This window comes from Macaca mulatta, chromosome X, assembly GCF_049350105.2.
Source record: "Macaca mulatta isolate MMU2019108-1 chromosome X, T2T-MMU8v2.0, whole genome shotgun sequence".
NCBI classification, from domain to species: domain Eukaryota; kingdom Metazoa; phylum Chordata; class Mammalia; order Primates; family Cercopithecidae; genus Macaca; species Macaca mulatta.
The window spans coordinates 148,139,065-148,211,153 of NC_133426.1; the positions used below are offsets into that span (position 1 = coordinate 148,139,065).

The 72,089-nt window shown below is 40.5% G+C and overlaps 1 protein-coding gene and 1 pseudogene across 1 annotated transcript; both read left to right on the forward strand.

Moving 5' to 3' along the window:
• The first annotated feature begins 3,305 nt into the window (after nt 1-3,305).
• On the forward strand, nt 3,306-11,568 carry LOC114674825 (melanoma-associated antigen C2-like; annotated as a pseudogene).
• Nucleotides 11,569-23,976: 12,408 nt separating this feature from the next.
• Nucleotides 23,977-30,377, forward strand: LOC106995345 (uncharacterized). The gene is made up of 4 exons (XM_015128333.3): nt 23,977-24,099; nt 26,228-26,325; nt 26,481-26,587; nt 26,917-30,377. Exons 3-4 carry the CDS (start codon nt 26,584-26,586, stop codon nt 29,838-29,840), a joined length of 2,928 nt encoding a protein of 975 aa, XP_014983819.3. The 5' UTR covers nt 23,977-24,099; nt 26,228-26,325; nt 26,481-26,583; the 3' UTR covers nt 29,841-30,377.
• Nucleotides 30,378-72,089: the final 41,712 nt, after the last annotated feature.

The window sequence follows — 72,089 nt, forward strand, 5'->3', positions numbered from 1 at the left end:
TTTTTGATGGGGTTGTTTGTTTTTTTCTTGTAAATTTGTTTGAGTTCTTTGTAGGTTCTGGATATTAGCCCTTTGTCAGATAAGTAGATTGCAAAAATTTTCTCCCATTCTGTAAAAGCAACGGCAGCAAAAGCCAAAATTGACAAATGGGATCTCATTAAACTAAAGAGCTTCTGAACTGAAATTTTTTTTAACTTTTACTTTCAGAGATAGAAGTGCAGGTTTGTTACACAGGTAAATTGTGTCATGAGGGTTTCTGGTACACATTATTTCATCACCCATCTATTAAGCCTAGTACTCGTTTGTTATATTTCCTGAGCCTCTCCCTCCTCCCACTCTCCACCCTCTGAAAGGCCCCAGTGTGCGTTGCTCCCCTCTGTGTGTCCATGTGTTCTTCTCTCTAGGTCCCACTTATAAGTGAGAACATGTAGTATTTGGTTTTCTGTTACTGTGTTAATTTGCTTAGAATAATGGCCTCTGGCTGCATCCATGCCATGGAATGGGATTTTTTTTTTTTTTTTAAGTAGCAGCAACAAAGAACATTTCAGCCCAGTCTAGGTGAAAGAGAATGTTAAGATCACACACAGCAGTAGCAATGGAGATTGAAAAAGTGGAAGGATTTGGAATGGATTTTAGAGGTTGAAGGAACAAAAGTTGTTGTTGGATTAGATTTGTGATAAGATAAAGGGAGATATCAAGCACCAAAGTAAAAATTGTGCCACCTTTGATGGTAACAAATATCAAATGAAGACATATTTTGGTTTTTCAACTTTTTGACAGCCTTCATGTGTATTTTGTAATCACTCTGACACACGCACAAATGTTTCTTATTCCTTGAAATCTGGGAATGCCCTCCCCTCCTTCAACCTGGTGCCCAACAATTCTACATTCATGGCACCTATGGTAAACTTCCACTGGCAGTGCAGCATCTTCACGGAAGGCTGAATCTGAGAAATAGGAACTGAAGGTGAGTCATTTGGGGCATGTTTGGAGAAGGGCTGTGTTCACTCCTTTAAAAGGCCCCTGACACTCCCCACTGATTCAATCCCAAGAACGTTAGTCCCTCTCTCTTCTGGAAGGGAGACTTATTTCCAATACCAGGAGGTAAAAGGATAGGCTGCCATTTTCTATTTACCATCCATAACTAATGCTCCCTTCTTGGGACCTCAGAAGAAAAGCTCCATGAGGATAATTCCCAAGGACATGGGGGCCAGAGCTGGAATTTACCCGCCAGCTGCCTCCCAGTCTGGGAGAAGAGCTCCCTTGTGTGTGGATTTCCACCTTGAGCGCTGAGGTTTGATGATCCACCAATCCTGGCTATGAGCAGAGGCCAACTGCCCCTGGGACATGGAGACAAAGCTAAGGAAGGAGGTCAGCCCATGAACAGCTGAGTTGATCCTGACCATAGTGGGTGCAGAGCACCCCATTCCTCAGGGTAATCTCTGGCAAAGCCACAATCACGTTTTTTGGAATCTCAGGGCTCATGAATCCTCCTGAGAGTACTGTCAGGAGTAAGAGCAGCTGAACAGAAGTATGTGGAGCTCTTATCCATGTGGAGAGGGAGATAGGCCTCTACTCCTATCATGTGAGCAACCTAGCACTGCCACTAAGTTAGTAAAGTGTTTGTGGACCTGGTCAGGGTGTCTGTCATCAACACAGCAGCCTCCATCATGACTGTCTGGAATAGAACTGTTCGGGTTATGTTTCTTGAATCACCAGACTTCCAGGGGTCAGGAGGAGGACGGTTCAAGTAAGAGGGGGAATAAATCCATCATGGTCCCAGGTAGCCTTCCTCCAGTTACTATTGAGATCTAAGTTCTACTCTCAAAAAGCAAAGGCTTATGAAAGCAACTAGGCCTTCTATGGGTGAAACAAGAGGGAGAGAGGAGGTGCCATTTCCTCTGTTCCTCTTTGACTCATATCATCTCGCTCCTCTTGTTACTGAAGAGACAACTGACCCCAGAGTCTTTCAGTTCTTTCAACTCCAGCCTTACTGATGCTCTAATTTACTCATCCTGCTGACTCACTAAAAGATAATCTGTACAAAGACTTGTTTATTATTCCGTGCATTTCTGTATTTTTGAAGTTTTTATAATAAACATTTTTAAAGTAGGTTTTGAATTTCCCTGTAATTGCATTTTTGTATAACATGAAAAAGGGTTGCACTTACATTAAGGTTTTTTATATGGATATTTAGTTGTTCCACTGATACTTATTTCAACAAGACAGTCTCCAGTGCTAAAGCTGCAACACATTTTAATCAATTAAGCTTGCATTTATACATACTTTGTTGGTTTTGTTTTTCAGGAATTTCCATTCAGTTCCATTGGTCTATGTGTTAATCCGTGCACCCAGATAGCCAACGCTTCATACAATAGCTACTTTGTAATTCTTACTATCTGTTGGATGAATTGCAGTTTTTCAAGAGTATATTGACTATGCTTGGCTGTTTGCATGTCTTTATATTTTAGAATCAGGTGATTCATAGATGCCTTCATGTCCAAAGGCATTTGGTTGTTGTGATTTGGGATTACAATTATTCTATCGATTCTGTTTTAAGGAAAACTATTGAAACTTCGTTCCGATGAATTTATTTTATTTTATGTTCCTGTGGGTCTTCATTAATATTTTTGAATGACATGTAAATGGTTTTTCTGTAACGTTTTACTTTGGTTTGTTAGTTTTTTTTAAGGTATTTAATGTTTGGAATGATAGGTTAGAGGTTATGTTTTCTTTATTTTCATATTCATTGTTGTTGCAGAGAAACAAAGTTTATTTTTCGTATGCTGATTTTATACCTAGGAAATTCATGTATTTTCATCTATTAATAAGCTGGGCCATTCCGCTGTTGCTGGTGGTATGCGCATTTGAGCATAGATGCTGCTGCTGCTGCCCCAGTGAAGCACTTTAGACAGCAACTCCCAGCAGAGTGTTGTGGTCGGTGGACAAGGAACACCTCGGTGTCTCTAGCAGAGCGGCTGCTTTAAATCACAGGGACAGAGAACAATGATGTGGGCCTGGTACCAGTCCCCAAAGGTGGAGCACACAGCCCAAGAGTACTGACCTGAGCTTTTTTCCCCTAACATCTTCCAGAAATGAAGCTTCTTGACAGAACCCACCACCGTGAAACCCTCAAGGGCATCAAGGAGTATAAAAGAATAAAAAACCCATTCAAAATGTAGTAACTTCAAATAGCAAAGGAACATCAGCCCATACAGATGAGAAAGAACCAGCACAAGAACTCTAGCAACTCCAGAAACCAGAGCCCCTTCTTCCCTCCTCACTACCACACTAATTCTGCAGCAATGGTTCTAAAGCAGGGTGAAATGGCTGCAACGAGAGACAGAGAGTTTAGAATCTGGATAGGAACACAGATCATCGAGATTCAGGAGAAAGTCAAAACCAAATCCAAGGAATCTGAGGAATCCAATAAAATGATAGAAAAGCTGAAAGATGAAATGGCCATTTTAAGAAGGAACCAAGCAGAACAGATAAGGCCGAAAATCTCACTGAAGGAATCTCAGAACGCAATTAAAAGTAGTAAAAACAGAATAGACCCAACAGAGGAAAAATCTCTGAGCCTGAAAACCAGTTCTCCGAATCAACTCAGTCAGAAAAAAATTATATAGAAAAAGAATAAAAAATAATGCCTTAAACCTCCAAGATATTTGAGATTATGTAGTGAGACCAGTCCTGCAACACATTGACATCCCTAAAAGACAGGGAGAAAGAACAAGCAACTTGGAAAACAAATTTGAGGGTATCATTCACAAAAATTACTCCACTCCTGTTGGATGGTCAACATTCAAATTCAGGAAATCCAGAGACTCTCTGTGAGGTACTATACAAGACAACCATCCCCAAGTCACATAATCATCATATTCTCCAATGTCAAGATGAAAGAAAAAATATTAAAGGCAGCTAGAGAGGAGGAACAGGTCACCAACAAAAGGAACATCATCAGAGTGGACATCAAGGTGGATAAATGTCAGGTGATATTTATCCTGGTAAATATCAACACTATTCTTTGAGTAAATAATCATTTACATAGTACTTGCATATGCTTATGGGTTACATGAGGTATTTTGATACAGGCTTGCTATGTGTAATAATCACATCAGGGTAAATGAGTGACCCAACAGCATAGACATTTACCCTTTGTGTTTCAAGCAATCCAATTACACTCTTTTAGTTATTTCAAAAAGTACAACTAACTCATTTTGACTATGGTCACCCTGTTGTGATAGCAAATACTAAGTCTTATTGATTCTCTCTAACAGTTTTTTGTAAACATTAGCCATCCTCACTTCTCCCCCAGCACCCCTCTACATTTCTCAGCCTCAGGTAACCATCCTTTTACACTTTATCTCCATGAACACTATTGTTTTGATTTTTAGCCTCCACAAGTAAGTGAGAACATGTGAAATTTGTCTTTCTGTGCCTGGCTTATTTCACTTACCATAATGACCTCCAGTGCCACCCATGTTGATGAAAACGACAGGGTCTCATTGCTTTTATGGATGAATAGTACTCCATTGTGTATATGTGATATAATTTGTTTATGCAGTCATCTGCTGATGGACACTTAGGTTGCTTTCCAATCTTGGCTACTGTTAATCATGCTGCAGTGAACATGGTTGTGCGGGTATCTCTTCAGTGTACTGATTTCCTTCATTTGGGGTAAATACCGAGGAGTGGGATTACTGGATAGTATGGTAGTATTGTTTTCATTTTTGGAAGAGTCTCCAAGCTGTTCTCCATAGTGGTTTTACCAATGTGCATTCCCACCAACAGTATAAACAAACTGTGATACACCTATACAATGGATTACTATGCAGCCATAAAAAGAAAAGGTCTGCCAGACGTGGAAAGACAGGGATGAACATAAAAAGCGTGTTGCTAAAAGAAAGAATTTACTCTGATACCTTGGTTATAAATTACTCCTATTTCAGTTATCCAAGCTATGGTGTCCTTTTTATGTTAAGATTCCTGGCCAGGAGCACTGGCTCATGCCTGTAATCCCAGAATTTTAGGAGGCTGAGACAGGTGGATCACCAGAGGTCAGGAGTTCAAGACCAGCCTGTTCAACATGGTGAAACCCTGTCTCTACTAATAATACAAAAAAAAATTTAAACTTAATTACCTCTTCAAAGTTTGTCTTCAAATACAGTCACATTCTGGGATACTGGGTTTGAAGACTTGGATATATGAATTTTTGGAGTGAGTCATAATTCAGCCCATAACACCCTGCCAACTAAAATCAGAATTTCTGTGCCAAAAAATAAACTTGTTGTGTTAAGTCATGTAAATTTCAAGGATTTTTTGTTGTTGTTGTTCCATGAGCTTACCATATTTTATCTTCCTACTGGACTGCTCCTCATGCTTTTCTTAGGCTTATTTCAATATTTTCCTTACAAATAAATACTGCATATATTTCTGTTGCAAAATTTAGAAAAGAGGTAGAAATCACAATTCTCCCCTTTGGAAAGTTCCTCCAAAATTCAGCCCCCTATTCAGAAGTTTCCACAAACAACCATATGGTGTTTACATTTAAAAGCTGATTTAGAATTTTGAGAAAGATAGATGTGGTTTTTAAAATATAATTTATATATATATGAGCATGTGTGTGTGTTTATAACTACACATGGGTAATAATATACATATAGGTCTGCCACTTCCCTTTCCACTATTATAGGTTCAGTTGCATCCCCACTAAATTCTTATGTTGAAGTTTACATGTGGCATTATTTGGAGTCAGGATTATTTCAGAGGCAAGTAAGTTCAAAGTGGTTATTAAAGAAGAGCTGATACTATTCTTACTGAAACAATTCCAAAAAAATTGGAAAAGGAGGAACGTCTCCCTGACTCATTCTATGAGGCCAACATCATCCTCATAGCAAAACCTGGCAGAGACAAACAAACAAACAAAAAAAGAAAACTTCAGGTCAATATCCTTGAAGAACATTGATGCAAAAATGCTCATCAAAATACTGGCAAACCGTATCCAGCAGCATATCAAAAAGCTTATCCACCAGGATCAAGTAGGCTTGATTTCTGGGATGCAAGATTGGTTCAAAACATGCAAATCAACAAATATGATTCATCAAATAAACAGAAACAAAGATAAAAACCACGTGATTATCTCAATAGATGCAGAAAAAGTTTTTGATAAAATTCAGCATTCCTTCATGTTAAAAACTCTGAATAAATTAGGTGTTGAGGGAACATACCTTAAAGCAAAGTCTTAGGATACAAAATCAATGTACAGAAATCACTAGCAGTCCTATACACCAATAACAGGCAAGGTGAGAGCCAAATCATGACTGAACTTTTTTCACATTTGCCACAAAAGGAATAATATAGCTAGGAATACAACTAACAAGGGAAGTGAAGTATCTCTACAAGGAGAAAGATAAATCTCTGCTCGAATAAAACAGGGATGACACAAGCAAATGGAAAAACATTCCATCCTCATGGGTAAGAAGAATCAGTATCATGAAAGTGGCCATACTGCCCAAAGCAATTTATAGATTCAGTGCTATTCCCACTAATCTCCTACTGACATTCCTCATACAACTAGAAAAAAAACCTATTTTGAAATCCATATGTAACCAAAAAAGAAACCAAATAGCCAAGGCCATCCTAAGCAAAAAGAACAAAGCTAGAGGCTTCACGCCACCTGACTTCAAACTATACTACAATCTAAAGTAACCAAACAGTATGGTACTGGTACAAGAACTGACACATAGACCAATGAAATAGAATAGAGAACCCAAAATAAGACTGCACACCTAAAACCATCTGAACTTTGACAAACATGACAAAAACAAGCAATTGGTAAAGGACTCCTTGTTGAACAAAGGCTTGCCTTATGCAGAAAATTGAAACTACACCCCTTCCTTACACCATATACAAAAATAACTCAAGGTGGATTAATGACTTCAATGAAACCCCAAAACTATAAAAACTTTAGAAAACACCTAGGCAATACCATTCAGGAAATAGGCACAGGAGAAAATTACATGACAAAGATGCTAAACATAGTTGCATCAAAAGCGAGCATTGACAAACAGGATGTATTTAAAGTAAAGAACTTCTGCAGAACAAGAGAAACTATCAACAGAGTAAACAGACAACCCAGAGAATGGGAGAAAATTTTTGCAATCTGTGCATGTGACAAAGGTCTAATATCCAGCATCTCCAAGGAATTTAAACAAATTTACAAGAAAAAAACCACTCCATTAAAAGGTGGGCAAAGGACATGCACAGACACTTTCCAAAAGAAGACATACATGCTGCCAGGAAGCATATGAAAAAAGCTCAACATCACTGATCACTAGAGAAATGCCAATCAAAACTCCAGTGAGATACCACCTCAACCAGACAGAATGGCTATTATTAAAATGTCAAAAAAATAAGAGATCATGGTGAGGTTGTGGAGAAAAAGGAATATTTTTACTCTGTTGGTGCGAATGTCAATCAGTTCAACTGTTGGAGAGAATAGTCTGTCAAATTCTCAAAGACGAAGAGACCAAAATAGCATTCACTGAGCCAGCAAACCAATTACTGGGCATATATTTAAAGGAATATAAATGGTTCTATTATTAAGACATATGCAAGTGTATGTTCAATGAGGCACTATTCACAATAGCAAAGACATGGAATCAACCGAAATGCCCATCAATGATAGACTGGATAAAGAACATGTGGTGTATATATATACCATGGAATACTATGCAGCCAGGAAAAGGAATGAGATCAGGAGTTTTGCAGGAAAATAGATGAAGCTGGAGGCCATTATCCTTGGCAAAGTAACAGAGGAGCAGAAAACCAAATGTCAAATGTTCTCACTTACAAGTGGGATCTAAATGTTGAGAACACAAGGACACATAGAGGGGAACAATGCACACTAAGGCCTACCAGAGGGCAGAGGGTGGGAGGAGGGAGAGGGTCAGGAAAAATAACTAATGGATATTGGCTTAATACCTGGGTGATGAAATAATGCATATAACCAACCTTCATGACAGACATTTACATACATAAAAAGGCTGCACATCCTGAACATGCACCATGAACTTAAACTAATAGTTTAAAAAATGTGGTTATTAATGCCGTCCCTAATCCAATATGATGGGAGTCATTATAAAAAGGGGAAATTTGGACACCGTGCTATGAGTAGAGGGATGACCATGTGAACATACACAGAGTGAAGACAGCCATCTACAAGGCAGGGAGAGAGCCTGGAAAGCATCCTGCCCTCACAGCCCTCAGCAGGAACCAACCTTGTGTACACTTTGCTCTTGGACCACCAGACTCCAAAACTGTGAGAAAGTCACAAAACTCTGCAAATCCAATCATGAGGAAAAAGAAAACCAAATATAAAATGGGCAAGATAATCTGAAACGATATGCCAGCAAAAACATATACAAATGGAAAATAAGCACATAACACTGTCGAATGTCCTATGTCATTACAGATATGCAAATTAAAACAACTAGGAGATAGCACTCGACCCCCAGGAGAATGGCTGAATTCCCAAACACTGCAACATCAAATGTCGACATGCATGTTGAGCAACAGGAACTTTCAGGCGCTTAGTGAGATAGACCTGGAGGAATCATGAATGCATATTTCTAAGTGAAAGAAGAATACCTAAAAAGGCGACATAATGTAAGATTCCAGTCATACAATACTCTGGAACACTCAACTATGAGTACACTAAAAATACCAGTAGTTTCCACGGGCTGATGGGTTGGGGGTGGGACATGGGGGATTGATAAATAGGTGGAGTTCACAGGAGATTTAGGATGGTGAAACAATTCTGTATGATAATGGAATGATGAATATTTGATATTACACACGTATCAAAAAGTATAGCATCCCCAATGTTGAGTGAGTCCTGATGTAAACTGTGGACTTGACTTAATAATGAGGCATCAATAGAAGTCAAATAAACTGTAGCAAGCATGCCATAATAATACAAAATGTAAATAATAGGAGACACTGTGTGTGTGTGTGTGTGTGTGTGTGTGCGCGTGCGCGCGCATGCATGGGGCAGGGCAGGAGGATGGTGTAGATATTTAGGAAATCTCTGTACTTTTGATGAGGTTTTCTCTTTGTAATTTTGGATTAACAATGCTCTAAAAATGAAGTCTGTTAGTTTTTTAAAAGATGCAAATAATTTGAACAGACATTTTACCAAAGAGGATATACACACTGCAAAGAAGCATATAACGTCATTTGTCATTAGGGAGATGCAAACAAAATACAAAAAAAATTGGAATGCACACTTGTTTGAATGACTACAATCTGAAAATCTAAAATGCCAAATGTAAGCGAGGATATGGAACAATGGGTATTCTCATTCCTTGCTAGTTGTAATGAAAAATGATACAGCCACACTTTTAAACTCGTATTTTATGGACTTACGCATATGATAAACTGTGAAAGTTAAAATAATGTGAACTGAAAAGAGAGCATAGTTGCTAGGAGCTGTGGAGAAGTGTAGTGACTGACCTCAAATCGGATGCACACGGGACATGTAGGGTGATGGAACTGGTCAGTATGATACTTGGGAGGTAAATGTAGTACTCAATACATTTGCCAAAACACATATAACTTCACCTCATAATTAAATCTGATGTGTGTATATTAAAAAATAAACACGAATTGGATTTTTTAAAAGGGTCCCGGGCTGCTGAACAGATGACGTTTTTTTTCTGGGACAAGAATAGGCAAAGAAGCAACAATAAGGAAGCCTTTGACATAGGCTAGGTGAGAGCTGATATTAACTTCACACACAGCAGTAAAGGGGAAGGATTTGATATGGATTTTAGAAGAAAGGTTGCTGTCTGGACAGAAGAGCGAGAGAGTATAGGCCCTAGGAGGCCCAGTCCCACTGTGGGTGGATGCGATTCTCCCTCCCTTCCACCTTGCAGGTCTCAGGGATGGGAGGGGCTTATTTGGAGGTGAAAGACTCAGATGGCTAGAGGCAGGGAGCTCAGGCAGTTTCGGGAGTCCAGGCACAGCCCCTAGGAAGGTTGGAATGGAATGCCCATGGATGGTAGTGCCCCTCCCCTGTCCCTGCGCCTGTGGCCAGCTCTGGAGGACATCAAGCTTGCCAGATGTACAACTTTCTGACTTCCATTTTAGGAGTCAGTCAGAGAAAAAGATTTCTCTGGGGAGGGCAGCTTCAGTTAAGCAGAGGGAGGAACCCCAGGGCTGGCCACTTAATGAGAAGAGAACTCTGTGGAAAGACAGTGATCTCCCATCACAAAGCACCCGGCACTCCCCACCTACTATCAGTTTCCGAGTCTGGGGCTCTGCCTGCCATCTGTGCCCCGAGATGCTCTCTCACATCCTCCTACAGGTTCCCAGGGAACAAACCCCTTATAAAGACAGGTGACCTGTCAGGCCCTAGAACACCGCCTTAAGAGAAGAAGAGCTGTAAGTCGGCCTTTGTCAGCCATCATGGGTGAGTTTCTCCACTGAGGCCACTCACACTGTCCCTCCCTCCCTCAGGCCTCTGGGATCCCATGCTCCCCATCCCTGCTTAAAGGATGCTACTTCTGAAAAACAGTCAGCACAGCTCTCTTCCCAAGCCTTCCCCACCTCAACTTTGAGCAAGACTTCCAGAACCCAATTCTGATACAGGTCTTGGTAGATGCACAGGGTTCCACAGATGAGGAGGAGGAAGCCTCCTCCATTTCCTCTTCCTCTTGCCACTTTTTATTCCCCTCCTGCTCTTCCTGCTCTTCCTCCTCCTCATCCTCTATTCTGGTTCTGGATGCTCTAGAGGATGAGGACATGCCCGCTACTGGGTTTCCAATTCTTCCCGAGTGCTCCCAGGGTTCCTCTTCATGATGCTCCCCAGAGACCTCTGAGCTCCTGCTCTTTTTCCCCTTTGTGAGGCCCATTGGATGAGGAGTCCAGCAGGCAAAAAGTGGAGGATACACCTACATGGCGTGCCTTGTCAGACAGTGAATCCTTGCTCACAAGTGCACCGGATGAAAAGGTGGCTGAGTTGGTGCAGTTGCTTCTCCTCAAGTACCAACCAAAGGAGCCTGTCACAAAGGCTGAGATGCTGAAGACTGTCATCAAGAAGTATAAGGACTGCTTTCCTGTGATCTTCGGGAAAGCTCATGAGTTCACAGAACTAATGATTGGCATTGCCCTGACTGAGATGGACCCCAACAACCACTCCTATGTCTTTGAAAACAGTAGAACTCAGCGACCAGGGGAGGCTGAGTGATGGCCAGGGAATGTCCAAGAACCACCTCCTAATTCGTATTCTGAGTGTGGTCTACATCAAGGGCAGCTGTGCCTCTGAGGTCATTTGGGAAGCACTGAATTCGATAGGGTGTATGCTGGGAGGGAGGCCTTCATTTATGGGAAGCCCAGGGAGCTCCTCACTGTAGATTGGGTGCAGAGAAAGTACCTGGGGCACCGGGAGGTGCCCAACAACGCTCCTCCACATTATGAATTATTGTGAGGTCTAAGATCCCATTCAGAAATCAAAAAGAGGAAAGTCCTAGAGGTTTTAGGCAAGCTCGACAGTACCATTGCTAATTCCTTTCCATCCTGGTACGTGGATGCTTTGAAAGATGTGGAAGGCAGAGCCCAAGCTGTAATTGACACCACAGATGATGCTGCTTCCACGGCCAGTGCAAGCCCCAGTATCATGTCCACCAACTGCTGTCCTGAGTCAAGTCTGAGGCTGAGTCCCCTTCTGTGTTTGAAGAGGGCAGTCGAGGTTCTAGGCAGGGGAGGGCGAGAGTGGAGCTGGAGGGACCACAGTGTTCTTTGTGTTCCTGTTTCATATGAGTGACTTAGAATTTAACATTTTGTTGGCGGGAGGCAGTATTTTTCAAATGCTTCCCCTTTTGGTTGGCTGAATTCACTTCAGAATCTTAGTTCATGAAAATCGTCACACATGTACTGCTGTTTGTCTGGTTTAAGAGTAAGGATTTGATAGTTTGTAAGGAAAACCTTCTGTCTTATCTGGAACAGTAGAATGTGGTATTGGGATTGGATTGGAATTTTCTTTGAAATGTGAAAGAACTCGGTATTTAAATCGTGGAACAAAATACAGGATTGTTAATTTTTGACATTCCTCATCCTCCTTATTCCGTTGTTCTTGACAACTACAGCTATATATCTGGGTTTGTTTGGCTTGTTCAAGAAAGTAGCAGAATTTAAACCTTAATAAATAAAAGCACCGCTGAGTCTGTTACTTGCTGAACATTATTTCAGCATTCGCTTGCGGAAAGCACTGTTCTTTGTGGGGATACTATCAAAACAAGGTTTCTTCCCACCCATAACACGATAAAGTCTAGGTTCAGAAGCCATATCAGGAAGGGGAAGATTTTCTCTATGATCTAAAGAGTGAGTTTCAACAGTGGGGACGTGAGACTTTAGATGGCGCCTTCAAGTGAAAAGGCTCTGAGCTCAGGCAGTTTTGGGCTTTGGGAAACTGCAGGTGCTTCTGTGGGAGCTGATTGTTATGAAGCCGGGTGGTGGCAGGGCCCAGACTCTCAGAAGGTGAGAGAAAAGCCTGGAATGGAAAACTACTTGAGCAGTTGGCTCTGGGTGGAGGATGAAGCAGAGAGGAGTCTCCACATGGGGAAGTCATGGAAGGTGTCCTGTGGCTCTGTCACTGGGGAGCGTGAACACAGTGCAAGGACTAGGTGATTGATCCCCATCATCTGCAAGGGTTTCCTGAGAAATGTGGTGAGAACTCCTTGATGTGGTGCTCAGAAGCCTCCAGGCTGACACTCATTTGCCAGGCCTGGGAGAGCCAGAACCCATGCCATTGACAGGACTTTTAGTTGGGTTCTTTTGAATGTAATGTGGACAAGTCTAAGTGAGATCTACATTTTTAGTGAAGCATAAATAAAACTAGTGGTTGGATGGACCAGCAATGGGGAAGGTGAAAGGGAGTTTGTTCTTGACTCAAAATACGATCTTTCAGTTGCATTCCAGCTGCAGACGTCTGGCCTTACCCAAGTTATACGATATATCCTTTCAGAAAGACAATGTCCTGAGTTGTATTTGTGAAGCTGAATTATTGGTTGAGTTCTTCTTCCGTGACGTATTCGGCTACATATTTTCCCAGATTTTTGCGTAATAAAAAGAAGAGCTGAAGTTTTCAAAAAAGGCAGTGGTAGCCTTGGGCTTATAATCATAATTGATATCAACTGCCGTTTATTAAGTACCAGTGTATTTCGGACCCTGTGCCACATGCTTTACTCACATTCCATATATTCCTGCAATTCTACAAGACAGAACTTATCCAACCCATTTTACACATGGAGAACCTGAGGCTCATAGTGCTTGATAACTTCCCCAAGATCACTTGGCTAGAATGCGACAGGGCTGGTACTTGAACCCTGGTGTGAATTCATCTAGGCCCACACTGTTCCCACTGCCCCCAGCCTGAGGGAGGCCTTCTGCCTGTTATGTCATTTCTCTTCACACTTCTCAATGTCTCTGAGGTGACCTGAAGAAGACCCTGTGGCTAAGATATTAGGTTAAGCCTAAAGAAGGAAGGTGACACTGACAATGAAATACAATTCAGGACCTGTTGTGGCCTTTCTTTACTTAAAGTCCTCCTGTTGTGAGGCCTGGGTGTCTTGAGAGCTGACTCTGTCCAAGTGTCAGCAGTTGTGTTCAGTCCCAGCTCTTTCCCACATTCTAGGACCCTCGTTTTGACCTTCTCTGCGCGCTCCCTTGTCTAATTCTGGAACCTGGTCCGCTGATCAGCTTGTCACTAAGGGTTCTTCTTGTGAAGGCTGTGGCCTGCTCCCAGGGCTGTGGCCTGGAGTCAACTGCCCGTCCCCTGCCATAGGCCATTCCTACTCTCTGCAGCCATTCCCTGACTCTTCCATCCCTCACCCAGCATCCTCTGTGATAACAACAGTTCTTTGATATAAATGTGCGTTTTGGACAGTGATGTTTCAATACCCATAATGGGAATCTTCAACACACTCTCAAAGAATTCCCAAATAAGCTGGTGAGTAGATCTTATTTGCCACACAATATACTGGTTTTAGGGATGGAATCCTAAGGTCAGAGACAGAGATTTGATATCATCCTGAAATTTGATATTACGAGTAGGATTTTAAAGAGATGTATTATTTGAAAGAGGCCACTGAACACATACACAGAGGAATGAATTTTCATTTCATTTGGTTTTGGTGATCCAAAACCAAAGCTTCCCTATAAACTTTGTAGAAGAGACTATAGAAATCACTTTGTAAATAAACAACTATGAGAAGCCAAATTTCTAAAAAACAAAACTACCACAACATTCTGAAGTCCACCCCTGATGTGAACAAGGGTTCCCTGGCGGACATGCTAGCTCTGATGTAAAAAGAAAGCAGTAGTGCACTATCCTTCCCCTGTCTCTTGTCTGTGTAGCTGCACCACAGGGAGTTCCTGGTTTGCAGTGTGTCACAGGCACCTGTGCAACTGTAGGAACGGTCAGTCACTGGAAGGTAGCAGAGGTTCACAGGGTAAGATATTTAGCAAACATCAAAAAATGAGAAAATTCTCAGCCTAAAGAGATTTTATAGGTTACTAAAACGACAGTGTAGTCCGGGCATGGTGGCTCACGCCTATAATCCCAGCAATTTGGGAGGCTGAGGTGGGTGCATCACCTGAGGTCAGGGGTTTGAGACCAACCTGGCCAATACTGTGAAATCCTGTCTCTACTAAAAATACAAAAAAATTAGCCAGACGTGGTGGCGGCCACCTGTAATCCCAGCTAGTCGGGAGGCTGAGACAGAAGCATCACTCGAACCTGGGAGGCAGAGGTTGCAGTGAAACCAGATGGCACCACTGCACTAGTCTGGGTGACAAGAGTGAGACTCTGTCCACCCCCCCCCAAAAAAAAATGACAGTGCAGAAATTGGTATTGAGGAAAAAAGGTGGAGCCCTCCCTGCGAAGACTTAAATAATTGTCTTAAAACTAGATGTAATACTGTATTTGAAATCGCAGTTTCGTAATAGGATCTGAAAATAGTTGGGAGAGTTCACGGCAAGGTTTGCCTTTCCAGAAACTCTTCCAAGAAATGAAGGGACTTATTGTCATAAATGTTCGTAGTTTCTTATCATTTTCTTATGGGAAAGACTACAAGTGCACATTTCTATCGTGTCTGCCTCTCTTTCCTGGGTGGTGTATTTGTAGTTAGGGAGAAGCCAGTGAAACAACCCCATGCTTTCTTTTCACTTCAGCAGTTACCATAGGTTGTGATGTGATAAGCTGGAAGCAGCCTCGATTCCTGGATCACGGGAGAGCCGAGACTCATCGTGTATTTGTTTATTATCCCATAAGAAAATACCAAGGCTGGGCGGCTTAAACAACAGAAATTTATTGTCTCACATTTCCGGAGGCTGAAAATCCAAGATCAAGATGTTGGCTGATTTGATGTATCCTGTGGCTTTGTTCTGTGGCTTGTAAATGGCTCTGCCTTCTGACTGGATTCTCACGTGGTTAGTACTTGGTATGTGTGTCTGTGTCCTAATTTCCACTTCTTATAAAGACATTAGTTATATTGAATAAGGTCCTACGTATATGACCGTATTGTCTCTTCAAAGGTTCAATCTCCAAATATCCAAGGTTTAAGACCTTGGATATATGAATTTGGGGCAGGGGCACAATTCAGTCCATAACACCCAACCAACTCAAATCAGAATTGATGTGCATCAAAGCAACCTTGTTGTGTAAAGGCATTTAAATTTCAGGAATATTTTTTCTGTTCCATCAGCTTGCTGTTTCTTTATGTGACTATGGCACTGCTCCTTTTCCTGTTCTTAGGCTTACTTCAATGTTTTACTTAAAAGAAAATAATGCATGTGTTCTTGTTGCAAACAATTCTAAAAAATACATATCAATCACAATTTTCCCCTTTATAAATTTTCTCTAAAATTCAGTCTCTCACTCAGAAGTTACCACAATTAATGATGTGGTTTGTAAAAACTAAAAGCTGATTTCAGGCTTTTATACACATAGATGTGCATATATATATACAGACACACACACACACGCACACTATACGTCTATACATGGGAAATGATACACATATAAGTCTGCCACTTGCCATTACCACTATTCTAAGTTTGTCTGCCTCCTCCCCAAAATCCTATGTTAACCAAATATGGCATTATTTGGAAACAGGATCATTTTAGAGGCAATCAAGTCAGCAAGAGGTTACTAATAAGGGCCTTTATCCGATATGACTGAAGTCCTTATAAAAGCGGGAAATTTGGATACAGAAATACGTATAGAGATATGATAATGTGAACAGACGTGGGGTAAAGACAGCCATCTACAAGGCACAGAAAGAGGCCTGGAAAACATCCTTCCTTCATAGCCTCGGAAAGGACCAATCTTGCAAACACCTCGCTCTTGGACTGCCAGAATCCAAAACGGCGAGACAGGAAATCTCTGTTTCTATCACCCAGCTTGTGGTAGTGTGCTATGGCGTCCTAACAAACCAAAATACTTGCTTATTACAAGGGATGCAGAAGCTTTCCATGAAAACACATATAGATTTCTGTTACTTTTGTAATAACTCCCTAGAATTCTAATTGATTTCTGTGAAATAACAAATTGAACAAATCTTCTCCTGATGAACATATATTCATTTCTCCTTTGTGGCTATAATTAATAGAACTACAATCAACAACTTTGAACAACTTCTTGGGCAAATTCATGTCATGTCTTATACAAAAGTCATATGAATGTGGAAACTGAGTCAAAATAAACAGAGCATGAATGTTTTCTATTTTTTAACATGTTGCTGACTTATTGCCCAAAATGTTTCAGCAATTAATTTTCTACAAAATAAATGTATATGAATACCTAGCATTTTCACACACATACTTTATCAATCTATTGAATTTTGGTCAAACTTACGAGTGCAATCTTTACATGACCTTGGGTTTGGTCACCTAACAATTTTAGATGAAACACCAAAAGCACCAACCATCTATGAAAAAAGAGATAAATTGAGTTTCATTAAAATTAACAAATGTTATTCTGCCAAACACATTGCAAAGAGAATGAAAAACAAGACAAAAGTAAGGATAAAAGATTTGGGAAACCAGCCTCTGACAAAAGACATACATTAAAATATACACTGAACACTTAAGATCCAACTGGAAGAAAACAAAAAGTCTGATTTAAAATGGGCAAAAAAGAAAAAAAAAAGAAAAAAATCTGAACAGGCACCCCACCAGAGAATATATATGAATGACAAATAAATATAAGAGAAGATTTTTAACATTATTTGTAATTAAGAAATTGCAATTTAAGGCTGGGCGCGGTGGCTTGCACCTGTAATCCCAGCACTTTGGGAGGCCCAGGCAGGCAGATCACGAGGTCAGGAGATCGAGACCATCCTGGCTAACATGATGAAACCCCGTCTCTACTAAAAATACAAAAAATTAGCTGGGCGTGGTAGCACATGCCTGTGGTCCCAGCTACTCTGGAGGCTGAGACAGGAGAATCGCTTGAAACCAGGAGGCGGAGGTTGCAGTGAGTTGAGATCGCACCACTGCACTCCAGCCTGGGCAACAGAGTGAGACAGTGTATCAAAAAAAAAAAAAAAGAGTAAAGAAATTGTAAATTAAAATTAGAACAACCAGGGGATAGCACTATATACTCATGAGAATGGCTGAAATCCATTGGACTGAAACAACAAATTCTGACAAGTATGTGGAGCAACAGGAACTTTCCATCATTGTTAGTGGAGTGGTATAGACATAGAAGAATTGTGAAAGCATCTTGCTAAGTGAAAAGAGAAAATACAAAAATGGTGCATAACTGATGAGTCCAACCATATTCTGGAACAGGTAACTGTGGATACAATGAAATGTTCAGTGGTTTCTGGGACCTCCGAGGCAGTAGAAGTTGGAGGGGGATAGATGAATAGGTGAAGCCACAGGAGATTTGGGATGAGGAAACAATTCTGCATGTTACTGTAAGGGTGAATACTTATCATTATACATTTGCCAAAGCCAACATCACGTGCAACACTAAAACTGAGTCTTGATGTAAAATGTGGACTTTACTTAATGATGTAGCAATACAGGTCAATCGATCCGAGCAAATGTGCAACATTATTACAAAATGTAAATAATAGGAGTCGCTGTGTGTGTGCAATTGCAGTAAATGTGCAACATTATTACAAAATGTAAATAATGTGAGTTGCTCTGTGTGTGTGTGTGTGTGTGTGTGTGTGTGTGTGTGGGAGTGGAGATATGTGGGAACCCTGTGTTTCTTATGAAGTTTGCTCTCTGAATTTTCTGATCAGCAATATTCTGCCGGGCACAGTGGCTCACACCTGTAATCCCAGCACTCTGGGAGGCCGAGGTGGGCAGACCACGAGGTCAGGAGATCGAGAACATCTTGGCTAACACAGTGAAACCCTGTCTCTGCTAAACACACACACACACACACACACACACACACACAAATTAGCCAGGCATGGTGGCGGGCGCCTGTAGCGCCTGTAGTCCCAGCTACTCCAGAGGCTGAGATAGGAGAATGGCATGAACCCGGGAGGCAGAGCTTGCCATGAGCAGAGATGGCACCACTGTGCTCCAGCCTGGGCGACAGAGCAAGACTCCGTTTCAACAATAACAACAAAGCCAATGATGTGAACAGACACATCACATAAGAGAATATACCAATTGCTAAGAGGCATTTGAAAAGATGATCAAATTCATTTGCCATTAGGGCAATGCAAAGGAAAACCAGAAAATATTACACTGCACACTTACTAGAATGACTCTAATCCAAAAATCTTAAAATACCAAATGTGATAGAGGTTATGGAGCAACAGGGATTCTCATTCCTTGCTGGTTAAAATGAAAAATGATACCCCACTCTTTTAGAAGTGAATATCTTATGAACCTATTCATATGACATTCTGCGAAAGTTACAACTCTAGGAACTATTAAGAAAAAGAAAGCAGGGGCCGGGCGCAGTGGCTCAAGCCTGTAATCCCAGCACTTTGGGAGGCCGAGATGGGCGGATCACGAGGTCAGGAGATCGAGACCATCCTGGCTAACACGGTGAAACCCCGTCTCTACTAAAAAAATACAAAAAAAAACTAGCCGGGCGAGGTGGCGAGCGCCTGTAGTCCCAGCTACTCGGGAGGCTGAGGCAGGAGAATGGCGTGAACCCGGGAGGCGGAGCTTGCAGTGAGCTGAGATCCGGCCACTGCACTCCAGCCTGGGCAATAGAGCGAGACTCCGTCTCAAAAAAAAAAAAAAAAAAAAGAAAAGAAAAAGAAAAAGAAAGCATAGCTTCTAGGATCTTGGGAGAAGTGCAGAGGTTGACTTCACAGGGGAATTGTAGGCTGATGGAACTGGTCAGTATGATACTTGGGTATTAGATACAGGACTCTATGCATTTGTTACAATGCATATAACTTTACATAATAGTTAAATCTGATGTGTGTAATCTTAGAAAATTAACTACGGTTTGGAATTTGTAAAAAATAATGGGCTGCTGAAGAGACAATGGATTTTACAGGGATAAAGAAAAAAAAATAAAAGAAGCAACCATAAGGCAAGTGTTGCCATAGTCTAGGGGAGAGATGATGTTAGTTTCACCCAAAGCCCTAGTAACGGAGATTGACTTAAGTAGATGGATTTGGAATGAACTTTAGTAGTTGAGGGAACAGAAGATGCTGTTGCATTGGGGGTTAAGATAAAGAAATGGAGGCATCCAGGACACACACACACACACACACACACACACACACACACACACACACACAATCTTGCCACTTTTGCTATTAACAAAAATGAAATTGAGCCATGATTTGGTTCTTATGGTTTATTGTTAGAATTCATGTGTGTTTTATAACCTCTCTGATATACAGGTAAATGTTACTTCTTCCTCAAACGATGGGAATGCCCTCCACTCCCCCAATCCCGTGATCAACAAATCTACATTCATGGCAACTATGGTAAACCTTCACTGGCAGAGGCAGCATGTTCCCTGAAGGCTGAAACTAAAGTGAGGAAAAGGAACTGAAGGTGAGTCATTTGGGGCATGTTTGGAGAAGGGTTGTGTTCACTCCTTTAAAAAGCTCCCTGACACTGTCCCACTGATTCAATCCCGAGATCATTAGTCCCTTTCTCTTCTGGACAGAAAAATTCCTCCCAGTACCAGGAGATAAAAGGATGGGCTGCCATTTTCTTTTCACCTTCCATAAGAAGTGCTCCCTTCTTGGGAACTCAGAAGAAAAGCTCCATGAGGATAATTCCCAAGGACATGGGGGCCAGAGCTTCAATTTACCCACCAGTTCCCTCCCAGGCTGGGAGAAGAGCTTCTTTGTCTGTGGGTTTCCACCTTGAGCGCTGAGGTTTGATCCACCAATCCTGGCTATGAGCAGAGGCCCACTGCCCCTGGGACACTGAGCCAGAGCTGAAGAGGGAAGTCAGCTCATGAACGACTCAGTTGATCCTGGCTGTAGTGGGTAGACAGAACCCCAACTCTCACTGAATTCTCTGGCAAAATCACATGTCAACCTCGTTTGGAATCTCAGGGCTCCTGAATCCTTCTGAGGGTCCTGTCAGGAGTAAGAGCAGCTGGAATTCCTTTCATGTGGACCTCCAATCCATATGGAGAGGGTCTTAGGCCACTACTCCAATCACATTTGGGCAAGCTGGCACTGGCTCTAAGGCGATAAACTGTTTGTGGACCTTGTCAGGTTTCTGTCATCAACACAACATCCCCTGTTCATGACTTTCTGGAATAGAACTGCTTGTGTTATATTTCTTGGATCCCCAGAGTTCCAGAGGTCAGCAGAAGGACTGGTCTAATAGGAAGGGGAATAAATCCATCATTGTTCCAGGTAGCTTTCCTCCAACCACTGTTGAGTTCTAAGTCCTACTCTGAGATAGCAAAAGGCTCTTGAAAGTAGCCAGACCTTCTATTGGTTGAGACAAGGGGATGGAAGGAGCTGCCATTGCCTCCCTTCCTGTTTGACTCATACTATCTTGCTTCCTTCTGTTACTGACATGATCAACATTCCCAGCCTCTTTCAATCCTTTCACCTCTATCCTTACTGATGCTCTAATATATTTTTACTGCTGACTCCATAAAAAATAATCTAAACAAAGACTTATTTATTATTCTGTATATATCCATGTATATTTGAAGTTTTTTTATTTTTATTTTTTGGAATACAGTATTTTTAAAGTAGGCTTTAAATATCCTAGTAACAGTTTTGTGTATGGGGTGAAGAAGGGTTCCACTTAAATTAGGGTTTTTATATGGATACTCAGTTGATCTGCTGACATCAGTTTCAACAAGGCTATTCCATGCTCTGAAGCTGTGAATTTTTTTTTTTTTTAAATCAGGTAAGAACGCATGTGCACAGGTTTTTTTTTTGCTTTTGTTTTTCAAGACTGTCCATTCAGTTTCATAGGTCTATTGACCAACCCCTGCACCTAAATTTAAAACTCTTCATCACATTAGCTTCTTTGTAATTCTTACTATTGGATAGACTATTTTCTGTTTTTCAAGAGTATATTGACTATGCTTGACCACTTGCATGTCTTTATATTTAGAATCAGGTGACTCACACATGTCCAAAGCCATTTGCTTGTTTTGATTTGGGATTTCAATTATTCTATATTTTCCTCTACTTTTTGGAAGAACTAACTCATTTAAAATATTGAATCTTCATGCCTATGAATTATTTTTTAGTTTATATTTATGTGAGTCTTCATTAATATCTCTTAAAAACATTTTAATATTTTCATCTGTAAAGTTATTATTTCTGGTTAAGTATTTTTCTCGGATGCATTTTTGGTTAAGTATTTTTCTTAGTGGATATTCGTTTGAATACTGACCTTATATTAGAAAACTGATATACTATTATAAATTGAGTAAATTATCTTTAGTTCTTTTGGATTCTTTTCATGCTCAGTAGTGTCATCCATTAATCACAGAAGTTTGGTTTCCAACTGGCCAATCCTCATTCCTTTCATTTATTCCTCTTTGCTTACAACATTTACCACTACCTCTAGTATAAAGAGTAGTAGAAATACTTGTAGCAGAAACTCTAGGTTAAGTCCCAAGTTCAAACTTCTACTTTCAATATTTAAAATATTTAAAAGGCATATCTTTTATCTAGTTTGATCACATTTTTTTCATGTTATTTTATTTTAGAATAATTTTAGATTTAAAAGAAAATTGACACAATGTTCAAGAACATTCTTTTATGTCCCATAATCTATTCCCCCTGTTATTAACATCTTACTTTGGTAAGGTTTCCTAAAAGTAATGAACCAATATTGATATGCAAACATCCTTTGTTTATTAACAAACATACTTTGTTCACATTTATTTCCTTGTCACGAAAAACTATTTTCTGTCCCAGGATCCCCTGAGGATACTCCGTTACATTTATTCATCATGTCTCTTTCAATGCCCGTTGGCTGTGCCAGTTCACTGAGACTTCTCTTGCTTTTGAAAACATTGACAGTTTGGAGATGTATTGTCAGGTATTTTGGAAAACAGCCTTTGATTGGGAAATACAAGATTTTTTAATGTTTTGATGTAGGTTATGTTTCCTTGGAAGATGAACAGAGAAGTGAAGTGCCATTCTTATCATATCATACCGACGGCACAGAGTACCAACACAATCTGTCATTGATGATAGTTTGATCACCATGGTGAGGTAGAGATTTCCAGTTTTCTTCAGGGTAAAGTCACATTAATTTTTTCCCTGGGTCATGCTGTCATCTTGGGAAGGACAGAAGACCCAGGAGCAGCCAGTAGTCACATGAGGCCTCTGAGGGAAAACTGCAGAGACTTCTTGCCCACAAAGAGGAGGATCCACAGAAACCAGCTCCCCCCCGTTGTCATCCCCGGGAGGCCCAGGGGCATGGTGACCCACAGGGGTGTCCCCTGACATCTTAGGGGGGAGAAAGAGGACAAGGCTGTGCTCTGGTGAGTCTCAGTTCAGATCATGAGAGCGGAAGATCACGAGGGGTCCTTCCAGGCATCCCCAGGCTGATACAGAGGACGGACTGGTGAGCTACCCCACCAAGGACACAGGAGGACCCCCCAAAACCAGCCCATTTTCACTCCTAGGAGGCCTTGGGCAGGGCCATTAGGGAGAGATGCTAGGGTGCTCCAGTCCCTCTTGGGGCTTTCATGGAAATGGGAACCTTGATCTGAAAAACAGTCTCTGGAGACAAGAGGGAGGGAGTGGAGGCTGTGTCAGGAATAGAGGAAGACAGAGGGTCCTTCCCACGCTATTTCAGGCGGAGGGCAGCGGAGTCCTGCCTGGGGCCTGGGAGGCCATATCCCACTATGGATGGATGTGATTCGATCTCTCTTCTACCTTGCAGGTCTCAGGGATGGGAGGGGCTTATTCGGAGGTGAAAGACTCAGATGTACAGAGGCAGGGAGCCCAGGCCGTTTCAGGAGTCCAGGCACAGCCTCTCAATAGGGCAGGAAGGAAACACCCATGACCGGTAGTGCCCTCTGTCCTGTCCCTGTGCCTGCTGCCAGCTCTGGAGGAGCCCATCAGGGTCCCCAGATGTACAACTTTCTGACTTCCACTTTGGGAGTCAGCTAGAGGGGAGATTATCTCTGAGGAGGGCAGCTTCGGTTAAGCAGAGGGAGTTGCACCAGGGCTGGTCACGCAACAAGAAGAGAAGTCTGTTGAAGGACAGCGACCTCCCAACACGGAGGGGAGGCGCAGGCTGCACCCTGCCACTCCCTGCTGTTAGCCCTAGGAAAAGGTGGGGTGTGAGCGTCAAGGACTGGGGAGGTGGGAGCAAGAGTCCGGCAAGGCTTAGGGAGTGAGCAGGAAGGGCAGGAGCACATCCTGGAGGTGGGAAGGAAGGGATGGAAAGGAGGCTGACAAGTGGGGGGTGGTTGCTCCTCTGAGAGGAGGCCCCGCCCCACGCTAGCCCTGCTGTCAGTCCTGATCATCCCCGGCAGGGTTCCCGGATGTGCTTTCCGGCGTCCATCTTGGGAGGCTGAAGAACCTGAGGTATTTTGTGACGAGGCTCGTCTCAGGTCAGCAGAGGGAAGAGCCTTAAACTTATCCAGTTTTCAAGGTGAGGGCCCCGAAGGAGAACTGAGGGACCCCCCCCCACCACAGAGAGAAGCCGCCCGGCTTGCTGTACCCCTGCCGTAGGAGTTGTAGTTCGCGGAAAGGAAGATGGTAGCCGAGGGCTGAGGGACGGGTCCTCACGACAGAGGAAGGGAGGAGATGCCGGCCCGCTAGGGAATAAATAGGAAGACATTGAGGAGGACCAGGGGAACCCCCACCTCAGAGGATGGATTCCCGGAGATTCCCACCCTGCTCCTCCAATCAGCCCTCCTAGAGCTCCCCAGTCGGCTCAGGCTGAGCGGCCGCCCTCTTGTTGCTGGGTGAGGGGTGTAGGGGACGGGGAAGGGGAGGCCTTGTTCTGGGGGTCCCCTGGCAAGTCAGCACGGCAAGCTGCCTCCAGCCGGCAGAGGGAAGACTCCCAGACCCTGCTGGGGAGAAGAGTGAGGACTGAGGGGTCACATTGAGAGGTGACAACGTGCTATCTATCAGCCCTCGTGCTTGGCACTTCAGCCTCGGCGACCGCTCTGGCGGCATTCGAGGAACCCTTCAGCCCGCCACGGCACTGTAGGAGCCCCTCTCTGGACTGGCGGAGGCTGGAGCCGCCTCCCTCTGCTCACGGGGAGGTGTGGAGGGAGAGGCCCGGGGGGGAACCCAGGCTGAGTCCCGTGCTCGCGGTCCAGCCGAGTTCTGGCTGGCGCTGGCGTGGGCTTGGCAGGACCTGCACACGTAGCGGCTGGCAGGCACCTCCGGCCCAGAGCAGTGAGGGGCTTAGCACCCGGGCCAGCAGCTGCAGAGGGTGCCGGAGGCCGGCACAGTGCTCAGTTCTCCCCAGGCCTCAGCTGCCTCACTGCAGGGCAGGGCTTGGGACCTGCAGCCCGCCATGTTTGAGCCCCCACTCCGCAGTGGGCTCCCTGGTGGCCCGAGCCTCCCTGATGGGCGCCACCCCCTGCTCCATGGCGCCTGGTGCCATTGACTGCCCAAGGGGTGAGGATTGCAGGCGCCGCTCGGGACTGGCAGGCAGCTCCACCTACAGCCCCAGTGCAGGATCTACTAGGTGAAGCCAGCTGGGCTCCTGAGTCTAGTGGGGAATTGGAGAACCTTTATGTCTGGCTAAGGGATTGTAAATACACCAATCAGCACTCTGTGTCTAGCTCAGGGTTTCTAAATACATCAGTCATTACTCTGTGCCTAGCTCAAGGTTTGTAAATACACCAATTGGTACTCTGCATCTAGCTAACTTAGTGGGCACTTGGAGAACTTTTTTGTCTAGCACTCTGTCTGTAGCTCAAGGATTGTAAACACAGCAATCAGCACGCTGTCAAAACGGACCAATCAGCTATCTGTAAAATAGACCAAACCCTCTCTGTAAAATGGACCAATCAGCAGGATGTGGGTTGGGTCAGATAAGGAAAGCAGGCTGCCCAAGCCAGCAGTGGCAACCTGCTCGGTCCCCTTCCACACTGTGGTAGCTTTATTCTTTTGCTCTTTACAATAAATCTTGCTGCTGCTCAATCTTTGGGTCCACGTCGCCTTTAAGAGCTGTAACACTCACCACGAAGGTCTGCAGCTTGACTCCTGAAGCCAGCTGAGACCACAAACCCACTGGAAGAACGAACAACTCCAGATGTGCCACCTTCAAGAGCTGTAATACTCAACCTGAAGGTCTGTAGCTTCACTCCTGTCAGCGAGACCACAAACCCACCAGACAGAAGAAGCTCCAGACACATCTGAACGTCTGAAGGAACAAACTCCATACACACCATCTTTAAGAACTGTAACACCGCGAGGGTCTGTGGCTTCATTTTTGAAGTCATCGAGACCAAGAACCCACCAATTCCGGACACAACATGTGCATCAGAACAGACGTGAGGCCACCCGGATCACCCCCGTGGTAGAGTGCTGGGAGGTGGCTGCCACCTCATTACCTCCCACTGCTCTCAGCGCTGTGGAGTTTCACCTGAGGTTTTGCCTCAGGCCAGCAGAGTGGTGGGGGCCTGGCCCTGTCTGAGAACATGTGACAATGCTAATTGAATGCTGAGGGGGCCATGAACCTCAGAACTGTGGGACTCTGGGAGTCTGGCCAGTCCCAGCTGACGTCATAACTGGAGGGTCTCCCTCACTTCCTCTTGCAGGTGCTCCAGGAACCAGGAGTTGAAGACCTGGGTGTGAGGGACACATACATCCTAAAAGCACCACAGCAGAGGAGGCCCAGGCACTGCCAGGAGTCAAGGTGAGTGCACAGCCTGACTCTGTACCAAGGGCCCTACCCCCAGAAACAGGGCAGACCTGGCAGCACCCAGCCCATAGCCACCCACTGTCATTCCTGGTGCCTCAGACTCTGCCTGCCAGCTGTGCCTTGAGGTGCTTTCTCACATCCTCCTACAGGTTCCCAGGAGACAAACGCCCTAGGAAGACAGGTGACCTGTGAGGCCCTAGAGCACCACTGTAAGGGAAGAAGAGCTGTAAGCCGGCCTTTGTCAGAGCCATCATGGGTGAGTTTCTCAGCTGAGACCACTGGCACTGTCCCTCTCTCCCTCAGTCCTGTGGGATCCCATCATATCCATTCCTGCTCACACGTTTACCTGCTGCTCCTGAGCAATATTCATCATGCCTCTCTCTCCAAACATTCCATGCCCCAGCTTTGAGCAAGGCTTCCAGAAGCCAAATTTCATACTGGAGTTGGTAGATGCAGAGGATCCCCCACATGAGGGAGAGGAGGAAGCCTCCTCCATTTTCTCTTCCTCTCTCCATTTTTTATTCCCCTCCTCCTCCTCTTCTTCTTTCTCATCCTCATCCTCTTCTCTGATTCTGCGTTCTCCAGGGGACAAGGATATGACTGCTGCTGGGATGCCGAGTCTTCTCCAGAGTTCCGCAGAGAGTCGTCAGAGTCGTCCTGAGGGGGAGGACTCCCCGAGTCTTCTCCAGAGTCCTCCTGAGGGGAAAGACTCCCAGTCTCCTCTCCAGATTCCTCAGAGTCCTCCTGAGGGCGAGGACTCCCTGTCTCCTCACCAGATTCCTCAGAGTCCTCCTGAGGGGGAGGACTCCCTGTCTCCTCTCCAGATTTCCCAGAGCCCTCCTGAGGGTGAGGCCGTCCAGTCTCCTCTCCAGAATCCTGCGAGTTCCCTCTTCCCCTCCACTTTATTGAGTGTTTTCCAGAGTTCCCCTGAGAGTACTCAAAGTCCTTTTGAGGGTTTTCCCCAGTCTCCTCTCCAGATTCCTGTGACCTCCTCCTTCCCCTCCACTTTATTGCGTGTTTTCCAGAGTTCACCTGAGAGTTCTCAGAGTCCTTTTGAGGGTTTTCCCCAGTCTCCTCCCCAGATTCCTGTGAGCTCCTCCTTCTCCTCCACTTTATTGCGTGTTTTCCAGAGTTCCCCTGAGAGTTCTCAGAGTCCTTTTGAGGGTTTTCCCCAGTCTCCTCCCCAGATTCCTGTGAGCTCCTCCTTCTCCTCCACTTTATTGAGTCTTTTCCAGAGTTCCTCTGAGAGTTCTCAGAGTCCTTTTGAAGGTTTTCCCCAGTCTCCTCTGCAGATTCCTGTGAGCGCCTCCTTCTCCACTTTATTGAGGCTTTTCCAGAGTTCGCCTGAGAGTTCTCAAAGTCCTTTTGAGGGTTTTCCCCAGTCTCCTCCCCAGATTCCTGTGACCTCCTCCTTCCCCTCCACTTTACTGAGTCTTTTCCAGAGTTCCCCTGAGAGTTCTCAAAGTACTTTTGAGGGTTTTCCCCAGTCTCCTCTCCAGATTCCTCTGAGCTCCTCCTCCTCCTCCCCTTTACTGAGTCTTTTCCAGAGTTCCCCTGAGAGTTCTCAAAGTACATTTGAGGGTTTTGCCCAGTCTCCTCTCGAGATTCCTCAGAGTCCCACTGAGGGAGACAACTCCCAGTCTCCTCTCCATAGTCCTCGGAGTCCGCCTGAGGGGGAGGACTCCCTGTCTCCTCTCCAGATTCCTCCTGAGTGGGAAGACTCCCTGTCTCCGCTTCACTTTCCTCATAGTCCTCCTCAGGGGGAGGACTCCCAGTCTTCTCTCCAGAGTCCTATAAGCATCTGCTGCTCCTCTACTTCACTGAGTCTTCCCCAGAGTTTCCCTGAGAGTCCTCAGAGCCCTCCTGAGGGGCCTGCCCAGTCTCCTCTCTATAGTCCTCAGAGCCCTCCTGAGGGGATGGACTCCCAGTCTCCTCTCCAGAGACCTCAGAGTCCTCCTGAGGGAGAGGATTCCTTGTCTCCTCTCTACATTCCTCAGAGTCCTCCTGAGGGGGAGGACTCCCTGTCCTCTCTCCAGTTTCCTCATAGTCCTCCTGTGAGGGAGGCCTCCCTGTCTCCTCTCCAGATTCCTCCATGTCCTCCTGACGGGGAGGATTCCCAGTCTCCTCTCCAGACTCCTCAGAGTCCTCCTGAGTGGGAGGTCTCCTTGTCTCCTCTCCGCTTTCCTCACAGTCCTCCTCAGGGGGAGGACTCCCAGTCTTCTCTCCAGAGTCCTGTGATTATCTGCTCCTCCTCCACTTCACTGAGTCTTCCCCAGAATTTCCCTGAGAGACCTCAGAGACCCCCTGAGGGGCCTGCTCAGTCTCCTCTCCAGAAACCTCTCAGCTCCTTCTCCTACACTTTAGCGAGTCTTCTGCAGAGTCCTCATGGGAGTCCTCAGAGTCCGCCTGAAGGGCCTGCCCAGTCTCCACTCCAGAGACCTGTCAGCTCCTTCTCATCCACTTCATTGAGTCTTTCCCAGAGTTCTCCTGAGAGTCCTGAGAGTCCTCCTGAGGGGCCTGCGCAGCGTCCTCTCCAGAGTCCTGTCAGCTCCTTCTCGTCCACTTCATTGAGTCTTTCCCAGAGGTCCCCTGAGAGTCCTCAGAGTCCTCCTGAGGGGCCTGCCCAGTCTCCTCTCCAGAGTGCTGTGAGCTCCTTCTCCTCCACTTCCTTGAGCCCAGTCAGTGAAGAGTCCAGCAGCCCAGTAGATGAAGATACAAGCACCTCAGACACCTTGCTAGAGAGCGAGTCCTTGACAGACAGTGAGTCCTTGATAGAGAGCGAGCCCTTGTTCACTTATACACTGGATGAAAAGGTGGACGAATTGGTGCGGTTTCTTCTCCTCAAATATCAAGCGAAGCAGCCTGTCACAAAGGCAGAGATGGTGACAAATGTCATCAACAGGTACAGGGGCTACTTTCCTATGATCTTCAGGAAAGCCCGTGAGTTCATAGAGATTCTTTTTGGCATTTCTCTGAGAGAGGTGGACCCTGAGGACTCCTACGTCTTTGTAAACACATTAGAGCTCAGCTGTGAGGGGAGTGTGAGTGATGAGCAGGGCGTGCCCCAGAACCACCTCTTGTTTCTTGTTCTGAGTATCATCTTCATGAAGGGCACCTGTGCCTCTGAGGAGGTCATCTGGGATGTGCTGAGTGGAATAGGGGTGCGTGCTGGGAGGGAGCACTTTATCTTTGGGGAGCCCAGGGAGCTCCTCACTAAAGTTTGGGTGCAGGAACATTACCTAGAGTACCGGGAGGTGCCCAACACTGCTCCTCCACGTTACGAATTCCTGTGGGGTCCAAGAGCTCATTCAGAAATCAGTAAGAGGAAAGTAGTGGAGTTTTTGGCCATGCTCAACAATACCGTCCCTATTTCCTTTCCACCCTCATACAAGGAGGCTTTGAAAGATGTGGAAGAGAGAGCCCAGGCCATAATTGACACCACAGATGACTCCACTGCCACAGACAGTGCAAGCTCCAGTGTCGTGTCCCCCAGCTTCTCTTCTGAGTGAAGTCTGGGGTAGATTATTCCCTCTGAGTTTGAAGAGGCGGTTGAGTTTCTACGTGGTGGAGGGCTCGGGTGAGGCTGGGGAGAACACAGTGCTGTTTGCACTTCTGTTCCATATGGGTGGTTAAGGGATTTACCTGTTTTCCTTTGGGGTATTTTTCAAATGCTTTTCCTATTAATAACAGGTTTAAATAGCTTCAGAATCTTAGTTTACAAATATTAGTCACACATGTATTGCTGTTTATCTGGTTTAAGAGTAACAGTTTGATATTTTGTAAAAACAAAAACACACACAAACTCACCACATTGGGAAAACCTGCCTCATTTTGTGATGTGTCACAGGTGAATTTGGTATTGCTGTAGGAATTTTCTTGAAACTGTGAAGGAACTCTACAGTTAAATACTGGAACAAAGTAAAGGATTGTTAATACTTGCATTTCCTCAGGCCCTTTAGTTTGTTGTTCTTGAAAAGTAAAGATACATACCTGGTTTGCTTGGCTTATGTAAGAAAGTAGCAAAAAGTAAATTGTAATAAATAAAAGTGCCTGTGACTCCTTTATTTGATGACCATCATATCAGCATTTGCTCATAGAAGTTACCGTTAGTAGTGAAGTTACTATTAAAAGCAAGACTTATCCCTACCCCTAAAACGGTAGAGTGTAGCTACAGACGCCATATCAGGAATGTGGTAAGATTTTCTCTACAATCTAAAGAGTAAGTTTCAAAAGGAGTGGGGAGGTGAGACTCCAGATGGAGGCTTTGAGTAAAAAGGCTCTGAGCTAAGGCAGTTTTGGGCTTTGGGAAACTGCAGGTGCTTCTGTGGGAGCTGATTGTTATGAAGCTGGGTGGTGGCAGGGCCCAGATTCTCAGAAGGTGAGAGAAAAGCCTGGAATGGAAAACTACTTGAGCAGTTGGCTCTGGGTGGAGGATGAAGCAGAGAGGAGTCTCCACATGGGGAAGTCATGGAAGGTGTCCTGTGGCTCTGTCACTGGGGAGCGTGAACACAGTGCAAGGACTAGGTGGTTGATCCCCATCATCTGCAAGGGTTTCCTGAGAAATGTGGTTAGAATTCCTTGATGTGGTGCTCAGAAGCCTCCAGGCTGGCACTCATTTGCCTGGCCAGGAAGAGCCAGAGCCCATTCCATTGACAGGAGTTTTATTTGGGTTCTTTTGAAAGTAATGAGGACAAGTCTAAGCAATGTGTAGATTTTTAGTGGAGCTTAAATAAAACTAGTGATTTGGATGGATGGTCAGTGGGGAAGGGGAAAAGGAGTTGGTCCTTAACTCAAAATCTATAGTCATTGAGTTGCATTCAGCTGTGAAAGCCTCTCCTTACTTGAATGATACAATATATCCTTTTAGAAAGAAAATGTCCTGAGTTATATCTATGAAGTAAAACTTTTGTTTCCGTTCATATTCCATGACATATTCAGCTAGATGTTCTCTGAGGTTTTGGATAAATAAGAATTTTTCTCAAAAGACAGTGGTAGACTCTGGGGTTATAATCATATTGATGACAACTGCCATTTATTAAAATTCCAAGACATGCCAAGCTGTGTGCCAGGTGTTTTACTCACATTACATACATTCCAGCAATTCTACAGCACAGGGATTATCAAACCCGTTTTACAGACGAAGAAGCTGAGGTTATAGTTCATGACAAATTCCCCAAGATCCCATGATGATCACATGATTAGAAAGTGACTGGGCTGGGGCTTGAGTTCTGAAATCATCTAGACCCACACTGTCCCCACTCCTCTCAGCCTGAGCATAGCCTTCTTCCTGTTAAGTCACTTCTCTTCACATTTCCTAATGTCTTCCAGGTAACATAAAGAAGAAACCTGTGACAAAGTATTTAGATGGGCCTAGAGAAGAAAGGTGACAATGGGAATCAATACCATTCAGGGATCGTTTGGGCTTTCTTTAGCTAAATTCTTCCTGTTATGAGCCCTAGGTTTCTTGAGAGCTGACTGTGTCTGGGTGCCAGTGCTTTTGTCCAGCCCCAGGCCTTTCCCACATTACAGCACCCTCCAGTTGATCTCCCCTGTGTGCTCCCTTGTGCAACTCTGGAAGCTGGTGTGCTGACTAACTTCTCACTGTGGTCTTGCCTCTGAAACCTGTGCCCAGCCCTCAGTGCAAGAGCCCAGAGACATCTGCCCTTTCCCTGACATAGACCACTGTGTGTCCCTGGAGAAGTTCCCTGAGTGATCCATCCCTCCCTGGGGCTCCTCCATGATAAAGGCTCTTCGATGTGAATATTCACTTTGGATAGTGCCATTTCCATACCTAGGCTGGGCATCTTCAACACACTCTCAGTGTATTTCCAAATAGGCTGCAGAGTAAAATCTGATTTTCCACAGAACATATGGGTTTGTGGCATGTAATCCTAAGGTCAGATATAACCTATTTGAAATCTTCCTAATATTTGATACTTGTAGTATGATTTTAATGCGATGCATTATTTGAAACAGGGCACTGAACACAAACAGAGATGAATAAGCTTTTGTAGATGATCAAATGCCAATATTTCCTTCATAAACTTTGTGGATGAGGAAAGGCTATAGACATCGCTTTCTAAATGATCTACTAGAAGGTGAATTGGTAAAGAAATAAAACCGTAACAAAATCTTGAAGACTTCCTAGAAGTTGACCAGGGTACTTTGGGCGACATGCCAGCTCTGATGAGACATAAACAATAGTTAAACATCCTTCCACTGTCTCTTGTGTGTGTACCTGCCCCACAGGAAAATCCTGGCTTGCAGGGAACCACAGGCACGTGTATAGCTGTTCAGGAATGTTCCGTCCTATGCAGGGTAGCAGAGGCTCAAAGGGTAGGTTATTTTTCATACACCAAAAATATGAGAGAATTCTCAGCCTAAATAAATTATATAGGTTATGAAAGGACAGTGCCAAGTGATATTGAGGGATTAATGTTGACCCTCCCTGCGAAGACTTACAGAATTGTTTTAAAACTGCATGTAATGCTGTATTTGAAACCACCAGTCACCTCATAGGTGCAAGAAAAAGTTGGAAGATTTCAAGCCTATGCTGACATTCCCAGAAACAATTCCATGCAATGAAGGGATTTCCTGTCATCAATTATAAGAGTTGCTTTTCATTGAGCCCTGTAATAACATATGGGAGAGACTACAAGGGCCCGTCTCCATCTTGTCTAGCTCGCTTTCCTGGCTGGTTCATTTGTAGTTAGACAGAAGCCAGTGCACCGCTCCCATGCTTTCGTTTCTGTTCAGCGCTTAACATCTGTTGTGATGTCGAGGGACAAGGTGAAAGCAGCTTGGATTCCTGGCTGAGGTGAAATCCAGGATCCTCTGTGGATTAGTTTGTTATACCATAACAGAATATCATAGACTGTGTGACTTAAACGGTAGAATTGTATTTTCTCATATATCTGGAGGCTAAATGTCTAAGATCAAGATATGGGCCAGTTTGATTTCTTCCCTGGCCTCCCCGTGGCTTGCTGATGGCCACTTTCTCACTGAATTCTTACATGGATGTTCTTTGGTCTGTGTGTCTGTATCTTAATCTGCTCTTCTTATGAGGACACCAGTCATATTGAATATGATCGTAATCATAAGACCACATTTTACCTTAGTTGCCTCTTCAAAGGGTCTGTCTCCAAATACAGTGATACTCTGCAGTCCTGGAGGTTGAGACTTGGATATATGAACTTGGAAAGAGGGACACAATTCAGCCCACAACACCCTGCCAACTTAAATCAGAATTTATTTGCACAAAAATAAACTCGTGTTAAGCCATTTAACTTTCAGGGACTTTTTTCTCTTCCATCAGGTTACTGTTAATGTGACTACAGGAGTGCTCCTCTTCCTTTTCTTAGGGTCATTTCAATATTTGACTTAAAAGTAAATGGTGCGTGTATTTTTGTTGCAAAAAAATTCTAAAAGTACATAGAAATGGCATTGTTGTCTTTACAAAGTTCCTCCAGAACTCAGCCTCCTACTCAGAAGTTTCCACAATTAACAATGTGGCTGTGTAAATTTTAAAATATGATTTTTGATTTTGGCTTTCCTAAAGATACATGTGCCATTTTATATATACACATATATGTACATATACACACATGTGTAATGATATAATGATATACATATAGGTTTGCCACTTACCTTTGCCACTATTATAGGTTCAATTGCCTCTTCCACAAAACGCTACATTGAAATTAACATGTGGCATTGATTTCGTGATAGGATTAATTCAAAGTTCGTGATAGGATTAATTCAAAGTTAAATTGAGGTTATTAATGCTGGCCTTAATGGAAGTCACTATAAAAAGGGGATATTTGGGCATAGAGATATGAGTAGAGAGATGTCAATGTGAGTAGACACGGAGGGAAGACAGCTAGGTACAAGGCATGGAGAGAAGCCTGGAAAACATCCCGCAATCACAGCCCTCATAAGGAATCAATCTTGTGTACACTTTGCTCTTGGGCTACCAGATCCCAAAACTGTGAGACAATGAATTTCTGTTGTTTTGTCATCCAGGTTGTGGTACTTTGCTATTGCAACCCTAACATGCCATGATACTCACTTATTAAAATGTACCCAGCATCTTTCCATGACAGCACATAGAGATCTGCTTTACTTCGGGGACTTCTCCCGAGGATGCCAATTTATTTCTGTACAATAACAATAGCATTCCCAATGTTGAGTGAGTCCTGATGTAAACTGTGGAGTTGACTTAATAAATAGGTGTCAATACAGATTCATCAGCTGTAGCAAACACGCTATAATAATACAAATTGTAAATAATAGGAGACACTGTGTGTGTGTGTGTGTGTGTGTGTGTGTGTGTGCGCGCGTGAGGCAGGGCAGGGAGGATGGTGTAGATCTGTGGGAACTCTGTAATTTTGATAAAGTTTTCTCTCTGTATTTTTGGATTAGCAATGCTCTAAAAATGAAACCTATTAGCTTTTTAAAACATGCAAATAATTTGAACAAACACTTTATCAAAGAGGATATACATATTGGAAAGAGGCATGTAATGTCATTTGTCATTAGAGAGATGCAAACAAAAACCAAAGAAGGTTCCAATACCCACTTATTACAATGGCTAAAATCCAACAATCTAAAAATATCAAATGTAAGAGAGGATATGGAACAACGGGAATTCTCATTTCTTGCTGGTTGTGATGAAAACTGATACAGGTGCACTTTTAAATCAGTGTTTTCTGCACCTCTTCCTATGACATGGTGAAAGCTAAAACTATAGGAACTGAAAGCAGAACGTAGTTGCCAGGGCCTTTGCAGAAGTGCAGTGACTGACCTCAAATGGGATGCACGGGAGCATTTTAGGTTGATGAAACCGGTCATTATGATACTTGGATGGTACATATGGGCCTCCATGCATTTGCCAAAATACATATAACTTCACATAATAGTTACATTTGATGTGTATTTGTGAAATTTTTTAACTTTTGTCTTACATTCAGGGATAGAAGTGCAGGTTTGTTACACAAGTAAATTATGTCATGGGAGTTTCTTGTACAGACTGTTTCATCACCCATCTATTAAGCCTAGTACCCATTTGTTATATTTCCTGAGCCTCTCCCTCCTCCCACTCTCCACCCTCTGAAAGGCCCCAGTGTGTGTTGCTCCCCTCTGTGTGTCCATGTGTTCTCCTCTCTAGGTCCCACTTATAAGTGAGAACATGTAGTATTTGGTTTTCTGTTACTGCGTTAGTTTCCTAAGAATAATTGTCTCTGGCTGCATCCATGCCATGGAATGGGTTTCTTTTTTTTAAGTAGCAGCAACAAAGACGTCTTTAACCTAGTCTGGGTGGGAGATAATGTTAACATCACACACAGCAGTAGTACTGGAGATAGAAAAAGCGGAAGGATTTGGAACGGATTTTAGAGGTTAAAGGAACAAAAGTTGTTGGATTAGATTTGGGATAAGATAAAGGGAGATATCAAGCACCAAAGTAAAAATTGTGCCACCTTTGATGGTAACAAATATCAAATGAAGACATACTTTGGTTTTTCAACTTTTTGACAGCCTTCCTGTGTATTTTGTAATCACTCTGACACACGCACAAATGTTTCTTATTCCTTGAAATCTGGGAATGCCCTCCCCTCCTTCAACCTGGTGCCCAACAATTCTACATTCATGGCACCTGTGGTAAACCTCCACTGGCAGTGCAGCATCTTCACGGAAGGCTGAATCTAAGTGAGAAAAAGGAACTGAAGGTGAGTCATTTGGGGCATGTTTGAAGAAGGGCTGTGTTCACTCCTTTAAAAGGCCCCTGACACTCCCCACTGATTCAATTCCAAGAACATTAGTCCCTCTCTCTTCTGGACAGGAGAATTATTTCCAATACCAGGAGGTAAAAGGATAGGCTGCCATTTTCTTTTTACCATCCATAACTAATGCTCCCTTCTTGGGAACTCAGAAGAAAAGCTCCATGACGATAATTCCCAAGGACATGGGGGCCAGAGCTGGAATTTACCTACCAGGTCCCTCCCAGTCTGGGAGAAGAGCTTCCTTGTCTGTGGGTTTCCACCTTGAGCGCTGAAGTTTGATCCACCAATCCTGGCTATGAGCAGAGGCCCACTGCCCCTGGGACATGGAGACAAAGCTAAGGAAGGAGGTCAGCTCATGAACAGCTGAGTTGATCCTGACCATAGTGGGTGCAGAGCACCCTATTCCTCAGGGTAATCTCCGGCAAAGCCACAATCACGTTGTTTGGAATCTCAGGGCTCATGAATCCTCCTGAGAGTACCGTCAGGAGTAAGAGCAGCTGAAAAGAAGTATGTGGAGCTCTTATCCATGTGGAGAGGCAGATAACCTTCTACTCCCCTATCCTGTGAGCAACCTGGCACTGGCACTAAGTGTTTGTGGACCTGATCAGGGTGTCTGTCATCAGCACAGCAGCCTCCGTCATGACTGTCTGGAATAGAACTGCTCAGGTTGTATTTCTTGAATCACCAGAGTTCCAGAGGTCAGCAGGTGAACAAGTCAAGTAAGAGGGGGAATAAATCCATCATTATCTCAGGTAGCCTTCCCCCAGCTACTATTGAGATCTGACTTCTACTCTCAAAAAGCAAAGGCTTATGAAAGCATCTAGGCCTTCTATGGTTGAGACAAGGGGGAGAGAGGTGGTGCCATTTCCTCTGTTCCTCTTTGACTCATATCATCTCGCTCCTCTTGTTATTGAAGTGGCCATTGACCCCAGAGTGTTTCATTTCTTGCATCTCCAGCCTTACTGATGCTCTAACTTACTCATACTGTCATCTCACTAAAAGATAATCTATACAAAGACTTATTTATTATTCTATGAATTTCTGTGTTTTTGAAGTTTTTATATAAACATTTTTAAAGTAGGTTTTGAATTTCCCTGTAATTGCATTTTTTGTATAATATGAAAAAGGGTTTCACTTACATTAAAGTTTTTTATGTGGATATTCAGTTGTTCCACTGATACTTATTTCAACAAGACAGTCTCCAGTGCTAAAGCTGCAACATTTTTTAATCAATTAAGCTTGCATTTATACGTGTTTTGTTGGTTTTGTTTTTCAGGAATTTCCATTCAGTTCCATTGGTCTATTTCTAATCCCTGCACCCAAATCTCAAACTCTTCATTATAATAGCTTCTTTGTAATTCTTACTATCTGTTTGATGAACTGCTCTTTTTCAAGAGTGTATTGACTATGCTTGGCTATTTGCACATCTTTATATTTTAGAATCAGGTGATTCATAGATGCCTTCATGTCCAAAGGCATTTGGTTGTTGTGATTTGGGATTACAATTAATCTATCAATTCTGTTTTAAGGAAAATTATTGAAACTTCATTCCCATGGATTTATTTTATTTTAGTTTCCTGTGGGTCTTCATTAATATTTTTAAATAGCATATTAATGGTTTTTCTGTAATTTTTTTTTGGTTAAATTTCTTAAGGTACTTAATGTTTGGAATAATAGGTTAGAGGTTATATTTTCTTTATTTTCATATGCATTGTTGCTGCAAGAAAATAAAGTTCAGTTTTTCTATGTTGATTTTATAGCTTGGAAACTTATATATTTTTATCTCTTGAGAAGCTGGGCCATTCCGCTGTTGCTGGTGGTATGCGCATTTGAGCATAGACTCTGCTGCTGCTGCCCCAGTGAAGCACTTTAGACAGCAACTCCCAGCAGAGTGTTGTGGTCGGTGGACAAGGAACACCTCAGTGTCTCTAGCAGAGCGGCTGCTTTACATCACAGGGACAGAGAACAATGATGTGGGCCTGGTACCAGTCCCCAAAGGTGGAGCACACAGCCCAAGAGTACTGACCTGAGCTTTTGCCCCCTAACATCTTCCATAAATGAAGTCACTTGACAACCCACCACTGTCCAAACCTCAAGGGCATCAAGGAGTATAAAAGAATAAAAAACCCATTCAAAGCATAGTAACTTCAAATAGCAAAGGAACATCAGCCCACACAGATAAGAAAGAACGAGTACAAGAACTCTAGCAACTCCAGAAACCAGAGCCCCTTCTTCCCTCCTCACTACCACACTAATTCTGCAGCAATGGTTCTAAAGCAGGGTGAAATGGCTGCAACGAGAGACAGAGAGTTTAGAATCTGGATAGGAACACAGATCATCGAGATTCAGGAGAAAGTCAAAACCAAATCCAAGGAATCTGAGGAATCCAATAAAATGATATAAAAGCTGAAAGATGAAATCACCATTTTAAGAAGGAACCAAGTGAACAGATAAGGCCAAAAAACTCACTAAAGGAATTTCATAATGCAAGTAAAAGTATTTACAACATAATAGACCCAGCAGAGGAAAAATCTCTGAACTTGAAACCAGTTCTCTGAATCAATTCAGTCAGAAAAAAATATATAGAAAAAAGAATAAAAAATAATGCCTCAAACCTCCAAGAAATTTGAGATCATGTAGTGAGACCAATCCTGCAACACATTGGCATCCCTAAAAGACAGGGAGAAAGAACAAGCAACTTGGAAAACAAATTTGAGGGTATCATTCACAAAAATTACTCCACCCCTGTTGGATGGTCAGCCTTCAAATTCAGGAAATCTAGAGAATCTCTGTGAGATGCTATACAAGACAACTATCCCCAAGTCACATAATCATCATATTCTCCAATGTCAAGATGAAAGAAAAAATATTAAAGGCAGCTAGAGAGGAGGAACAGGTCACCAACAAAAGGAACGTCATCAGAGTGGACATCAAGGTGGATAAATGTCAGGTGATATTTATCCTGGTAAATATCAACACTTCTCTCTGAGTAAATAATCATTTACATAGTACTTGCATATGCTTATGGGTTACATGAGGTATTTCGACGTAGGCTTGCTATGTGTAATAATCACGTCAGGGAAATGGGTTATCCACAAGCATAGACATTTATCCTTTGTGTTACAAACAATCCAATTAGACTCTTTTAGTTATTTCAAAAAGTACAATTAAATCATTTTGACTATGGTCACCCTGTTGTGATAGCAAATACTAGGTCTTATTGATTCTCTCTAACAGTTTTTTGTAAACATTAGCCATCGTCACTTCTCCCCCAGCACCCCTCTACATTTCTCAGCCTCAGGTAACCATCCTTCTACACTCTGTCTCCATGAATTCCATTGTTTTGATTTTTAGCTTCCACAAGTAAGCGAGAACAGGCGAAGTTTGTCTTTCTGTGCCTGACTTATTTAACTTACCATAATGACCTCCAGTGCCATCCACGTTGATGCAAAAGACAGGGTCTCAATGTTTTTTTGTGGCTGAATAGTACTCCATTGTGTATACGTAAAACAATTTCTTCATCCATTCATCTGCTGATGGTCAGTTTGGTTGCTTCCTAATCTTGGCTGTTGTTAATCGTGCTGCAGCAAACATGCTTGTGCAGGCATCTCTTCAGTGTACTGATTTCCTTCATCTTGGGTAAATACTGAGGAGTGGGATTACTGGATAGTGTGGTAGTTTTGTTTTCATTTTTGGAATAGTCTCCAGGCTGTTCTCCATAGTGCTTTTTTACCAATGTGCATTCCCACCAACAGTATAAACAAACTGTGATACACCTATACAATGGATTACCATGCAGCCATAAAAAGAAAAGGTCTGCCAGATGTGGAAAGACAGGGATGAACATAGAAAGCATGTTGCTAAGGGAAAGAAGTTAATCTGATACCTTGGTTATAAATTACTCTTATTTCAGTTATCTAAGCTATGGTGTCCTTTTTACGTTAAGATTCCTGGCCGAGTGCGGTGGCTCATGCCTGTAATCCCAGCACTTTGTGAGGCCGAGGTGGGTGGATCACCAGAGGTCAGGAGTTCAAGACCAGCCTGTTCAACATGGTGAAACTCGTCTCTACCAAAAATATTAAAAAAAAAAAAAAAAATTAGCCAGACATGGTGGCACGTGCCTGTAATTGCAGCTACTCAGGAGGCTGAGGCACAAGAACCGCTTGAACCTGGGAAGTGCAGGTTGTAGTGAGCGTAAGACTCCTTCTCAAAAAAAAAAAAAAAAAAAAAAAAAAAAAAAAAAAAAAATTCTGCATGACAAGATTGGATTGGTCCAATAACGTCAATTATATTTGATACAATCTCATTCTCACCTTGGCTTTTTGGTTTGTGCACCTCCTCGATCAAAATACATAGGTTGAAACCTAATACCCAAATTTGGCATTTTCATTATGGCAGCCCAAACTGACTACCACACTCCTCTACATTCTTTGACTCTCTTTCTGCTACTCTTACTAGAAATTAGGCTTCTAGTACATTCCACTATGCCATCCACCTCGTTTGAATTGGTCTGCCTCCCTGGCAAAATAGTGAGAGGATATAAAGAGAAAAATAACAGAGAAATTTTCTCCCACACTTTTTGGAACAAAGGTCTTCTGTCAGAGGGAAGGATGTTCCTCACTCAGAGTTTTAGATGCCTGACCAGCTGGTGCTCGTGCTCTCATTGGAGGATTACGCCTTCAGGAATGGGGCTGGCTTGCCTGGAGGCCGACCTTGAAGAAGAAAGGAATTTCTCATGTTCTCTTTGTCTTTTAGGAATCTCCTATCCTATTTCTTCAAATACAAAGGTTTTTCTAGAAAAAATGAAAACATAAATTGCCTTAAAAGACTTTCTGTCTCTGTATCATGTGCAATTCTTCAATTTTATATGCCTTTAAGTCCAGGCTAGAAGACAGAGAGGAAAAATAAAGGAAACTAACTACCCTATCAAAATATTAGTTTGAATTCTCGTTTTCTTCCCTAATTCTCCTGCTTCTATTTACTATTTTTATCTAAAGCTTTTGCTTTAGAACAGTTTTAGATTTACAGAAAATTTACAAAGATAATACAGAGTTTCCATATACATGGACCCAGTTCCCCATGTTGTTAACACCTCTATTAGTATGACACATTTTTTTATAATTAACAACCCAATATTGACACATTACTATTAAGTAAATTTCATATTTTATTCAATTGTTTTTTAGTTTTTGTCTAATATGGTTCTCTGTTCAAGGATCTCATCCGGAATCACATTGTCCATTTAATTTTCATATCTCTTTATTTTTAACTGCTCTGTGACCATTTCTCAGACTTACTTTGGTTTATGAACTTGATAGTTTTCAGAAGTACACTGAGTATTTTGTAGAATGCCTCTCAATTTTAATTTGTCTGATTGTTTTATGATTAGACTGAAATTATTGGTTTTGGGAAGCAAGACTAGAGGATTTAATTGCCATTCTTATAACATGATTTCAAGAGTTGAAATTAACTTTGACCACCTGAATAAATGTAGGGTTTGTTAGGTTTCTCCATTGAAGAAGCATTCCTATACACCAACAATAGACAAGTAGAGAGCCAAATCATGCATGAACTCCTATCCACAATTGCCACAAAGAGAATAAAATACCTAGGAGTACAACTTACAAGGTATGTGAAGGACCTGTTCAAGGATAACTACAGAGCACTCTTACAATAACTAACCTGCTTCATGACAGCCCATTAATCCATGAATAAATAAATCCATCCTCACCCAACTACCTCTTAGAGACCCTAGCTCTTAACACTCATACATTGAGGATTAAGTTTCAATATGAGTTTCAGAGGGTACAAACATTCAAATCATGGCATTCTACCCCTAACCTTCCAAAATTCATTTCCTTCTCACATACACATGCATTCATTCCATCCTCATAGTCCCAACATCTTAACATGTTCCAGTATGAATTTAAAAGTCCAAAGTTGCCTGGGTGCAGTGGCTCACCCTGTAATCCCAGCACTTTGGGAGGCCAAAGTGGGTGGATCACGAGGTCAAGAGATAGAGACCATTCTTGCCAACATGGTGAAATCCCGTCCTACTAAAAATACAAAAATTAGCTGGGTGTGGTGGCGCGTACCTGTAGTTCCAGCTTCTGGGGAGGCTGAGGCAGGAGAATTGCTTGAACCCAGGAGGCGGAGGTTGCAGTGAGTCGAGATTGCACCACTGCACTCCAGCCTGGCGACAGAACAAGACTCTGTCAAAAACAAAAAACAAACAAAAACAAAAAAACAAAAAAAAACAAAGTCCAAACTCATCTGTAAGCCTGCAAAATCAAAACAAGTTATCTACTTCCAAGATACAATAGTGAGAAAAGTATCGAGTACACATTCTCAAAGAGAGAAATAAACCAGAAGAAATGAGTAACAGGCTCCAAGCAAATTTGAAACCCAACAGAGCAGTTATTAAATTTTAAAGCTGGAGGCTAATCACTTTTAACTTCATATCTGGTATTCCACACACCCTGGGGTAAGGAGTGTGTCCCCAAGATGTCAGGCAACCTCACTGCTGTGACTTTGCTGGGTTCAGCCCACGTGGATGCTCTTACAGGTTGGAGTTGCCCATTGGTGCCTGCAGCTCTTCCACGTGCATGTTGCAGGCTGTCAGTGGCTCTACAGTTTGATAAGAATGTGAATTAGTCCAGTCACTGTGGAAAGTGGTCTGGAGATTTCTCAAAGAACTCAAAACAGAGCTACCAGTCGACCCAGTAATTCCATTAGTAGATATATACCTAAAGGAAAAGAAATCATTTTCCTTTGAATAAATCGCCAGAATCTTTGTGGTGATGGAACTATTCTGTACCCCGACTCTATCAATGTTAATATCCTGCTTGTGACATGGTATTATGGTTTCGCAACATGTTACTAGTGAATACAATTAGATATGCTCAATCTCTATAGTTTGTTTATAAATGTAATGATATTTAGTTGCAGAGTCTTCTGTATCTATCTTTCAATTATCATCCTAGGTTTGTTGTCTTATTATTAAGAAATCATCCTCCCTTCAATTCTACATATGGTTTCCTTGGCTTTCTTCTAAGAATCTATTAGTACAGTTGTAATTCATTTGGGAGAATGACTTAATATATGAATCCGATTTGTTTTTCCACAAGGATATCAAGTAGAACAAGTCCCATTTATTGAAGTAGTAATCTTCTATACTTTGCTATCCTTTTTATGTTACATTTTCGTTAACTGATCTTGAGCATTCATTTTTTCAAATAATCATTTAAACCATCTCTTCTTACTGAAAGTTTTTAGTTGGCTTATCAGTCGATTGCTGAATGTCAAACGATTGACCTCAAAGATATGAATACTACTTTGTAACATGTTATGCCTATTTGTCAAGTTTAATTCTCCCATCAAAAAAGAAAACTTAAAGAAAAAGAATGTTTTTGATGACATGACATTCCATATTCAACTAATGTATTTTAATCGATTTTCTAATGTCAAAATGTATGTTCTCAATCTTTTCTTCTTTTTTTCCTCTACCGAAAACTGGAAAAGCTCCTCATTATGAGCTCAAATCCAGACTCTGTTCTAGCACTGAAAATTTTATCATCAAGCTGTGTCAAACTTGTCACTTAGACCTTTCAGAGTCTCAGCAATAATTCTTGCTTTTACAACCCCATTCCTCACCATTCCCGGCGCACACCTATTCCCTCTTAAGTAATCCAGTCGTGAACAGAGCTTTTGGCACATCCTTACTCACAGCTTGGCCCACCTTGAGGCCAGATTCCTTGTCAATTTCCATCAGGCCAAGATCCTCAAGGGTTGGAAGTTTGTATTTTCTATCATTTATCTCCAACCCTGTACAGTGTTCTTGAAACAGGCATTTGATGAATGAAATAGAGTAGATGAATTCCATTATCAAAAATTTTCTTTTGAGTTGAAAAGCAAATATGACTGTATATACTCCCTCATCTTGCTGATTGAGAAACAAAGACCAGAGTGGTGGTGTGAATGTTTAAGTTTGCTTAGATGCACAGAGCCTAAATTAAGATCTAATTCTGCCGGACTGCCAGTGCAATGTACTTTAGAGGACTTCAGGCCACAGTTATCCATCAGCGTTTTGCTGAATCACCCTCCATCTCTTTCTCTTCTACCCTCTTCGCTCTATAATCATATGCCTTTTTCAGATTTTAAATTTTTATTTTTATTTCCATTTTTTTGTAGGTGCATATATGTGTATACATTACTGGATTGCATCAGATATTTTGATATGGGCATGTAATGCATAATAATCACATGAAAATAAACGAGGTAACCATCACCTTAAGCATCTTCTTACATTTGTATATATTTTAAATTCTCTGTGGACTTTCTCCTGCACCATAACCTCTTAACAATTATTGTAACCTTTAACATTATTGTATAATTATTTCCAAAGCATATTTAAAAGCAGGTACATATTCTCTCCATGGCTGTGCTTTGAGATAATAATATCGGAGATGAAATTCTCTTAGCTGAGAAAAGGAAAGCCTGTGATATGACATTCCATCAAAAAATTGCAAACAAATTTTTCTTTTAAAGTATTTCATTTTAAAAATGTTTTTGATTACTGTACTTCTTAAGTGTGAAAACTTGTCTCCTGGACCCGTTTTTCTCAGAAGAAAATGAATTGCAATCAATATTTGAGATATTTCAGTCTCCTGAGAACTATGGCTCCTATTTGGGAAACAGGAGCCAGGATTGGAGAAATTAAATCACCGAGCTATTTAGTTTCCTTGCAATGCTTCTAAACCATCTAAGCTTTAAAAACTTCTTTCAAGGTATATGCTTTTCCCCTATTCAATTATAATTAGGGTTGATTGGCTGCCAGAGATTAAAGGAGCCATAACTTTTCTGTAATTCTCAAAAGTGTTACAAGCATTAGAAGGTAAAGCCATCCCTTGGTTGGCAATAACACACTTACAGATGATCTGAAAGAGACGAATGAGTGGACTGCTTTAAATTAAATGAAAATACTTAATACCTGTGTGGCTATCATCAAAATAAATATGGCCATTTTACTCAGTAGTGCTAATCACAGAGGTTTCATTAGTTAAAAAAACAAAAAGCAAAACACAAAACAAACAAAAAAAAGATTTCATTGGTGACATGAAATCTTTGGATATACATGTTTTTCAGCATGCCATATTTATATCCACACACAATTTTTCCTCAAAAAGAAAAGTTTGCTTTGCTATATGTGCATTTTTTACATATGAATGTTGCACCATTCATATGTAGGGTTTGCACCATTCTGCTTCAGAGAATGCAGCTTTTTGACAGTAGCCTCTTCATAAATGTCCATGGTAGCAATAGCATTTATTGAAGAGACTTTAGGATTTATAGGACAGCCCTACAATATCTGTTTTCCTGTGCCTTCTGTGATGACTTCTCAATGCTCTTTTGCTAGATTAATGGTCATATGGCCTCGTGAACGTGTTGATTTTGTATTATTTTGTGAATTACTTTGCATTCCATTATGCCATATCGTTTTGACTCTTTTTTAACCTCGTTTTTCTTCAATGGAGTTCTTCAAATTATATGACATATGGCTCAACCAAAATGCCCAAAAAAAGTATAAATCAAATTATGTGGATATTAAGCATTTTGTGGTGAAACAAGACTTACTGTAATTCCTCATCTATGAGCTCCGTATGTGTCAATTCATCACTATAGCAGTCTTGTCAGTTTTTACCTTGGTAAATAATTATTCCCACATCTAGTCTTCTAGAGGGCTTGGCAGGGTATCTTGCCAGCTGGTCCACATTAATAAATACACAAACTGCTTATGAACTGTGGCTATGCTGCATTTTCAGCTGAGTGATATCACACTTACATGCAGGGTGATTATACTGTTCGAAGCTCCATTTTCACATGAAGGCATTTTCTTCACACTTTGTAGAAAACTGTTTTTAGTTTGTCAGGAAAGCCTAGCAGATTGCCAGCCTAACAAGTGAGGAAAGGTTGGTTATTTGTTTATGTCTGGGGCCACACTAATATTAAATAGATGGCTTGTCAGAATCATCATGTTTGGGTTATTTTGCAGCTTGTGACTACATTTATGGGCATGCAACAATCAAAATCTCATGACCAGATGCCAGTAAGGAAGCCATTGTATTCCTTTCCCTGGGAAAATGTTTTCTGTGTCTACACATCCAATAAGGTAATGTTGATATGGTTTGGCTCTGTCCCCACCCAAATCTCACCTTGAAGTGTAATAATCTCCGCATGTCAAGGGTGGGCCCAGATGGAAATAACTGAATCATGGTGGCGATTTTCCCCATACTGTTCTCCTGGTAGTGAATAAGTCTCACTAGATCTGTTGGTTTTGTAAATGGGAGTCCCTTTGCTCTTCATTCATTTTCTGTCATGACTGTGAGGCCTCCCAAGCCATATGGAACCGTGAGTCCATTAAACCTCTTTCCTTTATAAATTACCCAGTCTCAGGTATATGTTTATTAGCAGTGTGAAAACAAACTAACACACATGTCAAAACAAAAATCCGTGTTGTTATTCTCCACAACCCTGTGTATCACCTAAGTATGGCTTCTTTTGATATTAAAAGAAAGCTCTTTTCTAGAAAAGGTATGAACATATGACTACATAATACTGTGATGCTTTAATGTGTGTGCATGCAAACACATACATACATTTATGTTTATTTTCAAAGGAAGAAATGGACTCCAGTTATGTACATTTGTTTTTAAAATGTACATCTGATTGTATGATTTCTTGAGTGGGTGTCTTATCAACATCCATTAAAAAACCAAAAAGCCATAATGACCTTACCTTTTGTGAATACAACATAACCATAAGGTTTCTTGCTATCTAGACACATGCTGTTGCCATCTCGTTTCTGTATCCGTTTTGTGTAGGCAAGGCATACAAACAAACACTAACAATTGTCTCTAACAGATGCTGGTCCTTCATTCATCTCATCTTTCATTTGAATTTTTAAAAACTAAGGCTGACTGTGCTGCTTCTGCATAATACATTGGAGCCTTCTGAAGAGTTACAATACAGGTATGCATTCTTACTGCTCTTTCTGAGAGTGTTCTCCGACCACCCTGGACAGGGGCAGACTGGAAGTGCTATGTCAGTATCATCCCAGGAGCTACCCTCAACAAATGAGGAACAGAAATCATTGAATAAATATCCCAGCTTCCTCACTTCTTGGTAGAATAATTCTGAGACGTGATCCACACAGCCCTTCAGAGGACTGCCGACAGGATGGAGTCCCACTTGCCCACAGTGGTAACCTCATCATCAACATAGATTTTATTGACTCTCCTCCCTTCCCTTTCTCCTTTCCTCACTGTCTCCAGTGCTTTCTGTGATGACTTCCCAAATAAGCAACTTACAGTTAAATCTTTGCCTCAGAGTTGACTTTTGTAGGAACCCAAATTAAGACATTGACTTTAGCCAATAAAATAATGAAGACAAATACCTAGCAAAAATTTCTTATTCTAGATCCCTAAGGTGTAGTATTTTCATTTTATTGCATTCACCAATGTTAGCTAAATAATGCCCTTCTCATTTGAATAATTAAAAAATAAAGCTGACTGTACTGCTTGTGCATAATCATTTACTAATTTCTTTTTGGAGATTTATCCTATTAATTTTATTTAAGCTACCATCTCTGTGCAGATAACTCCCAAGTTTACAGTTCCATTAAACCTTCTCCTATTTTCCATTCTCCACTTGTCCTTGGTCTATGTTTACTGGGATCACATTTTTGACTGAAAACTCAAATATTTCTAAGGTTTAATTATTCATCCCTTTTCCCTTTCTCCAAACTAGCTATCCTTTCTAACTCACCAGCGGTTCCTTACCTCCAATCTTCTATCATCTGCTGTCAACTCTACTTTATCTGTCCTATCCAGTCAACAATCAAGCGCATATCACTTCATAATACCTTGCATGACTGTCTTTATATTTTCCTGTTACTCACTTAGTTCCAGCTTAGGTTCAGACTATGATAATAACTTCATAACTGTTTTTTTTCTGCCAATTTCCTGGCCCAAATACTTCTTATTTACCAATATGATTTCATCTTCCTAAAACTGCCCACTGCACATGGAATGAAGTCCAGACTTCTTAGAAAGACATTCAAATACCTCCAGAAACTAAATTGTCTGCTTGAGTTCCCAGTATTTTCCCACTTGAACATTGCATTCTAGCCAGCAAGGTTTATTCACTCTATCCTTGATGCATGTGATACTTTCCATCTTTAACAATTTCCTCTAACTTTGTGATCTGATGGCTGTTTATTCATATCTGAATCTTTCTCTAATTCTAACAAAGACTCCTAGAAGGTTATTTCTAGAAAATTCCAATCACTTCATTTACAAGTGGGTAAAACCAGGCCTGGAGAAGTACTGTGATTTGCTCAAAGACATGGATATTAAGTAACAGATGTAAGAGAGAGTAGAACAAAGTTTTCAAGGGAGTATTTTATTAATTATTCCAAGCCATCTCCTTCTGACTTCCCAGGGCAATGATTTTCCATATGATTTGTGTTACAATTAATAGTACACCTCAAGCTCACTATTGCTTTAATTATTTGAAATGTAGACCAAATACTATTATTTCAATTTAAGATAATTTTCTCCCAAGGTTGATTCAAAGCTCTTGAAGAACAGGGATCATATATTTTACTTCTTTATAGAGTTCAAATAATGGTAATAAAGTAATGATTATGGAATACTAACAATATTTTTGAGTATATATTATGTGTCAGACACTGTGACAAAGTCATTTTATATACAATTCCATTTAAGTTTCATAATAACTTTATGTGGCAATGCTATTATCATTGCCTTTGTATGTAAAACAATGAATCGCAAAGAAGTTAAATAACTTCAAGGTCACAAAGCTAGTAATTATCATGGACAGCCTTTAACATTATGCATGTATAAATAAAATTCCTGAAATATTTCTTTAACTTGCAAAAACAATTCGATAATTTGGAATTTTTGGCTATTGAATAATCGTAGTTTCTTCAATGCTTCTCATTTTGTTCACAATGTAAAATTTACTGTGTTCACTACATTTATTGCTTTACTTTGAAAATTCTATAATCCTTAGTTTAGCGTGTAGTCACAATTCCCCAACAAAACCAACATGAAAGAGAGAGTTCTCACCAAGGATGACCTACCAAGGTCATGTTTACTGAAGTTTCTGCTTCTGGAAATCAGGTGAATATGGTGCTCTGGGGTGGACAATAAATTTTTTTTCTGCTTATGGAAATGTTTCTCTAGCTTTTTTTAATCTTGTGGATATATAGTAGATGTATATATTTCTGGGTTACATGAAATATTTTGATGCAGGCATGCAATGCATAAAAGTCATATTGGGGCAAATGGGGTATCTATCACCTCAAGCATTCACCCTTTGTGTTTCAGATAATCCAATTGTACCCCTTTAGTTATTTTTAAATGTACAATTAAATCATTTTTTACTATAGTTACCCTATTGTGCTAGGAAATACTAGGTCGAATTCATCATTCTAACTATACTTCTGTACCCATTAACCATGCCCACTCCTGCTGTCCCCATTACCCTTTCCAGCCTCTGGTAATCACTCTTCTACTCTCTATCTGCATGAGATCAATTGTTTTAATTTTAGCTTCCACAGATTGGTGAGAACACATGATTTTTTTTTCTGTGCTTGGCTTATTTCACTTAACATAATGACCTCCAGTTCCATCCATGTTGTTGCAAATGACAGGATCTCATTCATTTTTATGGGTGAATAGCACTCCATTGTGTATATATGCTACATTGTCTTTATCTATTCATTTGGTTGATGGACACTTAGATTGCTTCCAAATCTTGGCTGTTGTGAACAGTGCTGCAACAAACATAGGAGTGCAGCTATTTCTTTGATGTACTGATTTTCTTTCTTTTGGGAATATACCTACAAGTGGTATTGCTGGATCCTATGATAGCACTATTTTCAGTTTTTGGGGAAACTCCAAATTTGTCTTCATAGTGGTTGTACTAATTTACATTCCCACCAACAGTGTGCGAGGGCTCTCTTTTTGTCCACATTCTTGCTAGCATTTGCTAGTGCCTGTCTTTTGGTTACAAGCCATTTTAACTGCAGGGACGTGATATCTAATTGTAGGTTTGATTTGCATTTCTGTGATAATCAATGCTTAATATATACCTGTTTGCCATTTATATGTCTTAAGAACTGTCTATTCAAATCTTCTGCCCATTTTTTCCTGGATTATTAGATTTTTTTTCCTATAGAGGTATTTGAGCTCCTTTCATATTCTGGTTATTAATCCCTTGTCAGATATGTAGTTTGCAAATATTTTCTCCCATTCTGTGGATTGTCTCTTTGGTGATTGGTTCCTTTGCTATGCGGAATCTTTTTGACTTGATAAGATCCCATTTGTCCATTTTCGCTTTGGTTACCTGTGCAGGTGGGGCATTATACAAGAAGTCTTTGCCCAGCCAAATGTCCTGGAGAGTTTCCCACAATGTTTTCTTTAAGTACTTTCACAGTTTGAGGTCTTAGATTTAAGTATTTAATCCATTTGTATTTCACTTATATGTGGCAAGAGATGGTTCTAATTTCATTCTTCTGCATATGAATATCCAGTTTTCTCAGCACAATTTATTGAGGACACTGCCCTTTCCCCAATGTATGTTCTTGGAATCATTGTTAAAAATGAGTTCACTGTAGGTGTGTGGATTTGTTTCTGGGTTCTTTATTCTGTTCCATTGATCTTTGTTTCTCTTTTAATGCCAGAACCATATTGTTTTGGTTATTATACTATAGCTCTGTAGCATTATTGGAAGTCAGGTAATGTGATTCCTCCAGATTTGTTCTTTCTTGGATCACTTTGGCTATTCTGAATCTTGTGGGGTTTCCTATCAATTTTATGATACTTTTTTCTATTTCTTTGAAGAATGTCACTGGTATTTTGAGAGACAGTGCATTGAATCTGTGGATTGCTTTGGGTAGTATGGACATTTTAACAATATTTATTCTTTCAATCCACGAACATGGAATACCTTTCCATTTTTTGTCCTCTTTGATTCCTTTCATCAGTGTTTTATAGTTTTCATTTTTCAGGTCTTTTACTTCTTTGTTTAATTCCTAGGTATTTAATTTTACGTGTGGCTATTGTAAATGGGATTACTTTTTAATGTTTTTTACATTGTTCACTGTTGGCATATAGAAATGCTACTGAATTTTGTATGCTGATTTTGTATCCTGCAACTTTACAGAATTTATTAGTTCTAAAAGCTTTTTAATGGAGTCGTCAGGATTTTTTTCAAATATAAGATGATATCATCCTCAAAGAAAGATAATTTCACTTCTTTCTTTGCAGCTTGGATGCCATTTATTTCTTTGTCTTGTCTGATTGCTCTAGATAGGACTTCCAGTATATGTTAAATAACGTGGTGAAAGTGGGCAACCTTGCATTCCAGATCTTAGAAGAAAGGCTTTCAGCTTTCCCCCCACTCAATATGATACAAGCTGTGGGTCTGTAGCATATGGCTTTTATTATGCTGAGGTATGTTACTACTATAGCAAGTTTTTCGAGGGTTTTCATCAACAAGTGATGTTGAATTTTATGAAGTGTTTTTACAGCATCATTTGAAATGATCATATTTATTTTTTCCCTTCATTCTGTGATTTGATGTATCACATTGATTGATTTGCATATGTAAAACCATCCTTGCATCCCTGGGATAAATCCCACTTGGTCATGATGAATAATCATTTTATTGTGTTATTGAATTTGGTTTTCTAGTATTTTGTTGAGGATATTTGGATCAATATCCATCGGTTATATTTGCCTATAGTTTTCCTTTTTCGATGTGTCTTTTTCTGGTTTTCATATCATGTTAATACTAGCCTTGTAGATTCAGTTTGGAGGTGTTCTCTCCTTCTTTAGTTTTCTGAATAGTGTGAATATGATTGGTATTAGTTCTTCTTTAAATGTTTGGTGCAATTCAGCAGTGAATCTCTTGAGTTCCAGTATTTTCTTTGTGGTGGGACTTTTTATTGAAGTTTCAATCGCGTTACTTGTTATTGGTCTGTTCTGGTTTTAGATTTCTTCATGGTTCAATCTTCGTAGGTTGTATGTATCTAGAAAGGTGTCCATTTCTTCTAGATTTTTCAATTTATTGGCATATAGTTTCTCACACCAGCCACTAACAATCTTTTACATTTCTGAAGTATTAGTTTTAATATTTTCTTTTTCATCTCTGGTTTTATTTACTTGGAACTCTCTTTTTTTTCTTAATCTGGCTAAAGGTTTATCAATTTTGTTCATCTTTTCAAAAAATGTCTTTTTGTTTTATTGATCTTTTGTATTTTGTTGTTTCAATTTCACTTATCTCTGCTCTAGTTTTTATTATTCATTTTCTTCTACTAATTTTAGGTTTTGTTTGATTTTGATTGTCTTAGTTCTTTTAGATACATCATTAGATTATTTATTTGAAGTTTTTCTTTTTCTGATATAGGCACGTATACCTGTAAACTTCCCTCTTAGTACTGCTTTTGCTGTATCTCATAGGTTTTGGTATGTTGTGTTTCCATTACCACTTGTTTCAAGGATTTTTTCTAATTTCCTTTTTAATTTTTTAATTGACCTTCTGGCCATTCAGGAACATATTGTTTAATTTCCATGTATTTGTATATTTGCCAAAATTCTTCTTGTTGTTGATTTCTAGTTTTAATCCATTTGTGGTCATGGAAGATGCTTGATATTGTTTTAATTTTTTGAGTGTTTTTGGGACCTAACATACGGTTTATCCTTGAGAATGATCCATGTACTGAGGAAAATAACGTGTGTTCTGTAGCTGTTGGAAAAAAGAGGTTCTGTAAATATCTATTAGGTCCATTTGTTCTATAGTGCAGAAGTTCCATGTTTCTTTGTTCATTTTCTGTCTGGAATATCTGCCCAGTGCTGAAAGCGGGGTGTTGAAGTATTCAGCTATTATTGTATTAGCGTCTATCTCTCTCTTTAGCTGTAATATTATTTCCTTTATATATCTGAGTGCTTCAGTGTTGGGTGAATGCATACATACTTATATATAATTGTTATATCCTTTTAAGGAATTGACCCCTTTATCATTACAGGGTGACTTTGTCTTTTCTTATAGTTTTTGTCTTGAAATCTGCTGTATCTGATATAAGCACAGCTACTCCTACTCTTTTTTGGTTTCCATTGGCATGGAATATCTTTTTTCATTCCTTTATTTTTAGCCTATGTGTGTCTTTATAGGTGAAGTGTGTTTCTTATAGGCAATAGACCATTATATCATGTTTTATCATCCGTTCAGCCACTGTATGTCTGTTCACTGAAGAGTTTATTTATATTCAACGTTATTGTATTATTGATTAGTAAGGACTTACTCATGCCTTTTTCTTATGTGTTTTCTGGTTGATTTTTGGTATTCTCTTTCTTTTTTCCTTTTTTCCTGACTTCATTTTAGTGAAGGTAATTTTCTCTGGTGATACAATTTAATTTCTTGCTTTGGATTTTTTTGTATATCCATTTTTTTAATTTGATATTACCATGAGACTTGTAAATACTATCTTATAACCTATTATTTTAAGCTTTTAACAAGTCAACACTGCTTTCATAAACAAATTAAAAGAAAACTAATACAAATTGTACATCTTAACTTTAACTTCTTGCTTTTTAATGTTCTTAATTTCTATTTATTTCTTATTTTACAGTGTTTGTCTAGAAAAGTTATTATAATTACTATTTTGATTGGTTAATCTTTCTATTTAAGACAAGAGTAGTTTACATATCATAGTTACAGTTTTATAGTGTACTGTGTTTGTTCTGTGTGCTTACTGAAAGCAGTGAATTGTGTACCTTCAGATAATTTCTTATTGCTCATTAATTTCCTTTTCTTTCTGATTGAAGTACTCCCTTTAACATTTCTTGTAAGGCCTGTCTGGTGTTGATGAGATCCTTCAGCTTTTGTTTGTCTGGGAAAGTCTTCATTTCTCCTTCATATTTGAAGATTATTTTTTGCTGGATATACTATTCTAGGGTAAAAGTTTTTTTCTTCAGCAATTTAAATATGTCATGCCACTCTCTCCTGGCCTATAAAGTTTCCACTGAAAAGTTTGCTGCTGGACATATTGGAGCTTCATTGTGGGTTACATGTTTCCTTTTTCCTGCTATTTTTAGGATCTTTTTTTTTGTCCTTTGGGAATTTGATTATTTAATGTATTGAGGTAGTCTTTAGGTTAAATCTGCTGGGTTTTCTATATCCTTCTTGTCCTTGGATATTAATATCTTTCTCTAGGTTTGAGGAGTTGTTATTATCCCTTTGAGTAAACTTTATACTCCTATCTCTTTCTCTACTCCCTCTTTAAGGCCAGTATGTCATAGATTTTCCTGTTTGAGGCTGTTTTCTTTATCTTGCAGGTGTGCCTCATTCTTTTTTGTTCCTTTTTGCCTCTTCTGACTGTGTATTTTTAAATAGCTTGCCTTCAAGCTCACTAATTCTTTCTTCTGCTTGATCAAATCTGTTATAAAGAGACTCTGATGCATTCTTCAGTATGTCAGTTGCATTTTTCAACTGTGGAATTTCAGCTTGATTCTTTTAAATTGTTTCAATCTCTGTTAAATTTATCTGATAGAATTCTGAATTCCTTCTCTGTGTTATCTTGAATTTCTTTTAGCTTCCTCAACGCAGCTATTGTGAAATCTCTGTCTGAAATGTATATCTCTATTTTTCCATGGTTGTTCTCTGAGGCCTTATTTAGTTAATTTGGTTAGATCATGTTTTTCCGGATGGTGTTGATGCCTGCAGATGTTTGTTGCTTCCTAGATATTGAAAAGTAAGGTATTTATTGTAATCTTCGTAGTCTGTGCTTATTCATATCCATCTTTCTTGGGAAAGTTTTCCAGGTATTCGAAATAACCTAGGTGCTGTGATCTAAGCAATGTCTTCATTAGGGGGACACTCCAATTACAGTAAAGCTCTGATTCTTGCAGACCCGTACAGGTACCATCTTAGTGGTCTTGTTTGAGATCCAGAAGAATTTTTTGGATTATAAGGCAGAAACTCTTGTTCATTTCCCTTACTTTCTCCAAGACAATTGGAGTCTCTTTCTCTTGCTGAGCCGCTTGAAGTTGTGGGTAGGGAAAGTCTTTGACACAAGCATCCCTGTGGCCACCACCACTGAGAACGCACTGGGTGAGACCTGAAGCCAGCAGAGCACTGGGTCTCACTCAACGTTCACTGTAATCATTGCCTGGCTACCATTTGTGTTCACTGAAGGCCCTAAGGCTGTAAAATCAGCAGGCAGGGAAGCCAGACAGGTTATTGTTCTTCCTTTCGGTGAGACAAGCTCTCCTAAGCCCCAGGCAGTTTCGGAGATGCTGTTCTGGAGCTAAGAACTGAAGTTAGTAACCTTAGATTTCTACCTGGTGTTTCATTGCCCTGTGGCTGAGCTGGCACTCAAACCATGAGACACAGTCCTGCATATTCTCCCTTTCCTTTCCACATGCAAAGGAGTCTCACCTCATGTCCAGCACCACCACGGACCCATGGGGAGTACTGCCAGGCCTCTATCAATGTTCACTTTAGGCCCAAGGGCTTTTCAATCAGCTTTTGGTGCATGCTGCTTGTGGTGAATGCTGCCTGGCCTGGTGCTCACCCTTTAGGGCAGTGGGGTCTCTACCTGCCCAGGACAGATCCAGAAATGTCTTCTAAGATTCAAGGCCTGGAACTGGGGACCCTAAGGGCCCACTTGATGCTCTATGCTCCTGTGGCCAAGCTCATAGCTAAGGTGCAAGACAAAGTTTCCTTCACTTTCCCCTCCACTTCTTTTCAAGCAAAAGGAGTCTTGCCTTGTAACCACAAGCACTGGGAATGTGCTGGGTCTCACCTGATTCCAGCAAGTCTCAGAGTGCCAAGTCCCATGGCGTACTGCTTGGTTATTGCTGTTAGTTATTCAAGACCCAGGGATCTTTATTCAGCCAGTAATGGGTCCTGCCAGGACTGTGTCCTCCACTTCAAAGCTGTGGATTCCCTTCTGGCCCAGGGTGTGTCTTGAAATGTCATTCAGGACCTAGGGCCTGGAATAGGGGCCTCATGACTATGCCCAGTACGCTATCCTACAGTGGCAGAGTTGGTATCCAAGATGCATGACAAAGTCCTCTCTGCCCTTCCTTCTCTCCTCAAGCAGAAGGAAGGCGTCTCTTTTGACCCATGAGACGTACAGCCTAGTGCTGTGGTAGAGGTTGCACAAGCCTTCCCTTAGCTACCCCGGCTGATATCTCAGTAAGTCTTGTGCCCACCCCCAACCCAGTCCACTGGCTCTGAGCCCAGCTCTACACTTGGGCTCAAGGAGGAGTTGCAGTCCTTGTGGCCTAGACTGCCCTTCAAGTTTATTTAGGGACCCAGAGCACTCAAGCCTGAGGTGGCGAGGCTTGCTGGAACTCAAGTTCCCACTGCTGGGATGGGTGATTTCCCTCTGACTTGGGCTGATCCATATGCTCTCTCCTTGGGTAGGCATCAGTTATGTACACATAATTCTGCTTTCTGCTGTGACAGGACAGCACTGAGTTCATTGAAAAACCTCATGATTGCGGTGTTCTCCCTTCCCAAGTGCACAGATTTTCCTCACCTTGCAGGCACTGTCAAGGTATGGGGGAGGGGTGGTGTCCACAATTCAAGATATCTTTCCTCTTTTTTTCCAGTGCTTCTTTCAGTATTACGAAGTTCAAACCAAGTTCCATGAATGCTTACCTGATTTTTGTTTTTTATAAAAGTGCTTTTTTTGTGTAGATAGTTGTTCAATTTGGTGTTCCATTTATTCTGCCTTTTTGCTCTGCTCCCAACGGTATTTTTTTGTGTTAATGGTGAAAGCCATGCATCATGTAAGACAATAGTTTTGAAATGAGTATGTCTCCATTAAGATGCTGTAGTGTAGTATCATTAATTCAATAGTTTTAAGAACTCTATGTTGCTTGGAAGGTTGAAAGAGTTTTTCTGAAGGAAATATCATGTCTCCTCCTAAACTTTCACAAGCCATACTTTTATGGATTGTAAATTCTAGATAAAAAGTTTAGGGTATCAGTGAATAGCCACTCTAGTAAAGTTCAAAATATATGCCTAAATTGTTCAGTTAAAAACACAGTGCCCAAACTAGTTGAATGACCTAAATTAGTAGTTCTTAACTCTGATTGCACATTAGAATAAACTTTTTAGCTTTAAAATAAATCCCATGTACAGATGTCTCATCAAGTCTGACAAATCATGATATCTTGGTAGGGGCCACAGGACTGATGTTTTTTAGAAACTCGCTCGTTTATTGTGCAGTGAGGGTTTAGAACTACTGACCTAAAACAATATTCTGTGCTTAGTTACAATATTTTCATTATAGCATCTTTTAAAAAATGATTTTGCACATGTGTGTGTATATTGTAGTAACGCACTGATTTTTCGTACACATTAGGCAATGTTTTACCCAACGATTGTATGTTTCTTGACTTTTTTAAAACTGTAAACTCTTCAAAATTCCTGTTCTGCTTTTCCGGGCTTAATTAATAGGTAGCTATTGACATCCTATAACAGACCTAACACAATCGTTTTGTCCTGGTAGGTAGCAAACATCTGAAGCCCTAATTTTGCGTGCTAAAAAAGTTAACAATTATTGAGTATCTTAGTATGTTGCAGGCCTTGTTCAAAACACTTTTCCTGTATTAAAATATTGACCACAGGTAACCATCTAATAAGATTTTTGCAGATGAAAAAATTGTGACTCAGTGAAATTAAGTACCTTTTTAAGTCATACAGTTAGCAAATTGAAGAACAGGTGTCAGAAGTTAGGAAAACAGACAAAAGAATCCATAATTTTAATTGCTACCATGTACTTCTCTTTAATGTTTTTAAAATAAAATTAACATTGTTGTTGGAAGACCAGAGAATGAAAGAAATTTAATTACATTCCTAAGACTTGACTATCTGTACTGGCAGGGATAGAATTCCTAAGATTCTCGGAGGAACATTTAGATACATTGAAAACTTCTTGGAGTGTTAGAAAACTCAAAAAGAACAGTTAGGCATGTAAATTTCACATGCTTGTTACCTAGGATTTGCCTTAAGCATAGAAAACAGTGGCAAACGACTTGGGCAATGCATTCTGTTTCTGAAAGTGGCACTAAAAGATATTAGTCTGCCATTTCCTTCCCTTGTGGGATCTTAAATTAAGCTACTCTATAAAATCTGTTGGGGAGCTTTGAAAAATGCTGATATCCAGGGATCATATTCCGTACATGTTGATTCAATTGGTCTGGGATTAGGGCACAGGCATAGGCATTAGTTCTGAAGCTCCCACAGGTGATTCTAATATTTGGCCAGAATTGCCACCCATTGGTATAATACATCAACCTGAAAAAATAAGAAATGCGCGTTAGTATTCCTAAATTCTCTTAACAGTCTTGTGCTGCTTCAAAGCATGCATGATCTTTAGGTCAATTGTATTTATGTTGATCTTAATAACTTATACTTCCTCAGCTTGTTACATTTCATGGAGCTCATATTCTCTATTACATAACATTTATATAACTATGACGGTGATAGAGACAGGAGACAGCCAAGGATCCCCAGCAAAACCCCACCTTCAGTCCTAAAACGGCCTGAAGGCTGAAAAACTGGACTGCTGGTTCCAGATGAAGCCTGCCCTTTACCAACCGATTCTTTCTGAATAATGTCCACCTGCACACTGGGAGGACAGGATGCAGCCTCAGGAAGTTCATACCATTTGCAGGGGGTAGGAGCCTGGCCTCTCCTCTTCCTGTGTGGTGACCTGGGAATCAATTTGTGAGGCAGGAAAACTGCCAGCAGGACTCTCGCTTTGCTGAGTTATTTTTCCTTTCTCTTTTCCACCCACTAAATTCCATTTTCCTCACCCTTCTATGTGTCCGCAAGCCTAATCATTCCTGGTTGTGTGACAAAAGGCCAGTTTTAGCTGAACTAAGAAGAAAATTCTGCAACACTTTTGGCATCTAGACATGGGGCTTGAGGAAAGGTGAGTAACATGCAAAGAAGAAATATTTTTTCCTTTTGCTTCTAAGCCTTTTTGTCCTCAGATATCTTGTGAGAGTGGAGGAAATTATGCCTTCCCCCATGTCACTCCTGGGGGTCGGGAATGTCGGCCTTTTCCTTTTCCTTCTCTTTTTAGGATGCATGGGTGAACCGATGGCTCCCCAGCTCCCCTCTTAAGTTTCTCTCCCTGTTAGAGGAACCCATTGGCATAAGAATAAGAGATTAGGCCGGGTGAGGTGGCTCACACCTGAAATCTCAGCATTTGTGAGGCCGAGGTGGGTGGATCAGGAGGTCCGGAGTTTGAGACCAGCCTGGCCAATATGGTGAAACCCTGTCTCTACTAAAAAAAAACACAAAAATGAGCCGGGCGTGGTGGTGTGTGCCTGTAGTCCCAGCTACTGGAGAGGCTGAGGCAGGAGAATAGCTAGAACCCAGGAGGCGGAGGTTGCAGTGAGCTGAGATTGCGCCACTGCACTCCAGCCTGGGTGACAGAGTGAGACTCCCTCTCAAAAAACAACAACAACAACAACAAAAAAGAGGTTCTTCCCCAAAACATCTTCCCAACCCTGAACTTTAACTTGTTTTTCTTTACCCTGTCAGAAGTTAATTTTATGTGACACTTTTTTTTTTCTTTTTAGAAAAAGTTTTTCTAGGCCAGGACCCCAACTATTACTGTTTATATTCTCTGTAAAGTTTTAATTATAAAAAAAGATTTGTCAGGTTGGTCTTAAGCTGTAGCCAATTCGGTGTGCTCTGCATAACTTTCTGTAAGGTCAGGAGCAAACTTTGCTGCAGGCCTCCATCTTGTTTTACATCCTTGGGAGAGTGACCTGTAACCACGTGGTGATGTTTTGTTTAGCCTCCACCATTTTATAGTGGCAGCCAGGGTCAAACCTGACTTAGGGAATGAGTGCTTTTGGGTTGACATCTGTGTGACTTTTGCTACTTGCTGATTCTCTTCCCTCCATGAACAACTTCTAGTCTTTTCCTTAAATCTTCCTTTGTCTGAGTTACCTTTAAAGGTTCTAAATTTTGTAAGAACTGCTTAGCCCCTTTGACAATACCTCATACACTTGTGGTTAAATCATAACCTTAACTGAGGCATGTTGGTTTCACCTGTGAAGTGACCTTCAGTAGCGTTTGAAAGCCAGAAATATTGGCCGCTTGGTGCGGCTGAAGTTGGGTAATAAAGGAGTTAAAAGGATTTGCTTAGAGAGTGCTCAGCTTAATTAAAAGTGAATATCTGAGTGATAGATATATTTAAAATTAAGCCTTTATGTTTTTCTTTTCTTGGATCTTCTTTTGCTGGAAAAAAAGTTTTTTTTTTTTTTTTTTTTTTTTTTTCAGTCGACTGAATTATTTTTCTCTATTTTGCCTTGGCACTTCTAATGCATGCATGAGATGGGAGAGAACTCTGTTTCCCTCATTAAACCCCAGGAATTAAAAGTGGATGAATCCCTCTCAAAAATCTTTTTTTTCCTCCTACCTATGGCTGTTTATTAGGCTTTAGAAGCTGCATGTTAGCCCTGTCTCTTAAAGCGCTCCACCCAGAGGTCAATAATTCAAATAGAAGAATGGCAAATTAAAGATCTTATGGCTGCTGGATTTTCTTCTGCCTGTGTAGTTATATTTTATGTTGTGTGTGTGATGTCTATAAAAAAAGAGCTCTAATTAATTGGCACAAAGGAAGACAAGCACTTGGATCAAATATTTTGTGAAGGGAAGCTAAAAACTGTGGTACCTTTTAGTTCATGTGACTTTAATCTTTGAGAAATAAAAACAGCCTTAAAGATTTTGGTAAAATGCAGATATCACCAAAATGTAAATAGGTGAACTAAATTATGCGGCACTGATACTAGTTTTGCTAAAGGTTTTAAGGTTACAAAGTGACTTTTTGGTTTTTTGAGAACTTTTCAACTTGCCGGCTTCACAATTGATAAGGCCTGGGGACATACGGAATTAACCACACCCTTAATCAGGCTGGAAAGAGTCAAACCTTGGCTGCATCAGCACATAATTAAAACAACTTACCAGATTTTACATTAAAGTTAAAATTGCTAGGAGTTACCATTATAACATGTAATTTAAACTACTGGAAATAGATTTACCTGCAAGGTGTGTAAGAACAGTATGATGTGTTTTTAGTAAAAACTTATAAGAAGGCGCAGAAATAGGGTTCTTACCTAAGCTTAAAGGATTGTTTTGAATTAGATAAGGTAAATCTGGAAATTTAAACAAATGATGGAAGCATTGTTAAAATTAATCTTGCAAAAGAAATTCTGTGTGTGAATATATTGACTAAATTCAAAAGGGTATTATATGGTTTCTCTGTAAATTTAGCATTGAAATAAAAGCACGATGAAGTACTTGTAAGGCATTAATCTGCTCTTTAGCAAAATTTGTACAAGATTATAAAAGATTTTTGCTTTTTTAAATTTGGAAGTCATCATTTTGGCAAAATAAACAACATGATAATCTGGAATTCTATTTCAAAACATCAACTGTTATAAACATCTAACATATTTAACAGGATTCCCAAATTCAAACTTCAATTTCAAAATTATCTTGCCTGACAACTGGCTTTTGGATGCCACAGAAGGCTGGCCTCTGGAGTATCCAAAAGAACAGTAAACAGGATTATTTGATATGTTTAGTTACACAAGATTGCCAACATAGTGTTTAATCTTCTTTAGGTTATATTTTGGTAAATAATACTAATATATGTTCCGAAACTGTATGGGATTTCTAAAATTCTAATGTTTAAAGTATATGCTATCATAGTTAAGGTTGTGATGTGAAGTTATTGTAAACCACAGAGATAACCAAACTTCTTTGTCAATTTTGTTTTTAGCTGTAACTACCCTGGGCATTTTGTTATCCACAGACAATTGATATCTTGTTTTAATCCTTTTCAAAAGGTGGTTTATAATAAACTATAGGACTCTGATAGGTGTTCTCAAATACAGCTTTCTGATAACTTTGGAGGTTGTGACATTGGAATAAAGGAAAGTGTACAGGACTTGTGAAGAGCTAATATCTTCATGAATATCAAGCAAAACCAGAATTAACTAAATGGACTGAACTCAGAAAACTGAACCAATCTTTTTGACTTTTGCATGGAATATTGCTGATCCTTGTTTTGTTTTTCAGAGTCAGAGAAACTTATTTTGAACTATTTATAGCTTTTCATATTTGAGTAAGGTATACTCTTGCAAAGAAAATTTGGAGCATATTTGTCTCTCTCTCTCTTTTCCTGGCTTCTCCAGAATTTGGAAACTGTTGCGAGCATTCTGAACTTACAGCAATATAGTTGTTTGCATCAGTGCAATAAGACTCCATTTTCTTTTGCAACAGGACACAATTGTAGAAATTGGTTGTTTTACCGAGGCTTTGACTGGAAGGGTGTGCTTCCCTTTAAGGAGTCAAGCTCAACTTGCAGAACTGATAAAAGCCCGTTGGGAAAACTGGCCTCATACCCTTGTCTGTGCAGTTACTGTACAGGGTTCCCGACCTGTGGTAAGTAAAGAATGTCACTCTCTGACAGGCCCAGGAGCTCCAAGTTTATCTTCAGACCTTAATAGGAGAGGATTACCCAACTCACAGGTATTTGAGGATACAAACCCATTGCTGGGATGGGCTTTAAAAAGTTTTATCTGAGATTCCCTGTGGAACAGAATTCCATCAAAGCCAACCCAAAAGTCCTATGTAGAAATAATTATTCTTGCTGCACTTGATGCAAATAAGCAGGCCAAGTATAAGACTAAAGTCTATCTTGTAAGCAACTCAGTCCTATCATTATTTGTTTTTTAACAAAAATGAGGACTGGAGAGAGAGAAATTGTATTCAAAACTTACACATCTGTCATTAAATTCTACACTCAGTTGTTTTTAGGTTTTTGCCTACATTTTAAACTAACTCTGCTTGTTCCGGTGAACAAACCAGCAGTCTCCAGATGCAGCTCAAAAAGAACAAAAGGGATGGATGATGTAAAAATCCGGATCAATATTCTACTTCTGAGCAATTTTTCTGCAAATCCTGCCAGGTGATGGGAATAAATAGAATGCCCATCAAACAGAGGTTTCCTTTTTTTTGGAAAGTAAGACCAAGTGAGCTAACCAAAGCCAAGCCCCATGTATCTAAATCTTAGCAAGCAGAACTATAGCCACCAGTTATCTGGGTATGTCATAAGATATCCTTTTTCCCCCTTGTTGTTGGAGGACTCAATTCCACAGCTTCACCTTAGCATTTGGCTTATGATGAGCAGTCTATGTAGCCACCCTGAGACACATTTTTGTCCCAAACTAAATTCCAAGCTTCAGTTCAAAGCTCTAGGAAAGAAAATGGGATCTAAGGGGTCCAGAGACAGACGTTAATGGAAGTTAAAAGGCACAGCACAGGTAAGCATGACTGATTCGTGTCCATTAAGCCAAGCTTCCCATTTCATGGATAAAGGTCATGCTAATATCTATGGCATAATTCCCAAGGTCTAGGGAATTCAAAGGATACTGGCAGCAGGTGAGATAGGGCATATGTAGGTAAGAGTGGGTATTGCTACCCTCTAGGCCCCCCTGTTAATATGGGTGAAAGCCACTTTGACACCCATGGATGCACCCTGTTTTGGTCTCTGAGACTTGGGAATACAAGGACAAAGGAAAGAAACACGAACGTTTTGCTTTTCTTCCCTCACATACCCTGTGAGGTTGTGCATTGTTAAAATTTTGGAATTTATTTAGATAATGTTTACTCAAATATGGATGATGATCATCATGAAAACAAGTTTTCAGAAACAGCAGTGAAGACAATCTGTTCAGGAATAATTTAGATTTATTCTGCAAAAAAAACCTAGTGGTTTTCTTCCTTATTTCTTTGTTTCTGCATGTTGCACATATTAAAAGTACTAGGCAATTGTTGTTATTTCCCTGTACACTATTAAACCTGCTTATTAGGGATGGATGCACGGGGTAACCCAGGGTGATGGCTAGGTTTAATAGTGTGATTTATTAAAGATTTCATATTTACCTAGTTTATGAGCTAGAGGCAATCTAAATTAAAATCAATGAAGATAAAATTAAATAACAAAGAATCAATGAAAGTATTTACAACAAAAATGAGGTATTTACAAATGTTATTCATAAATGCTAATCAAATGCCATTATTTAATTGCTAGTGGATCTGAGATGTGTTTCATAGTCATTGTGTTTTCAAGCCATGCTTTCTTCTGTGTCCTGACTCTTCGAATCTGAAATGAGGAGATTCAGGAAGGGGAATTTGAATCTGTTTGTATTTTCTTCTCTTGACTTAAAATATAGGGGAAGAAAGTGGTTGGCCCTGGCCATGTCTGCTTCACTCTGTCATTTGTATTCCTCTAGAGTCCCTAAAAGAGAGTCACTCCTAGGGTGTGGATTAGACCTTATTTTTGCCTTCTAAATACCAGGAAGCCATTGCTCATTTCCGGTGGTGAAATATGCTCTTCATTTATTTATTTTCCCTAGTTGTAGAGTAGATTTATTCTTACTATCTTCTTAGCTCATGGTGACCTATGGCATACTATGTAAGATGATTGGCTGGAAACTTGCTAGAGAGGTCTCAAAAGCATGGGTTCTGGAGTCAGGAAGCCTTGTGTCAAATTCTGGGTAACTTTGGTCAGACCACTTAACCTCTCTGTGCCTCCATTTCCTTACCTGTAAAACAATTCTAACAATCACATACCTCTCACCGGATTGTAGTAAGAATTAAATAACCTAGTACATGAAAAGCACTTATAATTGTGCCTGCATCATAGTAATTACAACAAAGACTTATAATTGTGCCTGCATCATGGTAATTACAACAAAGACTTATAATTGTGCCTGCATCATGGTAATTACAAGTATATCATTTTTATGATAATAATACAGAAATACAGGAATACATTCAATGACCTTGTCTTCCTCATCTCTGTCTTGCAAACCATTACCAAATCATAAAAAAGTGTTTTTCAGACTCTAGGTGGCAATTCATTAGTGATTTGAGAGGTCAGTTTTTTGGCGTGTGGCTTATATTATTTTTCAGTTGAAACAGAATAGAAAAATACCAGAGCTCATCACACATAGGACAAATATCGTTCCATGAAATGTTTGGTTCAACTCTGTGTGTGTGTGTGTGTGGGCGCTAGCTCACAATTTGAAATGGATTTTATGCCATGTGCACATTTTATCTGTCTCACTAAACCAGAGGAAAAGGAAAAACTTCAATGGAGTCTATAGCCATTTACCCAGTCCCAACATGCCCAAGGTATATGTCACTCTAGTTGATACATGTGACTCAACAGAGAAAACAAAAAGCCTACCTCCAAAGTCTGTGATATGTATTCCTGGTAGCTCTTGAGGGAAGAGGGGCAGAGGAGGCTGACATAAGTTCCATGCACTTTTGACAATCACTGCACTAGACTATAAACACCTTAAGATCTAGCGCTCATCTTTGTATTTTTATAGCGCCCTCCATGTTTGAGATGTGTAATACATATTTATCTAATAAATTGCCACAATTTACACAGAGTTCTGTTTAAAGAATACTGATAATGCTTAAAGAGCAAATGCATTTATTAAACAACTACTCTTGGGGGCAAGATGTGTTTTGCAATATGATCCAAAGGAAAGAGTTGTCAAATTTGGACATGAGTGAATATTTGACAGGAAGAATTTCTTTCTAAGGATGCGATTATAATGAACGTTAGCAGCTCTCCTTTGCTAGATATGACAGTCTAACGATATGACATTGGTAAAGTCAGCAATCTGTCTGCCTGCTCTCTTGGTTGGATGCAAATACAGATGTATCTTGCTTTATACAAGAATCTTTATTATTTACAGGAGGATTTGCAAAAACCTTACTGTAAAATAAAACAACTTGGTGTATTGTGAATATCTTTTGACAAATTTCTCAGAATTTCCCTCTACTCACCAGAATATTTCCTCCATGTCTCATCACAATTTGAATATAAATGAATTCAAATTCACAAGCATCACATAACATTAACTGCCTCGTATTCTTTCTTGAATAATGCAGAGCCTTCCATCCAAGTCCCTCCAAGGCATATCTTCGACTTTCCCCAAAGATGCCTTAGTTTTTCATAGATATGATACTATAAGGATCTTCCCATCAAGTTCCTCTGATTGACATAGAATATTCCAGAAGTCACTTGAGAGCAGTACCTCACCCTTACCTCTGCTACCAGCACCTTCATGACAATGTGGTCATTTGTGGCTAGGGTAGAACCCTGGGTGCTTCCAAAGTGGCAAACTCTAGTGTAATCAAGCACTGCTGGATTGCTGCAGTTTCTTCTGCACTGGAGCCATGTCGTCCTCCACGAGAAATGCGGAGGTTGTCCCTCTTTCCAAATGGGTCATACTATCAGATGGGAGGTTTCCTGCAGGGCTGCTTTTATGCTTTTGTGCATAAATCTTTTGTCAAAAGACTTCTTTTAACTTTTGTCTGAAGCTTCTTCCTCCTTATGTGTCAAGCAGGAGTCCATGAGGCTGGCGAGGCCGCTGATTTGTATTAGACACCACAGGAATGATACCTAGGTGTCAGAAGCTTTGTAAGGGCCTACAAAAATGCTTGACATCTGAATCTAAAAAAAAAACACTTCAAAAATACAAAAAGTGCTATACTTTGGATATTTGTACCATCCAAATCTCATGTTGATAATGTAATCCCAACTGATGGAGGTGGGTCCCGGTGGGGGGGTGGGGCGTTTAGACCATGAGGGTGGATCCCTCATGATCAATCATGTAAGGTTCCCGAGACCCTTAGTAGAAGTAGGTTCTGGAGCAATGCTTGTACAGCCTGTAGAACTGTAAGATAATTAAATCTCTTCTCTTTCTGAATAACCCAGTCTCAGATATTTCTTTATAGTAATGCAAGAATGGCCTAATGCAAAAATCATACTAAAAATAAAAATTAATCTACAAAATGTAACCTCATAAAAGTATGGATTCCGGCTCAGGCTATCTTGCCAGTGCTACAAAACAGCTAGTTTTCCTCATCTATAAAACAGATAAAGTGAATCCTAACTCATAAGGTTGTTACGAAAATGAAGTATGTTAACAAAAAGCTCTTAGAAGTGTGCATGACACATGGTATTTTTCTAATAAACGTTGCCTGCTAGTATACTTAATTTTCATCATTATAAAACAACTTTTAAAGTTGTTATTGTGACTTTACAAGAATTCCTGCTTATAGAACACAAGTGTAGAATTATAGCCACTTAAAAATGAATGACTTTCATTAAAATAATTTAAAAATCTATATTGTGTAATTAATTTAACGCAAAACGTGAGTGTCTTTAACGTATTTGACATGATATAGGTAGTGTAGGATCAACAAAAGTGAAAGTGCACATCACCCACTCTCTTAGCAAATGATGCTGTTATGGCCTGTCGAGAGGGACATCCAGAATACATCCAGGAAGATGTATTTTTCGTCATTCACCTTTCCTTGATTTAGACATAATAATGGGCTCTTGGTCTAGATCATACTTTCTAAGAAGAGAAAAAAAGTTGCATTCCTTCACTAAAATATCTCCAATTCAAATTCTGTTTAAGTGGCTAAAGTTCCAAAGTTCGGGATTTCAGAGAACTCTAAAAATGGTTGGTTATGTCCTAGATTGCTATTCTCCCAAAGAGGTTTGAAAGGTGAAAAGGTAAATCTCTAATGGAATGCTTATCAAACTCCAAGAGAAAATGAATAAAATGGAGAACAAAGTTGAAAAAAATGAAGATGAAAATGAAGAACTAATGGGGAGAAGCATCTATGCTTTTACAGCCTTTACATGCCATTACTTTAATGGTAACATATGACATGTCAGTCATAGTTTTCAGAGCACCTTCTCACTTGCAGTCACTGGGTGATCACCACTCTTTTTGAAGGTGAAAAGAATACAATACTAAAACCAAACGTACTTAAGTGATTGTAATGAAGCAGATACTATTCTAAGCACATTAAGCTCATGGCATCCCTATTAGGTAGTTGATGTTATTAGAAAAACTTTGCAGATGAAGGGACTTAGGCATATGGCTCAAGTCAGCAGTGATGGAACTGCCACCTATACTCAGGTCACCTGACTGCATATCCAGGGTTTCTTCTTCCAGAATGCACCAACTTGAAATGTTTAGAAAGTAACCAGCCAGTTAAGGGTGATTTTGTTGTAATGATACTAAATTTATTCCGCTGTTACATAATACAGAATTAGGGACGTCAGTGAGTTCAACCCCTGCCTCCAGGCAGGACAAACTAGAAATAATTCCTGACATATGCAAAACCCATCTTCCTTTTAAAGACATCAAGAGGAAGTGGTCTCATGACCTCCCATAGTAACACCCAGGATATAAAGAAGAGTTTGTATAGCTCTAGCACTATTGCACATTCTTAGGGAATGAGAAAAATCTCATTAAAATTTCATTTCATGCCACTGAGAAATGCAAAGAGGACTCTAACTTAATTCAAAATTTTAAATAAATATCAAGACTTCTGAGATAGCTAAAGCTCAGCAAAGCTTGCATAATTGTGTTTTACGATTAACAGAGATGAGGAGCAGTGTGGTCTTTCAACAGAAGCACCCCAGTCAAATGTATAAGTAATAAAGTTAATTCACTACTTGACACTACAGAATGTGTGTTTACCTTAGGGTAGTAATCTGCAAACTATACACTATGAGTCAAATATAGCCAATGACCCGTTTTGGTCTGGCAGACAAGCAAAGATGATTTTTATATTTTAGGTGGCTGAAGAAAACCCAGATAATTCTATTTGTGTCATGTGAAAAATCATATAAAACTCAAATGTCATTGTCCATAAATACAGTTTTTTGGGGGAATACAGCCATTCCATTCTATTATGTATTGTGTATTGTGACTTTCACGGTATAAGGGCAGAGTTGAGTTGTAGTAACAGATACCTTATGGCCTAAAAAGCCCAAAATATTTACTATCTGGCCTTTTGCATAAAAAGTTTGTTAATCCCTGGTAGTGAGGCAAATGAAAACAAGTATCTTTTTGCTTTTACCCACTTCCCTTCATTCAGGTGAAGGATGGTATGAAACATTCGGAATCAGGATGCTAGTAAGCATCTGTAAGGCCTCACTGGGCCTTGAGGATGAACCCTGATCTGGTTTCATTTACATGGGGGCAGTCATGGTCCCAGACTCACTCCTGTCTATATTAGTCCTTTACAGTCTACGACTAGGAGTCCTTTGGAATTGCTTGACAGGGATTAGAGGAAAAACATGTGACCTCAAATGTCCTTAGTGCTCTTGGAAGATTGGAATACAGCAGTCCCCATTTATCCATGAGGGATATGTTCCAAGACCCCTAGCGGATGCCTGAAAGCATGGATGGTACCAAATCATATATATGCTCTTTTATTCTATACATGCGCACCTGTGATAAAGTTTAATTTATAAATTAGACACAGTAAGAGATTAAAAACAATAACTAAAAATAAAGTAGAACAATTCGAACATTATGCCAACATCACAACTCTTGCACTTTAAGGCCATTATTAAGAAAATAAAGGTTATGTGGGCCGGGCGCGGTGGCGCACACCTGTAATCCCAGCACTTTGGGAGACGGAGGCAGGTGGATCACGAGATCAAGAGATCGAGACCATCCTGGCCAACACGGTGAAACCCCGTCTCTACCAAAAATACAAAAATTAACTGGGTGTGGTGGCGGGCGCCTGTCACCCCAGCTACTTGGGAGACCGAGGCAGGAGAATCACTTGAACCTGAGAGGCGGAGGGTGCAGTGAGCCGAGATCATGCCACTGCACTCCAGTCTGGCGACAGAGCGAGACTCCATCTCAAAAAAAAAAAAAAAAAAAAAAAAAAGGTTATGTGAACACAAGCACTGCAATACCACTATAGTCAATCTGATAACCAAGGTGGCTAGTAAGTGACTAATGGGCAGGTGATGTGTGTCCTTGAATATGCTGGACAAAGGGATGGTTCAGATCTGGGCAGGAAGGAATGGTATGGCATAAAACTTTATCATGCTACTCAGAGCAGCATGTAATTTCAAAGCTATTAATCGTTTATCTCTGGAATTCGGCTTTTAGTATTTTCATGTGACAGTTTATCTCTGGTGACTGAAACTGCACAAAGTGAAACCATGGATAAGAGGAGGCTACTCTATATAAGTAATACATAAATATCCATATTTAAGTTTATTTTTCTCACTTTAATAGTTGTATATATGGAACCTGCTTTTGGTATTTTTAAAACATTTATTTTTAATTGACAAAAGTTTTATGTGTTTATTGTATATAACATGTTTTGAAATATATATATACACATTGTAAAATGGCTAAATTTAGCTAAATATCATATGCATTTCCTCAAATAATTATCATTTCTTGTAAGAACACTTAAAATATATACTCAATTTTCAAAAAATAAAATACATTAGCCAGGCGTGGTGGCTCATGCCTGTAATCCCAGCACTTTGGGAGGATGACGCGGGTGGATCACCTGAGGTCAAGAGTTCGAGACCAGGCTGGCCAACATGACGAAACCCCGTCTCTTCTAAAAATACAAAAGAAAATTAGCTGGGCGTGGTGGCATGCACCTGTAATCCCAGTTACTTGGAAGGTTGGGGCAGAAGAATTGCTTGAACTCGGGAGGCGGAGGTTGCAGTGAGCCAAGATTGCACTCCAGCCTGGGCAACAGCAAGGCTGTGTCTCAAAAACAAACAAACAAAAACAAAAATCAAAAATGACACAGTAAGTGTAGTCATGGTATTATACAATAGATCATTTAAACTTATTCTTCATAAGTGAAATTTGATATCCTTTATCAAGTATCTCTCCATGCCCAACCCACAGCTCTGATAACCACCATTGTACTCTCTGCTTCTGAGTTTAACATTTGCGATTAAAAATATAAGTGAGATTATAAGGTATTGATGTTTCTGTGCCTAGCTCATTTCACTAAATATAATGCTGTCCAGGTTCATCCATGTTGTTGTACATGACAGGATTTTCTTCTTTTCTAAGGCAAAAGAGTATTTCATTGTGTATCTGTACCACATTTTCTTTCATTCGTTCATTGATGGATACTTAGATTGATTCCATATCTTGACTTTTGTGAAGAATGCTGCAGGAATGTGGAATGCAGTTATCTCTTTGATATAATGATTTCATTAATTAATTGATATAATTGATTGCATTCATAGAATTGATTTCATTTCCTTTGGATATATACCCAGTAGTGGGATTACTGGATCATCTGTTTATAGTTTTTTGAGGAACCTCCATGCTGTTTTCCATAATGGTTGTAATAATTTACACTCCTGCCAACAGCATTGGTTCCCTTTTATCCACATGCTTATCAACACTTGTCTTTTGTCTTTTTGATACTAGCCATTATAACATATGTGAGACAACAGTGCATTGTTATTTTAGTTTACATTTCCTTAATGATTAGTGACATTGAAAACTGTTTTATATTCCTGTTGGCCATTTTTACGTCTTCTGTTGAGAAATGTCTATTCAGGCCCTTAGCCCATTTTTTAATGTGGTGATTCATTTTCTTTTTATAAAGTTGTACAAGTTCCTTATATTGTGGGATATTAACCCCTGATAAGATATACAGGTTCCAAATATTTTCTCTTCTTCTGGAAGTAACATCTTCAGTCTCTTGATTGTTTCATTTGCTGCAAAGAAGCTTTTTAGTTTGATGAAATCCCATTTGTCTATTTAAGGTTTTTTGGCCCGTGCTTTTGGGGTCGTATCCAAAACTCATTGTCCAGACCAATGTTATGGAGATTTTTCCCTTACATATTCTTCTTGTAGTTTTATAGTTTCAGTTCTTACATTTCAGTGTTTAATTTATGTTGGGTTAATTTTTGTATATGGTGTGACATAAGGGTCTAATTTCATTCTTCTGTATACA